Here is a 72,089-nt window from a genome sequence, read left to right as displayed (position 1 = left end):
TACAGTCTGCCAGTTGCCAAACTTTCAGTGCCCACGCTAGCTGATCATAACACTTATAGAAGAGTGCTGCCCGGATGCTGCTATTTCTACAACAAGCACTTGTAAAGCTCCCAGTGTGACAGTTTATTGACTCAAACATAAACAACTGTAAAAGTAACACTAAATTTACAATTTGTTTATCTGAAAAAGATAGCTTAGTAGTGCAGGTTTATTCTAACAGGGGAACATTTGCATACATCATGGTTTTCTAACCTAAAGGATATTTCTTCAATATTATTCAAAACGACACTTATTTGTAATCTATGCCTATTGCCTCAAATGTTTGGAGCCATATAGAGCTCAATAATAACAATGCACATAAATATCGACTCCACAATGTCAACCGACACAACTTCGTCATGTTAAGAATACATAAGGTTATAGCAACCCGAGGGAGGGATGGAAAGGTAGGAAGCACTGCTGCCCTTGTCACCACGGGTTCTGTAGTCCAGTGATGACAGGGAAATGAAACCCATTCTGATGAAGGGCCCTCACAGAGCCACTGTCAATGTGACATCATCTATTCTGCATTCAATGTGAAAGTGAAGAGAGTGATTTCAGTTTGGATGGTGGAGGAAAAACAAGCATGGCATGTGGGAGGCAGGGTGGACCCAAGGCAGACAAACTGTTTATATGTGGTTGATGGAGGGGGGAAAGTGGGTTAGGGGGAGGGTGGAGGGTGGAAACCAGGTTATTTCTTTGTATTTGGATGGAAGGGGTTGGAAATGACGATGGTGGTGGGAGTGGATGGACGGGAGGTATACTTTTTAATTCGGATGTATCATGGTGTAGTGTGCCCGAGGGATGTAGGGCCGCGTCTTTCATAAATGCCTAATGGCTGCTTTAACTCTGTGGCTCATCTCAGTAGTGGAAGTGAATATGGATGAGGGCGTTCCGTAGGAACGCCAAAGGGCCACCCAACAGATCAAGAGAAAACTCCTAATCTGGCGGGCGGCCGGTGGTCGATTTTGGCAGTGCAGAAGCCGGGTGGTTGCATGCCACCCTACTCCCACACCACTAAAGTCGTAATCAGCCCCTAAAACAGCAAGTTTGCCACGTGACAGGGCACTGCTACAGGCTCAACAACCTGGAGAGGGGTTCTAGAATAGGATGCACACAGGAAGAGCTCAAAAGTGGGTCAACCACAAAGATTGCACAGAAAGAGGTTCCAAGCCGCAGTTCTCATCCGAAGTTCACAGGCAAGCCATTTCCGTGGACTTGAGTGGGACCTTAGAGTGTAAGCATGTCAAACTAAAGCATGCCACCACATATATGCCTCATTAATTTTTTATCCACGTGCATCAGATAGGTGAAAACACCAAGTAGTGTATGTGAGAGAGTCCTTTGATTTCCTTTTGATAGGAACAAATTCCCCAAATTTAAGCACAAGAAAGAATATTACATCTGGATTTTCACTCTTGAGGGATGGAGCTCTACTGTGAACAGTTATGATTGTTGTGAGAAATGTATGATTTATGTGTATTTTGTGAGTCCCTTCTAGACGGTCATAGCCATTACAGCTGTGTATTAATTCATTTCGGTCCATTATCCCTGTTAAGGCAACAGGATGGCTTGTGGCAATTCTGCTGTAATAAGAACACTTTTCTGACGACAAAAATTTGGCACATAGCCTATTAAATGTCATCCTTAATTAAGAGTATATCTAAGGTTACTGCAGTTATGGTTCTTATGATTGGAGGCATTTATATGTTGTGATATATTGTTACATCGTAGTGCCTGGGACGATTCTGAGGAGCCCTTGCACACTCCACACAGCTTCTTAGCATGAACTGACTGAGGGCATCAGCTGCTCATGCTTTGGGACACAGGTCAGCTGCAGTACTGATATACAAACATATGAGAGGAAAAGGGGCTACACAGGGAACAGAACACATATATCAGGACAAATATCTAACTACAATGCACCACAGGATCACTCTTGGGCTGGCTAAACAAATTGCTTACATCAAAAAATATGTTAGAGCCAAGTCCATCAATAAATGTAGGGGGTCTGCTTCAGGTCTGCATCATGCACTATTCCCCGAACACAATTGTGACTTTATTGCCTGCTAGATAAATGGACTTGTGACTGTGTTTTTGCTGTAAAATTTAGCATTAATGTGGGCTTAGTGGGGCCCCTAGAGCGTTTGGCCGCCAGTGCCACTACACCTGCTGCACCATTCAAATCCAATACTTTTTAACTGCAAGGTAAGTGCAATTGTGACTGCCTGTTACGCAGTCAAATATAGTCAAATATAGCAATATTATGTGTTGATGGGGGGGTCTTACAACTTTTGGGCCCGTAGCTACTGCAGCTGCTGCACCATTCAAATCATGATCCTGTTGTTTAGTGGGTCCCCCAGACAATTACTATCAGGTCCACAACTCCTGTATGTTTTTCCTTTTACCCTGTGTCTTTGTTGCCTATCTGTGGCACTATTATGTTCAACTGAATATGCATTTTCTACTTGGAATGCTGCACTTTATGTAAGTTCAGCTGGCATCATGCATAGCCAGACAAGGTGGCAGAGCCTTTTCTCTGATAGGACCCAACCTATGGAACAACCTACCCCCCTGCATCAGACAAACCTCCAACCATTCCTCCTTCAGGAAGAAACTAAAAACTTGCTTGTTCCTGGAAGAATAAATAACTAATCATCAGTCGACGACTCCACCCTCTAGTAACACCTGCCATACCTCATTGCGAGCAAAAGCGCGGAGATACCCCGTATGGGGTCGATTCTTGCGCTATACAAGAAATTAAAATAAAATAAATAGCTTAATTGCAATAGATTGCTTATAGAATAATATTCTTTTTATATACATGACGTCCATGAACACTGGAGAACGTGCATACAGTGGTGGCTGGCAGAGAATGTTGGCAGGAGGGCAGATAAAAAAAATTACCTGCTCACAGCCGCCTCCATCTCTCCTTTGTCGTTGCTTGCTGATGAGTCCGGAAGCACATGGGCTCACCTAAGCAATGCAACGCTGTCATTGATCTGAGCACTGTGGTTCGACGCTAAGTCCTTGTCAGGGGGCCTTTGTATGTTCCCCAGCAGGCTCTGCATTACAGCCTGGTGGGGAACATGCAAAGTGCGCATGACTATTTGGCCGGCCCAAGATGGCCGGCCAAACCACACGTGCACTTAAGTGCATGAACCACTCCTACCCCTGTAGCAACAGCCCCCCCCTATCCCAGCCCCTTGGCTCAGAAAAATAAAATGATAATAGCAATGTTGTTATTATTTTAATCTTCCTTTTTCCTGCTCTGAGAGCAGTGGGGCGACGCTCTTCCACCTTAGAGGAGGAGCCGCCCCTGCTCGCATAGTCCTCTATTGATAACTATAGATCTCCCGATAAAAAGGTACAAACATGGCGGTGATTCACCACGCACATGAATTCTCCTGGTTACCCCGCACAATTTCGAGGGTAAGTTTGAACACATGTAAATGTTTGTGTTTCTTGATTATGCGTGGAATTGCAAAGACTTATTTAGAGGTTTTTTTTGAGGCACCAATATGTCGGGGCTCCTCTCCGAGTTAGAGCGCAGTAAATTGAGAATAATGTTATAACTTGCCAGCAAGTGCTTGCATAGGGGACTGGTCATGAGTTTGAATGCCGTGGGGACATTATTACAATTTATCAATTATGTCCAGGGAGGGAAGGTAATAAGAGACACAACATTCCAGAGTTCATTTACTTGATTAAGAAGTATGCTGCATAGTTGGATGAAGTGGTTAACAACTGAATTGTGGGGAATTGGAATTTTGACATGTAAAGGGTCAATCTATGTAAAAGTAATGACCACTCAAACATCCAGGGAACCAACCATTTCGCATATGATTACAATGTACACAAGAGAGGGAAACACAAATTAAAAACAACTACCAATAATATTGGTTTGCATAGTCTATGCGTTTTCACATATTTGAGTTTGCATTTTTTATAGATGATAATCAAAAGTTTGATGTATGACAATATTGAGCTTGTTCTTAATCGTTCATTTATGTCATTGTGTTTAACCACCTGATGGAGAACCAATATAGGTCCGAAAAACATTGGGGATTGATACAATGTTCATCATCAAAAAATCTTTCTACAAGTTTATTCACAATGAATTTCAAATGAAATGAATAAAAATAACACTTAATGAAAGACAAGTTTTGAGAATGTTCCAATCTATATTGTCATGTACACATGATAAAGGACACACCACATAATCAAGGAATAATTTAAAGAAAACAAATCCGAAACAAAAATGAAAATCCTTTTTGGGTTGAAAGAGTAGTGCTGGGAGCGACACTGTCCATGAGAAGGAACAATGTAGGTTTATTCATATAGTAACCAACTGCATGTTATTGTGCATTTAGTAGCACTACAGTAGTACTACAAACGACTATAAAATGTGTTTCACAAACCTAAGTGTGGACATTTGGCCACCGCCTTTCCTATCTTTTTTCTGCTCAGTGATCTGCGCACCATCTGCAGAGTCTTCGTACACATAAGTATATGTTTTAGCAGTGAATGTGGGAGATGGCTGGAAAATGGGCAATTCTTACTACAGAAGGAGAAGGATTAAGGGCAGAACAATAAGGGGTTAAATGAGGGGCAAGGAGCGATTAAGGGAGTAATGTGCACCTACCCACAAAAGACAGCCCATTCCTATTTACTAACTGCACTAGAATTACCACAGTTTACAAGGACTAAAAACAGTTATAATTGTACTTACACGTATTAATGGCTAAAAGTATTAAAGTATTACATTTGTATTGTGTTTTCTCCTTGGATACCAACATAGGGGCCATTAGGATATCTGGCGGATTACCACCGCTGGCCCGGCGCTGGTGATCTGCCCGCCAGATATCCTTTTTCACCCCGCCATATTAGTATGGCGAGGGGCACCACAGCGGACGGAAAGATTGTCCACCGCTTTTCTGCCGGTCGGATTGCGGGGCGGGTGGAAAAAGCAGTAAATATGGTTGCGGCGCCTTGCAGGCACCACCATCCATATTAGCGTGCCTGCGGAGGCATGCCTTTCCATGGCGGAGACTCTGCCATGCAAAGGCATGTAGGGAATGCCTTTGGGGGCCCGTTGCGGGCCCCTGGTGGAGTGGGGGGGTGGATGCCTGCATTTTGGGGGTATCCATGGTACCCCCCCCCCTTTATTGGCATGCACAAGGTGGCAGGTACCGCGCGGTGCCTGTTACGTTGTGCATGCCAATGCACAACATGCATATTTTGCATTGCTGCGGGTGCTGCTGACAGCAGCGCCCGCCACAATGTAAAATGTGCTGGATGCAATCGCCAGGGTGGCAGTCGCATCCTAATTGCCATGGCGGGACCGCCGCACCTCTGGCGGTCAGTCCCGTTTACCGTTACGGTGGTGGGCAGACAAAATCCGCCAGCCATCGTAATAGGCCCCTTAGCAGGCCCGGACTGGCCGTATCAGGCACCGGGCAATCCCCTGGTGCGCCACACGGGTGGGGGCCGTTTTTTTGTTACAGGGCTGTTTTTGCAGCATAGCTGCAAAATCGGCCCTGTAACAAAATTGGCCAAAACCGGCCCTGGCAAAGCGCTGGGCGGACCCCCCCCTCTACCGGGACGGGTGGGGCAGCCGAGCACTTTGCCAGGGCCGGTTTTTTGTTCCCAGTCCGGCCCTGCCCCTTAGTCTTGAAGAGAGATTATGCCCTTGTAAATGGACCTTCAATCAATCTATGCTGCACTTTCTATTTTTTTGTAACCGCTCCTGAGGCGAAAAGCCGGGAGCCACATCGCCGCTTTTTAAAATTTATTGTGTCAATCCTGTGCTTTTAAAATTCACTCACCCCCCTGGGCACTCTTCACTCGGACCAGCCGACACCCCGCACAGCTGATTGCAAGCTGTCGCGGACGAGTGTTGCCTCATCCCTGACGCCATCTCTGGCCCAGCTGACACGCCCACTCGGGCAGGCCACGCCCCCTTCCGCCTATAAAAGCGCGCGCTGACTGATAGCGTCGCACTTTACAGAAACCCCTCCTGAGGCGAAAAGCCGGGAGCCACATCGCCGCTTTTTAAAATTTATTGTGTCAATCCTGTGCTTTTAAAATTCACTCACCCCCCTGGGCACTCTTCACTCGGACCAGCCGACACACCGCACAGCTGATTGCAAGCTGTCGCGGACGAGTGTTGCCTCATCCCTGATGCCATCTCTGGCCCAGCTGACATGCCCACTCGGGCAGGCCACGCCCCCTTCCGCCTATAAAAGCGTGCGCTGACTGATAGCGTCGCACTTTACAGAAACCCCTCCTGAGGCGAAAAGCCGGGAGCCACATCGCCGCTTTTTAAAATTTATTGTGTCAATCCTGTGCTTTTAAAATTCACTCACCCCCCTGGGCACTCTTCACTCGGACTATCCGACACCCCGCACAGCTGATTGCAAGCTGTCGCGGACGAGTGTTGCCTCATCCCTGACGCCATCTCTGGCCCAGCTGACACGCCCACTCGGGCAGGCCATGCCACTTTTTTCACCCAGTTCCACCCCATAAAACTATGCTCACTCGAAGGACGCGCAGCGGACGAGCGCAGCGGGCGCGACGATTGCGCGACGATGGCGCGCTTAAGGCAAGCTCGTCTGCGCTCGTCCATGCCCGGCCGGGCCCAGGGACCATGCCCCCTGGCCCCTCTGGGGGTGACAGATATGTATACAGCTCAAGCCTCCTACATCAGCTACGTCCACCGACTACACACAGTTGTGGCATTCCTAGACACCCCCTGGAGATCCCTCGTTGCTGCATGCATTGTAAATCCGAACTAATCATTAAAACCGCCAATGCCAGATCTGAGGTAAAGGATTATTCTATGCTTTTGCTTAACTGTAGCTCTCTAGTGAAACACTGCCTAGAAATCTCCCTGCTACTAGAGGAACATTCACCAGACGCAATCTTTTTGACCGAGACATGGTTAAATCAAGACTCTCAGCCGGATCTAGCACAGGCCATTATTCCGGGATATCAGATAGCGCGGGCCGATCGACCGCTGGGCAGAGGTGGCGGCCTTGCGATTATCTATAAAGAGAGCTATGTCTGCCGCTGTTTAGCGGAGGACATTGAGGACTGCGAAAATCTCTCGTTTGCAATCGAGTTTTCCCCTAATACCAGCTTCACCGGTATTCTCATCTACCGCCCTCCTGGTTCCATTGGACAATTTAACACCTCTCTTTTATCAGTGGCTTCCCAACTAGTTGTCTCTCCCTCCAACTTTAACTTACTGGGAGATTTTAACATCCATTTTGACAACCTGTTGGACCCCACGGCATTAGAGATGTTGTCAAGCCTGGCTGCCATTCAACTGGAGCAACTAGTCCCCTCTGCCACACATGAAAAGGGGCATCTTTTAGACCCGATCTTCAGTAACAGGGACCAGCTTAAAGTGGGTACCATCAGTAGCCTCCCATGGTCGGACCATTTCCTGATAGCCTTCACCTGGACCACGAGCAAACTCCCCCCATCCGCCTTTACATCTCGTAAAACTCGAAACTGGCCCAAACTTCCTATCGACAACTGGATGAAGGTTCTCAGTACCACTAGACCCACTCTCTCCCATGACCCTATGTTAAATAACATTAAATATGACGAGTGGATAACCACCTCTCTCGACTCGGTTCTTCCTTCATATCCATCTAGATCAAAGAGACAAAGTAAATCAGCCCCGTGGTATACAGAAGACCTCAGAAATCAAAAACGTCTCTGCAAGAGACAAGAGAGAAAATGGCGCATGTCCCATAACCCCGCGGAAAAAAAACCACCTACAGGGAAATGATTAGGAACTACAAACTGGCCATAAAAACTTCGCAAGCAGCCTACTACAACCACAAAATAACAACGGCTAAATCGAAGCCGAAAGAAATATATTGCATAGTAAACTCCCTGATAAAACCCTCCCTGCCTGTCACAGACCATAGCAGCTCATCGTCCAAATTTAATGATCTGGTGGAATTCTTCTTTCAAAAAGTGAATAAAATCTACCTCTCCTTCCCTAACCCACCCACCGACCCGCCCTCTCCACGCCTGGACTCAGCTCTGGACAGGGACAATGGGCTGGAGTCTCTTCCTCTTATGACAATGGAAACATTGGAGAGTCTAGCTCCACAAATAAAAACTGGCTCTCCGTGTGACCCTGCCCCTCCGGGCTCACTGGGACTGGCCAGTAAAACCATTCTCCCCACCCTGCTGGAATTGCTGAACTCCTCCATACTGAGTGGGACGGTACCTGCGACCTGGAAACACACAATGGTGTGGGCCCTACTAAAAAAACCTACCCTTGACCCAGCCAACCCAGGCAACTACCGCCCGATTTCTCTGCTCCCCATGGGCATCTAAGATCCTGGAGAAGCATGTCAATACCACTCTGACGAAATTCCTCGAGGAAAACCATCTCCTCGACGCCTCCCAGACGGGCTTCCGCCCAAAACATGGGACAGAGACTGCCCTACTGGCCGTAACTGAGGAGGCAAGACGGATCTTGGATCGAGGGGGGTCAGTGGCAGTGATCCTCCTCGATCTGAGTGCCGCGTTTGACAGGGTACATCATAAAATCTTGTTGAACCGTCTTGCCGACCTGGGAGTGTCCGAAGAAGCCCTGGTATGGTTCGAGCCTTTTTCATCGGACAGAACCTTCCAGGTCTTTGACGGCACATCCGTATCATCAAGTAGGCCTCTGGGGTGTGGAGTTCCGCAGGGTTCCTCTTTGAGCCCCACGCTCTTCAATGCATACATGAGGCCACTGGCTGGGATTGTTCGTCCGCATGGTGTCAATATCATCTCCTATGCGGACAACACCCAGCTGGTGGTCTCCCTTGCACAGAAGAGCGGTCTCCAATCTCCGCCAAATCTAGCGGCTTGCCTGGAGGATGTAAAGAGCTGGATGTTGAGCTTATGTCTGAAGCTCAACGACGACAAAACTGAGCTCATGCTCCTGGGCCCGGCGGCCCCTTCCACCTTGAAGCTGATATGGCCTACAAGCATGGGTACGGCCCAGAGATAATATCAAAAGCCTGGGAGTATGGCTTGATAAATCGCTGAGCCTTAATACACAGGCCACCAAGGTGTCAGCCACTTGTTTCGACCTCCTTAGGGTGATTAAAAAAATTCTTCCCCTTCTCCCATTTGAGGCCAGACAAATAATCATACAGGGCCTTATCCAATCCCGTTTGGATTTTAATAATGCCCTCTATCTTGGAGCACCAGACTACACCCTACAAAACCTTCAGCGCACTCAAAATTGTGCTGCCCGTGCGCTATTGGGAGTCCCATGGAGGACCTCAATAAAAACTGGCCTAAGAACTCTACACTGGTTGCCTGTTAGGGACAGAGTGAAGTTCAAAGCTCTATGCATTGCCCATCAGACTTTCTGGAAAATTGGCCCAGAAATCAACTGCTCACTGATCTCTCCATATCTGCCCAACAGGACACTTCGCTCCTCAACTGCCTCATTAGCTATAATTCCCAGAATTTTTAGAGCCAGAGCAGGAGGACGCTCGTTCTCGTACAATGTGTCCAAACTGTGGAACACCCTCCCTCTGCAGATGCGAGACAATCCCAACTTAACTAGTTTCCGGAAACAGCTCAAAACTCTCCTGTTCAATAAATAATAAACCTTTTGAGGGTACCTTCTGTTTTTCCAGCGCCTGGACGCCTCAGGGCAACTGTAGCGCTCTACAAATCCCATTTTCATTTAATTTCATTTCATTTCATTTTATATAATGTACACAAAAACCTTCTTAGTCCATTTTATGAAATCAAGAAATTTCAGGCAGCTGCCGAATGAAGAGACGCGTACCTACGTAAGTTTATTTCTCTTTGCAGCCGTTTGCTCATGGGGTACAATGCCTTTTTAACAAACTGATTTTAATATTATTATTTTATTTGTGGTGTATACCCTGTGGGATTTTTTGTATCTGTAACTGGCTGGATAACTTATTTTGTATTTTAGCGCCTTTTCTGATTTTAATATATTCTATGTATTTTCTTGCGTCTTGAATTTCAGCATGGTAAATGAGCATTTGCAAATATTCTATTGTGTTCATTTCATGCATGCTTTTATGGTTGTTGTTTAACTAAATAAAGTTATATTGAATTAAATTGAAATATCACATTTAGTCTTGCACCAAAAGTGCAAGAGTAAATTTACAAATGTAGATTGAACACATGTGTAAGTCTACCTTCGTGAGTAGGCCCAATATTGTTTTCTCATATAAAACTATGTTTGGGGCTATTTGCACTTGTAAGTTAGACATGTAAGGTCACTCTTACACTTTTGAGTAACTTTATTACTTATGGCTATTCACCATTTGCAAGTGTAAAGTTACTCAAAAATGCAGGCTTACATGTCGACTCTTATGGCCAGTTTGTATCTCCCTGTCCTCTTCAAGTCTCCATCATGCCACGTTATTCTTTACATCAATCACCAACATTATTTTTCTCTCCTCATTGTCCCCTCTAGCCTCTAGTTCAGTTTTTATGTCTCTTTAGTGGTTCTCTGTTAATTCCACCCACAACAGCACATCATTTAAAAAAAAACTTGTTATACCTTTACCTTTTTGATAAATCTAGCCCATAGGACAGTTAAGAGCCATAATTAGAACAAAGAATATTTCCCTTTATGGGCATATAAGAGTTACAAATAGGATTTTAGATCAGCTCAGGGGATAGAGGTGCACTGGATTATGTTTTTGTGCCTCACTGTCATTATCCTCCTGTCTTTACTTGGCCTATATGTCTCCCTTTCAGCCACAATATCCACCTTATTGTCCCTACTCTTCCTCATCTGTTCCCAAATGTCTCCACTATCACCATGTGCTTCTTGTTTAGCATTTCTTCTTTGTCCCCATTTCCCTAAAGCCACATCAGCTCGTGTACCTAGCTCTCAGCTACTCAATGGTTCTGGCTTAGCCCCACTGCATGTTCAAATTAAAACTTGCACTGCTGATCTTTATTGAAGTATTAATGTTCTGTGTGAGAAGAACTTCACTGCTTCTGTTGCCTGGGCTCTGCATGTTTTTATTTGTGCGTGACAGTTACACGTTTGTGTGTTTGTGATGAAAGCTTGTACACCAGTTGCATATGTTGTACTTGTGTGCGTGTGTGAGTGCACGAGTGTGCGTGTAAGCACGCACTATTGCTACTCATTTTGTACCTGTTCTGAATATGTGGAAAACTTGAAATGATGCAGCCACACTGGCTTTGTTCTGTGATTATCAATGGAGTTGCTAGTGTTTATAGTGCACCTGCTTTGAGTCTGAGATATATTTCTTATTAAGCAATTGTTTAAACAATTGATTTTGTCACTAATGTCTCTTTCAGATTTTACAAAGTTTCTCTTTGTAAGATGTTTGTTATCTTATAATGGAATGTAAGTATTATTTTTGAATCAATGCAGTGAAGTGAGAAATTGAATCCCTTCACTTCATACATTGCTAGCATCTTTATCTAACTAAACACATATACTTTACTGACAGCAAAACTCCTCATCAACACTCCACCAAACTGCAGGTTAAAATCATCACAACGCCTCAGGTCAATTATAAAATTACAATAGGCAAAAAAATTAAGTGTATTGCCTTTTTTTCGGGGTTAGAAAAAACATTTCTCTTTCCTTTACTTTTTAGTCAGTTCGCATTTCATTTTTCGCCAACAGCACTTTGGATTCTGGGATTTTAGGTTGGTTCTGCCATGTTAGGAGTGGTAACTAAGAACAGAATGATGCGAACCGCTGTTGGTGAAGAAGGGAAGACTAGTCTGTGACCGACAAGGCAAGAAGAGAGTTGGAAACTAACACATTTATCTGTTCGAATATTGGAGGCAAACGTGAAATATTGTTTCTTTGGAATCTCCAAAGATTTTACATGTGACCTGCAACTACTTGCGCATTCTGTTTGAACGGGTACACTGGAACGCGCGGACACACGTAGCATATAGATTCAAATCACTTGACAAATGCTAGAAATCATAAAAAAAAGTGTGGAAGAGACAAATATTCTTTTAAAATTCGTATCCTCGGGGCAGAAGAGACACCGTTCCTTCACGCCATAAGGGCATAAATCAGACGGAAGAGCTCTTGCCTGCATTTCGCCGGAGGGCGCGCATCAGACCTCGTGACACCTTGCTTCTTCACAGCTGCCAACTCACCAGGCACAACTCCGAAGGGAGAAAATGATTCCAGCAGAGTTCTGTGTGAGCACGGAAGGGTTTCCAGGTTTTTTACCATGTGTAAAAGGCGATGCAAAGAGAGATACAGCAGAGCAAAATCAAAGGGATCAGTGAGAGCCACGGGGCCCTAAGTAAAAAAATAAAAAATGGCCACTCTTGCCACCGAACGACCATTTTAATTGGGTTCAGTTGGCCCACCGCATCCCTGGGCTCCTGTACAAATGGGCCTGTTGTACTATTGATACCAGCTACCAGTGGTTGAATGTAAAGCCTTATATATGGCTTAAAATGATTCTGCAAAAAACACAGTTGATGGACAGAATGTAGAAGAATGTCATACATTCACCCCAGTACAAGGATCTGGCCCAAAATCCATCGTTTTTTTGCACTCCACACCACCCTGGGTTAGACACTGGCTATATGCAAATCAGCTCTGACCCTGTGCCTCATGGGAACAGTCCAGTCCGAACTACCAAGCCATGTCTTTCCCAGACCGGAATCAAGCATCCAAGGACCGGTTTCTGGCTATCAGCCTTCATCAGCCTGGATAGCTTGACTCCAGTGGTGTGGAGAGCATGGGACTCACGTCTGAGTATACCCAGCACACTCGGGGTGATTCTGCAGCATTGTCTGCTTATGCTGCACTTGAAGCCAGAGACATTTAAAGGCATGGTAAAGTGGGATATTCCAAGGGCCCCCCAGAGAAAGTAAACTTTATCTGCCTATTCCTTGACCCCATTTCTATATTTGGCCTCTCTTCTTTTCTGTACCTGCCTCTACTTTGGTCTGTACTTGCCCAGTGTCATATTAAGGATTTTTTGGGTCCTCTGACAGGCATTTCTGAAAGCTTGGTCGGCATCACGCAGGCTACAATTATCAAAGAAGTAGTTAATAAAATTCAAAATTGTTACGAATGAAGGCTCAAAATATGTCTTACCCAGGGACCTTAAAATGAGATTAAGAATAACTATAATTTTCTTAATCTGCCCCGCTTGTGTGTAAGGCCATATATATGCACACAGTGGGCTCTGGGGTAGGATTGGCAGCAGGGGCATAGGACTACATGCCAGCACCTCAAGTCTGTCACTGTAGTGAGATCTCACAGCATTGGTTCCTGGCACAGGACCTGTGGGCATCTATCACGATTGATTAGTGGCCATAGTGATGTGTTTCATTCTGGACACAGTGATTCACAGTGAGGTCTGAGCTGCAGCTTTTGTACCCTCTGTGCTAAGTCTCGGCTGCTTCTCAGGAGTGGCTTCAGATTCTCCAGTGTGCATAGGAAGGCCCCTCGCTTCGATTCAAGCTGTTCCAGTGTGTGGCACCCTCTTCAACTGCATAGAGAGCTTGAAGAAGTCTCTTTCGTAGGGTCTTGTCCGTGAGGAGGAACCCTATGCGCGGGCATTGACTATCCATACCGCTTCATTTTTGCTGAGTGTGGCTTGAAACGTTTTTCGTCATCAGGACCTCTGGAGTTCTCAAGTTTGTGAACAAGTGCAGCAGCAGAAAAGGGAGGTAATAGCAGAAGGAGTGCTGTAGCCTTGTACAGCAAAATATCGCAAACAGCGGGAGGCAGCAGCACATGCTGTGCTAGTTATGAATCTCAATTTGGGCCTTTATACAATTTTCCCCTTTTTCACATGTCTTTATCCTAATTGGTTGGGCTCCATGCATGGTGTCCAGGTCAGTGGGTGCCAGCATTTTCTGAGGAGGTTCCAGACTCTGTGGAAGCAGACCTTGGCAGAAGTAGGGCCATGAGGAGGTACCCTACCTGTGGTACTTCCTACCTGGAATGTGAGCCGCTGAAGCCCTAGAGGAATTAGTGATGTTTTGGCCGCTGCCAAGGGCACCTAATACATGAGGTGGTTCGTCCCAAGTAGCTTATTGGCTATGGCATTTCAGTGGGCACTCATACTTTTTGAGGTGGCTACAGAGGAGGATGCAGGATCTCGAGCTTGTACTCGTAAGGTGGAGCCCCTACCGCTGACTTTACTCTAGGCTGGGTTGGTACATGGTTGAAGGACAGGAGGAATATGGTGCTGCCAACTTTCCACTCAGGCAACTTGTGCTCACTAGTAAGAGAAGATGCTGTGGTCCTCTGGTGACTCGGGTGACCATTATCTGTGGGAGTCAGCTGTCACTTACCACTAGGAGGAAGTGGGGCCACAAGCACTAGGGGGAGTTGTCATTTAACATGCAGATAGATTCTCCTGTAAAACCCCTTCTTCTTCTTCAGGTACGATACAATGACTCTCAATCAGCCACACAGAAGGAAGAACCCCAACCCCAGGCAGGTTGGGCTCCATTAGTAATGCTAAGGCCATAGACAGGTCCTTCCTTCTCTGCCAGTGGCACAGAAAGGATATCAGGCCCAAGGCAGAGCTGTGACTAGAGCACTGACATCTATGACAGCTCAATCAGGATAAGGGTTGCATCTGGTGGGCTCTCCACACCCTTTGCAAAGTTTATAACATTTTCGGACCACATAATACCAGGTACTATGACCATCTGCACTGAAACATGCTGAGAAAAATGCTGGCAACGTGATATGGCCAATTTTCTCGTCCTTGGCCGCTATTCAATTTTAATATAAACAGTTATCAATGAGAGTGATCCAGAACAAATTGTACATTTTTGTCCTTAAATTGCTGTATCATTTCATTTGATGGCATTCTGCCAGCTTGCTGTGAATGTACTCTGTCTTCAAATTTGGAAAATCATTGCCAAGTAATGTTTTCTCTTTTGATGAACATATAGTCATAAGAGGCACTGTCTCTATAAATACGGGTTCATTAGTGATGGATGGACCAATTCCATATTCCTATGGTGCTAGGGAAGGTATGTAACTCTGTTGTTGCTTCTGGCACTTCTTTTTACAAAAAGCTAAAAGAATCTAAGTTGTCACTGTACATGTTAATTGTAACAACATCTATTTTCTGAATGCCCCACACTAACCTATTGTTTTGTAGAGATTTAACAGGATTAATAGAGCAAGCGACCTATGACTCTAGAATGTTTTAAGCACCTATTGATCGATTTTTCGGCCTTAGAACTGTTTTCCTCTCCCAGATTTGCTCACCAGCTCACAGCTATTGCAGAGAATCTGCTTTTGGGGAACTGTGGGATTTCCTGTACACTACTCTTCTCTCTTTCAACCTCCAACCAGCACCTCTTAACCTAACCAGAGCCACCGGGTGCACATGCTCACATTCGTTCACTTGCCCTTTTCAGTCACTTTCATTGGAATGCCACCACTGTACCTCTCGTCATCACACTAGCCCACTGGCTTTCAAGATTACTGCCAATAGCATGCTAAAATACCCAATAGAAATGGCACGGTCAACATGAGACTATTCATGTCAGTAATCAACATCTACTCCACTACAGGAAGTATACATGTTTAATTTCTGCAACCTTATCTAACAGCTCATACATTCATGTACCCTGTTTACCTTCCTGCAACTTTTACTACTGATAACATTCTATGTGCACTACTTCTTCTCTAAAAAAAAGAAAACACATAAATAAAAATCAGTCAGTCAGTCAAGAAACGTTATTTTGCATCAATTATATTATAATGCATAAAAGTACATTAAATAAATAAAACATTTTGGTACTTGGACACCATTTCTAAATGTAAACAGAACATATTTCATTAAAAATCTGGTTAATAAAATTCACTGGGCTCCCAAGAATGTGCAAGCAGCCTATTACAGTCAAAAGTGTAATTCAGCTATATCCTGTCTCATATGGATTCAGATCTATAAAATAGTATAAACATCTAAGCGTTTCTTCCAGTCAGTTAAAATTGTATGCCATCCAATTATAGTAGGCTGCTTGCAAGACTGTTTGCTAAAAAAATACTTATCCTAGTGAGAAGCATCATGACTACAACAATCGCAGGCGTAATAACTGCCCAGAGAAAATGAGCAATGGTGTAACATATATAAACATCCTCTAGTTGCTGAATAAAAGTCATAGCTTCAGTGTCTAAAGCCATATTTGCATAGAAAGGGAACAATATGGTTTTTTTCCTCTGAGGTACATAAAGAGCAAAATAAAAAATACATTCATAATAGTTTGTGTTTATTTTCCATCACAGGGACGGGGTGACAGCTGATTCAGTGAATATGTATTTTCAAGTAAACCAGCCATAAGTAAAATAGAATATAAACTGAATCGTTTCAAAATAAATCGATGCTGTAAGTTTTGAGCAAAGCCCATATAAGAAAGAGCACCATGCTTTATGGGATGTAGCTTCTGATATAAAAAGTATTGTGCTTTTATATTTGTTTTTGACCACTCTATCAATTGCTGCCTTAGCCAAGAACAGTTCTTCTAGTTTATGCCTCGAGAAGGTGACACACAACGATTCACAGAGGCCCAACAATGTCAACGTGGTCTTTATATAACATAACCATGGAATTCTAAGTGCATGGTCCATTTTTTAAATATCTGTTACCACTTATTGGTTCAGTTTGACACTCTCCCTTTTCCATATTGAGTGCCACAACAGTATAGGGGCTAGTTTAATTACATCACTGATCAAAGGTAAACCTCCTTCAATGTGGTAGATGAAATTTGAGCAAGCACGGGGCAGATATTAATCTTTTACAAAAAGCATTCTCCACGAGCTGCAGCTCTCCAACTTCTGCCATGCCCCAAATTGCTGCCCCTTGTGTGACAATAGCCTTTGCTTTACCTGAATAAATCTTAAACATCTTCGGAATAGAGAATCTAAAAAAATGCAGCAATACTTTTTTACCATAAAATTTTCTCTTATTTTCACCGTCCTTCCAGTTTAATTTGCGATCAAAAAGAACTCCCAGATCAATTAACTTATCCACCATTTCTAATCTTCTGTTACCTATGAAGAATGTCTAGGATTTTTTAGAACCTGTCACTGCAATTAAGACAAATGTTTTAGTCTTGTTGACATATTGATCCAAGCTTGCCATAAAGCTTATGTATTCCTCTTTGAGTCTCTGCAGTGCCATTGGAATTCTAGCCAAGATCACTGCGTTGGCTGCACAGAGGAGTATTGGGAGGGGGACAGTCTCTACGTATGGGATGTCCTTCACACTCTCCCCCAATACCGATTCCAATTTATTAGTATAAAGGGCAAATAAAAAGGGCAATTCAAAAACTTGGGGTCACTATTCCTAGTGAGGAGAGGGAGACTAGAGAGAGTTTTATCGAGGTTAGATGCACTCATGGAATGACAGTCAAAAAAACTGTTCCATGTAGCCCTCACACATCCAGAGGGATGTCATGCTTTATCATAGGGTGTTTGCTCCTCATCGGGCCGGTGCTGCAATGCCCTATGGGTCCCCCGAAGGGTCACTTTGGCAGAGATCTTTTGTTTTTGTTGCCATATGATGAGGACATGTGAGGTCTAGGTGGGGTGGTGAATGGTGTGTAGTGATGAAATAGTTAAAACTGATTAAGGGTATCGCTGAAATCTTTAATAACTGGATTCCCTGTCAGATAAAAAAAACATATTTTGAGGTCGGTGCTACCAGTGGTATTACAAGGTACCCTAGAAGCTGATAGTTTAGTTTGTACCTGAAGGTGGGGTCAAACGCTGGTCAACATGTTTTTCCCCCTACTGGTCATTGGGATCCATGGCGCTTCTTCAGAATGAAAATAATAATGGGTGCAACTTCCTACCCCACATTTGTGTCAGTGTTGGTGCCCTAAGAGTGGCACCTACTTGTCTTGGTGTTGGCTGTCCAACTGTTGTATTGCGTTTTAGATTCTGAATGGATTTTCCAGATTCATGCCCTTTTATAGGTACAGTTCTCGTTGCCCTTATATAGGCATAAGAAATCCAGCCCTTATTTAAGCAAAGCCCATGCTAGCCAAATACAGGCATGGCTACTTCCATCCGTTCACCAAACATCACAACAATTTCTTGGAAAACCAGCTTAAGCCGTTAGGGACTTCCCCTTGCTTGAATATTGATTTCTCCAAGAACTCAGTTACTTTACAATGAACAACTATTCCCCAGGGGTTCATTCATGACGTTCATATGCCCGACTTCACGTCAACTATGGCATTCCTAAACACCTTCAAGGTATAAATATACCTTCACTTACTATAGCAAGATACAGTGGTTCGGAGCAGTTCAAAGACCTACTTGCCCGACGCAGCTCGCTACAGCAAGTGCCGAAGGAAGCAGACTCTCCAGCTGATGCACTCATCAGGTAGCTGCCCTTCTCTGACAAGAATCCAGCTCCAGTGTTTCCGGCTCCCCTTGCGGGGTGTTGGGAAATCGAGTCCTGAGACAGAGATACCAGACCTCCTTCAATCTAAATAAGGTATGGAGCTGATTAGAACCTAGAGAAACCTTTGGTAGATTCTTGGCAAAACTAAACCTATGCTAAACAACACTTATTTCTTCCCTTGTACTAGACTTAGGTTAGGTACATTGGGGTAGGTGTATTTTAGAAGCATCAGTTGAGTATTTTAGTCTATGTTCTTTATGTATGTATTTTTATATGGCTTAGAAACCATACAATGCTCTTACAGTATTATTTCATATAACTGTTTATGCTGTACGCATTATACTTTGCATTCTGCATAACCATTGTAGCAGTTCACCTCTCTTGCAGGAGAAAGAAGACTGTTCAATAAACCTTTTAATTGAAAACGCCCGTCTCTCTTTTTCTCTGCAACTCTGTAGAAATGAAGCATGCACGATTGACTGAGTGAAATACTTATCTATTGTTTCCATGACTCTGAGAGATATGTTCTTATTCTTGGGGAAACAAATTTCTCATGTTTATGTGGTTGTCAGAATCGAATCCCTTCTTGTGAATTCAAGAAAGTTTCTAGTGACCTCTGAGCTAGCTGGCACTCACTACTAAGTTTAGTATATTCGATAGAGACCTATTGACTTAAGTCCTACGTCAAATCTGTAGAATATAATAATCCAATGCACAGAGCCTATTGGGAATATAGGAACTACACTACATGGCGCCCAACGTTTGGTAAGGCACTAATTTAACACTAGAAACTAAAGTAACTCCGTTGTGCTTTTCTCAGAGCCCCCTTTTTCCGTAATACTCCAATAGACGTCTGGAGTGGGTAAAGGGATCATATCCACCATAGCTGAGTAGGATGAAAAATCCTATGTATTAGTTTTCGTTTATTTCCAAAGTTGAAGGATACAGTGTTTCAATTAATTGTGCACCTTATCTTTGTTTCCTTGAAACTTGCTCTGCAAACTTTCAGTCCAAAATGATGGATACCGACACCGAGAACAGTGGAGCTACAGCTAATCCAGCAGCTTTTAACATAACAGGTCTCCAAGAGACCGACGAGAATGTTATAAGCATTCCAGAAAATTTAAGGAAAGCCATCACCATAAAACTCATATGAAATGGCCTATCAGCAAGAAGTGGTAGGGTGGTTTTCATGATAGAGGCACATGAATATCATCAGACAGAGGTATTCTATTTGTTGATAGTCTTCCCTGAAGCAAATCCAGTAACAAACGTCTTTCACTTCTACAAAGAAGATGAACCACCAACGGAATACATTCCTTTCGAGGATATTGAAATTCCACTAACTTACGCTCTGGTTGAAAGTCGCCCTAATACATACAAATCCCATTACCAGGCGCGTTCCACTAGGTAGACCAGGAGCAATATGGCCGGTATTAGCCAGCTGTACACCACATCCTGCCATTGAAGAAATGTCAGATGCAGAACTATTAGTTCAACTCAAAGAGCTAATCAAAGTCTATAGACAATTGGTTCAATATGTAATGCAGACTCTTACAGTCCAACCGCCAATAATGATTCCACAATATCCCCCTTACCAGGGGAACACAAATAAAATGACACCACAGACTCTACATTCAGTCGTTGGTAAATTGCCCACAAAATGGAAACAAATTCCATTCTGGATAGATCAAAAAATTACTCAAATCGAGGCAGTATTTCCTAATACTACCTCACATGAGAAACACAGAATTTTAAAAATCTGTTTACCAATGGGGATCACACCACAACTGGAGGACTGCGACACTTGGGGTATAGTCTTTGCTGCAATCCACACCAAAACACATGGTGTTCGGTCTATGGCGGTAATACCAGATGTCCTGAAACAAATTCAGAATGAATACGGGGCAGACCCTGCTTTAAATCTAGGTATGAATTTACTGAAAGATTTTAAACAGGTCTCAACAATAATATTAGCTAATATTAAAGGTGAAGCAGCATCAGTGGCGATCCGCCAAAAGTTAAGGGACTTTGATGTAACTGAGCAACTACAAGAACTGGCCAGAATATTTGAAAAATCCTATGAAGATTTAGGCAGAGACAGCTTGGGTGGGAAATCAGTTAAACCCCAAATGTCAGAAAGTCCTGAAAAGGTCTTTATTAAAAAAACTCCTACTCCTATAAAAAGAAGTGGGGGAATAGCAAACAAACTTCTAAAGAGAAGCGTTCTCAATCCAGAGGTAGGTCTCCTTAAAAGGAACACTCTGAAAGGAGGTATAACCTCAGTAATAGGGATAATTTGAGAAAATCTGATAGATATCAAGATACTGATACACGTTCCTCTCGTACCTTTCAGACTTCATCACAGAAATCCGAAAGAAGAAGACGGTAAGAACACAACGAAGAACGCATGAAGTCCAAAGACGATCAACACATTGAGAAAACTAAGAAAACTCAATTCACCAAAAGGAAGGTTGCAGGTCTAAAAATCAGACATGTCGAGGATCTTGAGGACAAAACTCAAGAATGGGGAATGGGCTCAATCGATGTTGGACAGCGCAGCAGAAGTCACCATAGCTCGCAAGAACTTGAAAGATCATCTTGAGACAGTGGACTTGAATGAGTTCATTCAAGTTGAAACTGCAGATACCAGGGTTAGTTATCCACATAAGTAATATGAAGCAACACTCCGGATGGACGGGGACATAGCTAGAAAAGTGAGAGCACTCTTTTGGGAGCGACTTTCTAAGAGTTATGACATTCTTCAAGCTGAACAAGGCTGACCACCTGAATTTGTCAGGGAGTGCCCACTTTTTTTTTTTGTTAAACATGTTTATTGGCATTTTATATTATTACATACAGCACATCATTCATTGCCGATGGTTTTGGCATACAAGTGATCCCACACTGGTACTTAATACTTTGCTATACTAATACATAGGTTAAAGGTTGTTGTATACTGTCACCCAGTCTATTAATTAGCGATGACCCTCATGGGTCTGTGTCCATATACATATTACCTTCGCATAGGTTGCTCTCCGTGTCGCGCTGCGGATGTTAGGTGCATCGACTCCCCGCACATGAGTTCGCAGGGACTTTAAAATATCAGCCTTATTCTAACCATGAATAAACTTGGGGTAGAAAAACTGGGGTGCACTGCGTCGTATGTTGTGGTTACACGTGTGTTAATGCTTGAGAGCTGCACTACTGTGAAACATCATGATGCAATTACGTCAAAGTGGATGGGAGTGAGGGAGGGACATTGCTAGGAGCTGTCTGTGCGGGAGTGGTCAGGGAGTGCCCACTTGGTGAAAAAATCATTATGCCAGCTTTCTCCGACGAAATTCAAATTTATTTAAAATATACCTATGTCAGGAAATGGGCAGTAGCCCAGGGTCCTGCATTATATAAAAATCATGTAGGATGGGATGAGGATTCTCCTCGCCATAAAATCCAAATAAAAAATCAACCAACTGCACAAAGGCAGTACCCAATTAAGCAAGAAGCTAAAAAACAGGTCAGGGAGATCTTAGATCAACTTGAATACCAAGGGGTGATTGAAACATGCACCTCGTCAATGAACAATCCTTTGTTTCCTGTCTCCAAACCAGACAATACATATCGTCTAGTTTTGGATTACAGACATCTAAACTATTGTTGCAAAACATTTGCAGTACAAAATGCACACAGTGCAGCACTAATGAATAACATTGTGCGTAAAAAAATTAAAACCACATTAGATATTTCTAACGGTTTCTTCTGTTAAAACATTGCACTAGAAAGTATGTATTTGACCGCTTTCTCAATTATGGGGAGACAGATTCAATTCTGTAATCTCCCTCAGGGATTCAAGAATAGTTCCGGGTTATTTTCAGCTAGAGTAACACAGTTACTACAAACCTATGATGATGAGGCATTATCATATGTCAATGGCATCTATCTAACAGATGATGATTTGAATGGGCACTTGGAAAGGGTGAACACCATTATATTGGGATTCGCCTCAGAAGGGTATAAATTCAATTTTAAAAAATCGAGAATTGCCCACCTCAACGTCCTTTTTCTGGGATATGAGTTATCGAGTGAAGGCAGATGCCTGGCAGCAAACTTTCTAGAGAAATGTGCGCTGCTCCAACCTCCAAAAATGGTGAAAAACTTACAGTCAAATCTAGGTTTCCTGAATTGTGGAAGAACATGCATTCTAAATTACGCGGAAAGGGTTACACCTCTCTACGAAATATTCAAACCTGATTTCAGAACAGACAAAAAAACATATAGAAATTTTGCGTTCATTGCAAACAGACATGTTAGCAACAAAGCATTTGCAAACACGCGTAAACGTACGCAACTTAGTGATGCGAATCATTCCAGGACAATGCAGATTCAGTTACTTCACCTTTAACGAAGGAAAAAAGTACCAAAAGCTTACAAATCACACTTGTACACAAAAGCAGAAATGAAATTCACTTCTACAGAACAAATTCTGATAGCGGTTCAAACTGCAATAGCAAAAGAGAGAGCCCTCGCACAGGGTAAGCGCATTATGGTCGTTACACCTGTACCTGCCTTGGAGGCAGTGACAAAAGCAAGCATTACAAATGCTAAAGCTTTACATCCAAGATGGATACAGTGGGTTAATTCTCTTGCTGCAATAGACGTTGAATACATTTTTGATCCACATCTGAAAACACAAGAATTTCTTCAATATGAAATTCTGCTTCAAGAGAAATATGAATGTATAATTTATAGTGACAGATCAGCACAGCACGCTACGGGGGGTAAACAAGCCCATAGTGCTGCATGCACGATCGTTAAAGGTCGCTGGCGAGATGGCAAATCCCGACCAATGGTCACAAAAACTCAATCTCTAGGAGATTGTACAGCTCAGCGAGCTGAACTACAAGCATTCAAGATGGTGCTTGAAAATACGGACCGCGAATTCCCCACACTCATGGTGTGTGATTTGTAATATTGTGTTCAATCTTACAATGAATACTTGCAGAACTGGATTCAGAACGGTTTCAAAGATGCAAAAGGTGGCACAATCAAGCATAAATTGATTTGGGAACAAGTAGTTCAGTTACGACAAGGACTACAAAATGTTCAAGTGATCCATACACTGAGTCATCAATGTGATGGCGTTCACGTTGCAGGCAATTCATTGGCTGATGAAGCTGCGAAGGCAGCTGTGCAAACGGCTTCCGTAGCTGCAATTACTCGTTAAAAAACTTAAATAAACAGCGAAATAATGCAAGCTGTCAATTTTTCAAGCAAAGACAGTGCTAAAACATTACCAAAAGGCTTTCCACTCAAATACTCATACATAACTGATGCGAACAATGTTCCGTTTGCTCGAATCCCTGGAGTGGGGGATAGAGTAATTCCAAACATGGAACATAGATTAGGACTAATTTTAGCAGCACATGAAGGGCTCGCTTCTGCACACGCAGGTGTTTCCACTACACTATCGTTATTAAAACAGAGATACTGGTGGCCACACATGAGGAAGCAGACCAGAAACTATGTTTGGAATGTGAAATCTGCCAAAAGATGAAAGTCTCTACAGTGAAACGTCCTGCGCAGATGCCCCCGTTAATCTCAGATAAACCATTAGCTTGCGTTTACCTGGACCACTGTGGTCCCTTACATAGGGATGGTAAATATAAATCTATCATGGTCGCAGTGGATTCATGTTCAAGATTCATTTGGATGTGTTCTCAGTGCTTGGCTGATGCTTGAACTGTTATAAAAGATTTGCGAGTCTCTATCGGCAGATATGCAGTCGGCACGCTATAGTCTGACCAGGGTCCTGCGTTTAGCTCTCGAGCTTACATGGTCAAATTGGGCTTTGCATTGCGGTACTCTAATCCATTCCATCCTGAGGGAAATTCGGTAGTGGAGAGAAAAAACGGTACATAAAGCAATCTATAACAGCTAGGGTATTAGGCTCAGGTGACAGGTGGGTCAAACATCTAATAAGTGTCCAACGTAGTCTTAATCTGCCAAGAAGTTCTCTAGGGGGGTATCACTCCATATGAAGTCCTCTTCGGAACCAGAATGATAATATCGGACCTTTGTTGTCAGACTTCAGTGGTAGAACAAAATCCCTTTGATATCAAAGATCGTTTGGCTGTTTTGCAGGACTTAAATGAAATAAGAACAAAACAAAGTAACGTGTTCCTGAAGCCAACAACCACTGAAGAGAAACTGACCGTCCCAGCAAGGCCTGTCTGGATTCCAAAGATTGGGGATCTAGTCAGAGAGAAGATTGTCTACAAGAAGGAATTTGGGCCTTCTTACAGACAACCAGTACCTGTCCTAGCTATCCACTGATCAAGAACAGTATTACTGCTGCCCCTTGCTGGTAAAAAGGAGAACAGGTTTGTGTCCATCGACCTGGTCAAACCACATAATGTGGCCGATCATAAGCAGTAGGCCAAGTGGACTCCGCGGATGTAGCAGACACCCTAATCTGGCTACTATCCAAGAGGTTCAAACTGAGAGACTCATCACTTTGAGGAATCTGCAGTGCGAAATGAAGGACTAAGCAACAAAGCTATGGAACTTGTACCTCTTGAGACCCAAGTAACAGTTCGTCAAGAAACGCCTGTCTACAATGAGATAGCATCTGACTATACAAATGTAACAAGGGATCAAGTGGTTCCAGCGATTTCAACAAATCCTGATGCAATCCCTACAATTGACAGAACTGCCTTTGGCTATTTCATTAACTTCAATACGTTTTCGGAGGATCCCAGTGAGCCTGAATCAACGCCAGTGAAAATAACTTTTAAAGAACATGCTACAGACTTTTTTCATCACCTGGAAAATATTTATATGGTTTCACCATGGATTGTACTTTGGATTGTGTTGGGTGTACTTTTCCTTCCAATTTGGTTGACTCTTGTGATAACTTTGGGAATGCTAATAAATGGAAGATATGTAAAAAAGGACACAGCAAGTAAGAACATCAACTTACTCCTCAAGCCACACAAATCATCTCATCGTGAACAAAGAGACTTGTCATCAGTGAACATCACATCCGTTCTTATACCTGGTGGTATAGCTTGGTACAGAACTGAATATGACATTTTTGGCCCGGCAGAGCTGTTGAAGATTCTACACCAGTTCATATTTTCCTTGAATGACTTTGTTTCATCTAGTATCTTTTCTGATGATTGGGACTTCAAGATGGTTATTAATATGATGTCAGACTTAGAAATGTCTTCTGTATTTACAAATCATGAATACTTAGAAGGTTAATCAGATTATGAACAAATGTATTGTTATAATCACTATGGTCATCATTTCTTGCACAAATCTGCAAATCCTAGAAATGTACTGATATATACCTAATGGGAACATTGTCCAAAGCCACCAAAGGGTAGGTCAAACACATTTTATGGCAAATTTCCATACTTTTCAGGTTTTAGTGTTTCAAATCCAGAATCATTTTACTTTAAAAATGTTAATGAGACAGGAATGAAAAGTATGTTGACAAATACCAAGCAAATGTATTCTGCGGCCTTTTATGCTCAGCTGTCTTCGTTAGGTTTTGACTTTTGGAAAGACAACATTTAGACCAAAACTGTCTGGGGCACAAAATACCAGCAAGTGCAGGGAATAGAAGCTTTATTTAGAGCCTGCATTATCCCAGAACAAATAATGTTTTTGAATGACACTGTCAAACAGACATCTTGTCTTGGGTTAGCCAAGATAAAATATCTAAACAAACCGTCTATTCCTAAACCAATACCTGATAGTAACAACACTTCGGAGGGGGAGGTCGACGTACATACTATTTTGCATCACAACAGAACAGATCCAGATTGGAAAAAAATGGTTAATCTGGGCCACAGACACAAACAACTGTCAAGATAGATTCCTGAATAAGACACAAGGGTTCACATTCACTAGGCCAGATCCAAGATATGTTCAGAAACAGCATTCAGGAATAGTAACAACATACAGTGCAGGGAAACTGTGCCTTGAGTGGCTACACAAACCTACACTAAAGGATGTAAAACAACACTAATCTTTACTTAAAGATGGCGCTGATCTAAGGGACTTCTTGCAAGGACCTACTAAACCGCGTCATAAACGTTTTATATACGCCGGTATCTATGCATTGTATAATGAAGCATGGAAGATTACGCAAGCAGAGACTGCAGAACGAACAGGAGAAATTGATTGTATTAACTTAGAGAAATCTTTCTCTGTAGATGTCAATGGGTTAACGACTCTGTCGTACAGAATATATTCTTTGGACAGCATAGTATCCTCTGCCATAGACATAATGGAACAGGACTTGGTCATGCTGCAAGATGGGCAGTCGCAATTCTGTTCTATCATGCTATTACGTTGGATGTTGCAAAACCTTCGTTCAGGCTATATGCCTTGGCGTTTAATCAATACTACGTCACTGCTTTCAGAATTTGATCTCACTGATAAACAGATCAAATTGGCACAAAAGGGAGCAGACAATACAGTGCTTAGCATTGAAAAACTTGAAAGATTACCATTTACAGTCGCTGAAAAGCCAGCCATTGAATGAATTATACACAGAACAATCACTCTGCCTGTTACAATTTTCCATTTTCAGTATTGCTTAAAACATATACCAGCAGGCATATATGAAAGGTTGTGTGAAGAATACATCAAGACATCCTGGGAATTACCATACTCACACAGATGTTGGAGTGGGGGAACAAGGGTTTCTTAGTGGTAAAACTTGCAAAAACGCACTAAGCGGTTCTCTCCTTTGTCAGTGTGTTAATTTAAACAGGGCCTGCGAAGGTTCCTCAAACAACTTATTCTGCCACCTGCCAGGTTCTCCGGCTGTGGGGATTGATCCACTTTTTAGACAACTTTTAAATGGAAGTTACATTATGTTGAATGATCACAGCTGCTGTGGCATGTTGCCAGGTTTACCCTATCTCGTAACTGTGTCAGCCAGGGTGACTTGCTGTATGCGAGTATTGTTTCCAAAAACCAAGACAGCCTGGGAGTTGCTGTTATGGCCTTCACTGAACATCTCTTCTACAGCTGCGGCCCGTGGAGGGAGTTCCGGTGGGGCAAACAGGCGGACAGGGGAGGGGCAGGGTGGGGGGTTATAAACACCGGAATATGGATGATTGCAGGTCAGTAAACAATTAAATTAATAAAAGGAATTTCATAGCGTGCCCTGCATCTCAAATTGCGATGCAGGGCATGGAACGAAATTCATATTCCGGTGTCATGGGCCGCGGCTGCTCTTCTATACGAATTGATACTTTAAGCAGAATGAAAGCCATTCTTTTGCAAAAAAAATAAATTTTCCATTGACCTTGGCCGATGAGACGAATGATCTGCAAGTCGCAAGGACTTCTGCGGAGATACACACCCTATTCATTACAAATTGCCCTGTACATTTCTCATAAATGTTAGGCCGTATGTTAAACTAGTCAGATACCAGTGGTATTGCACATGTATTTAAGACAGTTTTTTCGGGACTGTTAGCACCTTTTGAAGCAGTCCTAGGAATATTTCCAAACTTCGTGCACTCTGTGTTTGGCGGATTGCCTCTCATTTTGGGACTCGCAGCAGGAATACTATTTTTGCTCCTACTGCTTTGATATGGCAAGCCAAGTCACCAGCGATACCCAGTTCACTGTGGAGACCACTCTACTGGCGATGAAGTGTCGTGAGCGCATCGTCCAAATTTTGGGACTACCTCGTCTAAGAGAATTGAATACCACATGGTTTCTATTATTCAGACCAATTTGGCAAGATTGCATCTTAACTGTTCTACAATGCCTGCTATGCGGAGAAGAATGCTTGTTGGACACCTGTCTCACACTCCCATCAGTCATGCCAACGGATGTTGATACTTTGCTTGACCCGGTAAAGTCCCATGCGCAGTGTTGTCCCCAACAGCTACCAACTCTGATGACGACATTCATTGAGATCTCACAGACGTAAAACGCTACTGCTGAGGTACGAGAGGAAACAGGAACAAATGTACCTTCCAATTTGTACATTGCTAATGCGACCAACGATGATGGCGATGCTTCACATCTATGTGCTGTTAATCTTCTTAACGAGGTAATCCAACTCTCACCTACAATGGTAGACAAATACTTTACAGACTTAGAAGACTTGATGTTTTCTCCAAACAATAACACTGACTTTTGATTTGGCACACATTGTTCTGAGAGACTCTGAATTCAACCTTCACTTTTTCAAAACAAAGTTCTAACTTTGGAAGTCTATTTCTCTCTAATGATTAACATTTGTTTTTCCAAATTTGTATTTTTCATTTTTTTGGCACAAAGTAATCTGCTTAAAGTAGAACTATTCCTAGAGAACTAGAATTCTTTGAAAACTTCCAGAGACAATATTTGACCTTGTCCGCATACACAAGCAGTTATTATATATTCTGTCATGAAATGGTTTCGGCACCTTTTATTTTCTGTATTTACGAGCCATTTCATAAATGTATTTTCATGATTCATTCAGATAGCATTTTGAAAATGTCACCTATATGCTTGGAATGAAACATTGCTTTAAATGTGTACAGCACAAATGCTTTTTCGTGTACAACTAGTACCAGTGCATTTTTATGCATTTTGGGTGGGTTTATAACACATTATGTTTAGATATGTTTAACGTGTTGAGAACTTAGTAATGTCGTACATAAGAAAGGGGAGTGGGTGTTGTATGGCGTTTTAGATTCTGAATGGATTTTCCACATTCATGCCCTTATATAGGGCACATTCTTGTTGCCCTTATATAAGCATAAGAAATCCAGCCCTTTTTTAGGCATAGCCCATGCAACACAAATACAGGCATGGCTACTTCCATCCGTTCACCAAACGTCACAACGATTTCTTGGAAAACCAGCTGAAGCCGTTAGGGACTTCCCCTTGCTTGAATATTGATTCCTCCAAGAACTCAGTTTCTTTACAATGTACAACTATTCCCCAGGGGTTCATTCATGACGTTCATATGCCCGACTTTACGTCAACTATGGAATTCCTAAACACCTTCAAGGTATAAATATACCTTCACTTGCTATAGCAAGATACGGTGGTTTGGAGCAATTCGAAGACATACTTGCCCGACGCAGGTCGCTACAGCAAGTGCCGAAGGAAGCTGACTCTCCAGCTGACGCACTGATCAAGAATCTGTCCTCTGCAGAGAATCCAGCTCAAGTGTTTCTGGCTCCCCTTGCGGGGTTTTGGGAAATCGATTTCCGAGACAGAGATACCAGACCTCCTTCATTCTAAATAAGGTATGGAGCTGATTAGAACCTAGAGAAACTTTTGGTAGATTCTTGGCAAAACTAAACCTATGCTAAACAACACTTATTTCTTCCCTTGTACTAGACTTAGGTTAGGTACATTGGGATAGGTGTATTTTAGAAGCATCAGTTGAGTATTTTAGTCTATGTTAATTATGTATGTATTTTTATATGGCTTAGAAACCATACAATGCTCTTACAGTATTATTTCATATAACTGTTTACGCTGTACGCATTATACTTTGCATTCTGCATAACCATTGTAGCAGTTCACCTCTCTTGCAGGAGAAAGAAGACTGTTCAATAAATCTTTTAATTGAAAACGCCTGTCTCTCTATTTCTCTGCAACTCTGTAGAAATGAAGCATGCACGATTGACTGAGTGAAATGCTTATCTATTGTTTCCATGACTCTGGGAGATATGTTCTTATTCTTGGGGAAACAAAGTTGTCATGTTTATCCGGTTGTCAGAAACTAATCCCTTCTTGTGAATTTGAGAAAGTTTCTAGTGACATCTGAGCTAGCTGGCACTCACTATTAAGTTTAGTATATTCGATAGAGACCTATTGACTTAAGTCCTACATCAAATCTATAGGATATATTATTCCAATGCGCAGAGCCTATAGGGAATACAGGAACTACACTACACAACCTGTAGGAAAAGAAAGCGATAAAGCAAAATAATAGTCATGTATCTGGCATAAGAAAATCTTATTAACCAGAATGTCCCTTCTAGTGGACCAACATGTGTGCCTGGAGCTGAGGTGGCTGCCAGACGTATATAAACAAGAATTAGAAAGAAGAACATACAACATGGAGAAAGGTAGATAATGATTTTCGGTTAAGTAAGGTAAACAGATTGTTATGCAGCACTAATGTATCCTTGATTATATTATTGTGTATAATTAATTGTTGTTAAGGGTACGTATGAGAAAGAAGGTAAGCACAAGGAGATGGTGTACGGAGCGCTGAAATTTTTCAGACACTCACCCCCAGTCACAGATCTGGGTTGGATCCATCATCGTTCTTTAGCTCACTTTGCCACCTCAGTTCAGGCTCAGCTATATGCAGATCAGTCTTGACCCTGTGCCTCATGGGAACAGTCCAGCCCGAGTTGCCAAGCCAGGTCTTCCCTGAACCGGAAACAATAATCCTGGGGCCGGTTTCTGTGTTTAAGTATGAAAAGAACCATAACTAGTGTTAAGGAAAAGTGGATCTTACATCTTAAAACTGGTGTTTTGACGGGATCTATTGAAGTCAATCACCAGGTAGTAGTGCAAGGCAACTAAGATGGTGCAGCTCTTGTTGCCATGGAGAATACATTTCATATAAAAATGTGTAGAATAGAAACAAGCATAGGTTACATATACTTAATTCATATTGTAAGTTAGTGTGGAAATAACATAAGTGGGCTTAACTCATAAGTATGGTATCGGAAAAAAGAGTGTATGTCTTGAGATCAGAATGTGAAGGTGACTTGTTGTAGCCGGTCAGTAATTCTTGGTCTGTGTCAGCCATGTTGGAATGGTTCTAATACCATGATCAATAATGTTTATGTTGTAGTACAAGCATGGAAACATGTATTACAAGATTATATTTTGAGGGCAGTTGCCGTATGTGGCCACCTGAGTGGTCAAACCCGAATTTGAAAATGGTATACAGAGGAATGTCACTGATAGTGTCATAGGCAATGTGCTGTCCGGGATGTAAAAGGCCAGTACAAGGATGTTGTCAAAGTCACTCACAGTCATCCTAAGATTGTACATCTATATCTCGATCCAGGGGATGTCATCATTCAGCCCATCACAATTGTTGTGGAGGTGGAGTACCCAGCGTTGTTCTCATTTGAATAGCGTGGTGGGGTTCCATAGGGGATTTGATTCTAAGATTGTCCATCTCAAATCGTCAATGGAGTGTTTTTGGTCAATGAAGTGGTTGCACATCTTAGTGGCAGTGTGTCAACATCGTATGTTGTTCTTTGGTTCCCTTATTCTTGTTTTGATTGGCCATCTGACATGGGCATTTAATCAGATAAATACAATGTTTGGTATTGCAATTTGTTTGCTGTATCTGTGTCCGAGAGAATGATCCCAACTGTATTGCCCTGGAATGTTGGGTCGATGTGCACGCAGTGCAGTTCCCACATAGATAGTGTCCACCTATAGGTGGTAAATTCCAGAGTGTGGTTTGTAGTTTAGGATCTTTGGTTTATGGTCTTCTGTGCACCAGCTGAGCCTTCAAATTGTAAGTTTTCTTATAGGCGAATCATGAACGTTCAGATCCAAATTGCCTGTGCTGAGAATTTTCCAGTGTTACATTATGTTTTTTACCTTGTTAGATAGGGGCAAAGAAGGTGTTTACACATGTCATGGTGTCTTCTTTTGGTTGTATAGTGTTTTCTGAAAGGGCCTCTTTACTGCTATTGTGGGCTCTCTGTTCAGCATGTCTAGTTACTCGTGGAGGGAACTTCCTTTCAAGTAAATTCTCACTAAGGTCTCTTGGCTGTCTGTCGTAGTCACTCAAGCTACTGTAATTCCTCCTGAGCCGAAGGTATTGACCGTACGGAGGTTCTCACAAAGAGCTTTACGGTGGTGACTCTTAAATTATAGGAGGATGTTACAGTCTGTATTTGTCTTGTAGGTTAAAGTGTGTATCTGGCCTTGGGTGAGACAGTTAAGAAGATCCAGGAACTGAACCTCTGTATCCAAGATAGATCTGGTAGATTGTAGAAAAGACTTGAGGGAATCGATCCAATTTCCAAAGGTCTGACACTCAGTCTTGTGTCCTTTCTAGAAGATGAGGATGTCATCTATATACCACTTCCACAGGATGATGTTGTACTGGAAAGGGCTAGAGTAGGAAAAAATGTGGTTTGTCTCTCTTCTCCTTTAAGAAAGGTCGCAGCCTAAAGGATGCACTGGTTCATACCCCGCCAAGACGAAAAATTACAGAGACAGTAAGATCAGTGACTGACATCTGGGGCCTTCCAAAAGTGGTCGGCCACTACCCATGTTCTAACTGCAGCGTCTGCCATTTAACAACGCACTCCAAAACGTTAGAACTCGAGCCTGGCAAGACATGGACACAAAGAGACCATACTAACTGCAACACGCAGAACGTAATATACCTCATTACGTGTCCATGCGAATTGCGCTATGTAGGCATGACCAGCAGAAGGGTAAAACAGAGAATTTGTGAACACCGGTCTAATATCAGATGTAAAAAATCCACAACAAAAATTAGCAGACACTTTCTGGAACTCAAACATACAACAAATGACATGCAATGGACAGTCATCGAACACATTGGCAGTGGTAATAATATCAATCACCGCCTTTTTGAAAAAGAACAGCCGTGGGTCTACAGGCTTGGGACCCATATTCTTGGACTTAATGACGATATCCCATGGAACTCTGTGATTAAATGAATACTAGGGGCCTTCCTTCATTCAGGTGTCCCCCTATCTGTGGGATGCTCCAACGTTAATCTGTATGGTCCACTGCTCACCAATTGCTCCGTTTGCAATCTTTTACCCATGTCTATTTAAACATTGGCATATGGCAGAATAAGCGAATGTCCTACCCAACTACCCCATAGAATAAATCTGACTCTGTGTTCTGCATTAATAACCCTCTGTTACCTAAATGCTTAATACATATCTGTTCACTTCTGCGCACCGTTCAGACTTCTGACTTTTCCACTGAATCGTTAATGTCAACAAACTCCTGGGCCCCATAACAACTGGCTCCCGATTGGAGCATTCCTCTCTGCTACAGAGAATGAACCCTTCGGTCATTGACTCGGTTGTCTCCCTAGCAACAGACAACATCGCTCTTGATTGGCTGACGCAACCACGTGATTACGTGACGTTAGCCGTCAGATGACGACGCTACTCCCCGATTGGCCTACCCATGTGCCTCGATGCAGTCCGACCGCGCCCACCTGGAAACTGACTAGCGTAATGCATTTTATTTACTGCTCTCCTGGCCTCGCGTCCACATCTTCGGGGTCCAGTTGAGGGTAGATGCAGGTACACAGCGGGTGCCGAGCGTCGAGGGCGTGAGTAAAGGCTAATACCGCCCACTGATTACTTCTCTAAGCTAAGTACCTAACCAATGCGATATGAATGATTGTACGTTTTCCCCTTTGTTTCGGCAACTTTACAGGGTGTGCCAATTACTTTCCCACCCCCCTCCTGTGACCCATGGTGTGAATTCTTAACACCACTAAAGTGAGAATTTTAAATCTGTTAGCGCAATTGCGCATGCACTTTACTTTGATAGCGATCTAGGAAATTTCTTTCCTTTTTAAGTAACACTCCTTTTCCATAGCACGTATAGCACACAGCACTACCCACTTTTAGCAATCAAAAGTCTGGGGCCATGGTGGTGATAACTAAATTGTTATTTTACCACACAATGTCTCTTAAACCACTAACTGGAGCACAAAGGATTGACATAAAGTGATAAGCATCATTATTCAATGTATGTCCTGTCCTACATGTATGTCCTTGTCTTTTTTATCTACAGGTGCAGAAACCGTAAGTTCGGAAACCTCCTAAACCAGGAGTAATTAGGAAGACATTATTTCCTCCTAATATTTTTGCACTTTACACCTTTTTGTTAATTGTTCACTTTCACGTCCCTAGGTAAGGGTGGGCCTTAGAGAGTCCATTCCACCAGGGTTTAGTACACGCTGAGTCCTGATGAATGCCAGGTAAATTCATACAGTTTCGTGGCTGAAACATGTCGACTGATAACTAGCAAACTCCCACTTAATTAACTGTGGACGAATTTCCAACACATAAGTTTTAATTAACCAGTCCTTAGTGATCATTAGAATAAAGTTAATTTTGATACACTACTGACTATTTTTTAACTATCCACCACTCACTAGTTTACTTTGCACAACACTGCCTGAACTCACCAACCCGCTCCGCAGTAAATCTGGTGTTGTAGCACACAAAAGAGACACTCTGTCTCTTTTGTGGGGCCCGATGATGAAGCATGTCATCACTAGGTGGTGAGTGACGGCTTTCTTTAACGCTTTAAGTGAAGCCGTTTACCTGCTCCTGACGGTGGTTGACTACTACCATTGGACACTCTTTTCTTGTTTAGTGATTGTCTCAAAATCAGCCATATACTGGCAGACCAGGCTGGGAGCAAATGTACTTCCTGTAGACATCCCTTGTACCTGTTGATATATTTAGGTTTTGTACATGAAGATGTTGTTTTTGAGAGCTAGGGAAGCACACTCGATGATAAAGTCCACAGGGGTGGGGGTCGATGAAGAGGCTGTTCTCAGAAATGTGTTGATCACCTCTATTCTTGCATCTAGAGGGATGTTGGTGTACAAAGCCTCTACATCAAGTGTCATCAGGAGGGAAATCTCTTCTGGGATCTCGAGATTCTCAATAAGGTTAAGTACATCCTTGGTATCTTTTAGAAATTACAGTGCTGTTTGCATCAGTGGCTGAAGGAAGTGATCACAGAATTGGCTCAAAGGTTCCAGGACTGACCTTATCCCAGAGATGATGGGTCTGCCAGGGGGAGGGTGTGTTTCCTTATGAATTTAGGTAATACATAAAACTAAGGTGTGGTGGGTGAATCATTCACCAAGAAGGCTGCTTCTCTCTTAGAGATCCAACCCTGGTTCTCTGCTGAGTGAACCCTGGTTTTGATAAGTCTGAGTAGATTGTTGGACGGGTCAGTGTCCGTCCGTCCTTTTTTAGTATCTTGTGTCAGCTACTTGTCTTCAGCACTCCAGGTCACAGTCTTCTACATTTTCACCACCACAATAGGGCCTCCTTTCCCAGCTGGTTTTAAATTGATACCATTATCTTGTCTAAGGGAGGTTAGGGCTGTCCTCAGATTGTTAAAAGGTCTGTTTCATTTTAGTCCCTCCACGTCTCGGAGCAGCCACGGTCCATGCAAGTAACAGCGGTGGGGCCACGTGAAGGGGGATTTTGAGGGATGATAACAAGACCAAATTAAATATTTATTTAATTTTCCCTCTGCATCATCCCTCAAAATCCCCCCCTACCTGGCCGCACTGTCCCTCCGCTGTTACCTGCATGGACCGCGGCTGTCTCGGACAACTGCATTTTAAAATGTCAAGACTTTGCTAGGAGTCATAGCTGCAGTGGAGAAGTGTGGCTCACTGGTTAGAGCAGGCAGACCCTGAAGCAGAGGTCAGACCCGGGACCAGGGTTCAATTACCCTACGTGGCAGGGTCTTGAGCTCAAATGACCACGGACTCGATAATTCTCGCTTCGGTGCCTGACCTAATCATGGGTTCACACTCTGCAACTCTGGGCATTAAGCTTGCTTAATCTCCATAACGGCCCCCCACGGCGGGATGCCTGGCTTTCACCTTGGGGATGCCCTGTAGGGGCTATCTCACAGGGAAAAGCCAGGACGGGTTCCCAAGGCAAGCGCTTAGAGACCCCAGGGTGATAAGCGCTATATAAATCCAACATACAATACAATACAATACAGTGGGGGTGAAGGTGGGTGGAGTTTGAGTCCTGAGTCTGTTTCTGTAGGACTAGCCTGGTCCTGGAAAAAGAACATAATCTGATTTTCTGCAAAACTGTATGTAGCTCACATAAGACGAAACGGTCTTCACATAGGGTGGAGAAAAATCCAGGATTTCGCAGTAGGATAGTGGTTTCCTCTTTGTTTAGGATCCTATCCGATAGATCGACAATGGTTCCTGGTTAGGCATTGGGTCTAAGACTCCTCCCATCGTATTTGTTTGTTGTTGTCTCTTCTTCTTCCTTTGCCTCTGCTCCAAAAATGTTGGGGGGCAGGGTAGAAAGGTTGTTGTTGTCCAGGGAAGCCAGGATACCACATTGTATAAAATTCAAAACTGCTCAGCACATACCCATGTATTATATAATGCGAATCACAGGATTAATAATCCCAAAGCCCAAGAATGAAAGTCTAAAAAACAAGTACATTCACCTGGAGAGACTAAAAAACCAAGAGCTTGTTAAGTGGTGAGACGGGGCCACCCTTAAAAAGTATCTTGAGAATAGAAAGATCTCGTGAGGTATTCGAATACTCATATTTCCAAACTACGAAGACCTCGACTCAGATTTACTAAGTGAATGGGAGGAAGGTTTATATGCCTCCTCTTATAAAATGATGGACATTCTAATACGAAATTCTGATCGAAAAGTACAGAGAATTTGAGAAGAAATTGCAAAGCTTGAAAAGGAAATCAATGACACAAATATGACGGATGTCATTGCAAAAAAACAAGAAATCTTAAAAATAAAAAATTTGGCTAAATATCAAATCTACTTAAAAGACAAAAAACAGCAAAAGATAGTGCGTGACCAAGGAGATTATGACGGGGGGCGAATCTTCACCTTCGCCAGAAAGTATGATGATATGGCACCTAAACCAACACCCATTCCATTGAATGAGGTAAGAGATTCAAGCATCTCCTCTAGTAGTACTTAGATCTCATCAGTAGACAGTGATCCTGGTGAAGGAACTAGTTCAGCTGCCCTCGATACCCCTTCCGTTTTTTTACGGGAAGTACAATGTTGTCGATTGGGAAACAAAAAAAGAAATCCCATAGAAGAACAAGGCGGGGTGGCCAGAAACACAAGTTCAGGCACCAAGGCAAGGATAGAGACACAACAGAACAAAAAATAGCAAAGATTGTGCGCCCGTCTGAGGACAGAAATGATTGTGACCAAACAAATTCATTGAGTATTGTAAATGTATCTTCTAGAGTGTTAATGGAACAGGAATCCTCTGTTTTATACAAAGGTTTGAATTTTTGTTTTACGCACAAACCTCTGTTTGAAAATGTACATCTTGACTTATTTAAATTTGTAAGAAAAATTAAATTAAAGAAATACTTTGCAGATCATACGTCTGTCCACCACTCTGTACCCAATATAGCTCAAGAGTCAGATTTTACAATCTCTGATCTGAATGTTTCATGCCTAATCTCGACTTTGGACGGTGATGAAAATTTTGGGGATTTAAATGAGTTTGCACTGGATTTAGACATTTGTGAAGATTTGATTGTGGATAGTGGTTTACGTTGCAAATCCAAATTTATTCCACCTGCAATAACCAATTCTGTAATAGATGAATTTTCAAATAGAGTAACACAAGAGTTATACAAATTTGAGGACGAGCACAACCGAGGCAATTCATGTTATCACCAACACAATCTATCAAAGCAAGATAATTACTTAATATTATCTATAAAGACAGATCCAACCCTAGTAGTGCGAGAAGCAGAGAAAGGAGGAAATATTGTTTAATGCATCGCTCAGACTATCTGGCTGAAATTGACAGACAACTCAGTCATGTTGAATGCTATGAGAAACTAAGAAGCAACCCTACAGTGATGATTGAGAAAAATATCAATGCTCGAATAACAGAATGGCACGAGTGCTGTCTCATCGCTGATTTGGAGTATAGATATTTACTTGCACAGAACTCTAGATATCTGTGCATTTATGCACTTCCCAAATTACATAAAGGAGGCCCCTTCCCACCAGGGAGACCAATTATATCAGGAAATGGGGGCCCCACTGAAAGACGTGCAGAGTATGTGGACAAATTCTTGCAATCCTTTGTTGTTAACTTGCCCTCCTTTCTCAAAGACAGTCGGGATTTAATTTGTAAATTGGAAGATTTCAAATGGGAGGAGGATACTTTAACCTTTGTGACCATGGATGTAGAAGGTTTATATACCTGCATCCAGAGAGATTGTGGCATGAGAGCTTTGAGATTCTATCTATACAAACGAAATGCGAAGCACTTGTAACACACGCAAATGCTATTGGAAATGTCTGAGCTCATTCTCACCCTGAATGCTTTCATGCACAACGGTGACTGTTTTTTACAGAAGCAGGGTACTGCGATGGGCTACAGGTTTGCTCTATCTTATGCAAACCTATTCATGGGTTTGTATGAGGTGGAGCATGCCTGGGGTCCAGGCACGAGTAAATGGATTGACAACATCTTATTTTTTGGAAGATATATTGATGATGTCTTCCTTATATGGAAAGGCAGCGATGATGAACTGATGGCATATCACCAATATCTGAATGCTAATAGTTTTAATGTGAGACTCACAATAAAAAGTTCCAAACAGGAGATAGAATTTCGGTATCTCCATTTGTATGCTAACAAAGACACCATACAAAGTGATGTCTTTAGAAAGCACACAGCGAGCACTAATGTTCTCCATGCAACAAGCTGTCATCCGACAACCACCATTTCTGCCATTCCCTTTGGTGAAATGATAAGAGCACAGCGAAATTGCAGTGAAGAACAAAATTTCACAAAAAATGTGACCACCATTAAAAATAACTTTCGCCAAAGAGGATATGATGTAGAATGTTTAAATAAAGCTGAGAACAAAGTTAAGACGATCGATCATGGAAAAACACTTCAAAAAAAGAATAGTAAAAGAAAACACTTTAATCGCAATGATGTCTCCTTTATAACGGAATATAACATCTACAGTGGCCATGTGTTTAACATTCTAAGAAAGAACTGGCATTTTTTAAAATCAAGCTCGCTTCCTTCTGGCATAGTATCTTCAAAACCAAAAGTAGTATACAAAAGAGGTAGAACTTTAAAGAATATGATATGTCCCAGCTATATTAAACAAAGCTGCCAAGCACCCTCTACGTGGCTACCTGAAAAACCTTTGGGTTTCTATGTATGTGGAAGCTGCTGTGTATGCAAATTGGGAGATAATAAAACTGTGAATTTCCGGTACAACAACAAGGGAATTCAAAATCCAGTCATTTATCAATTGCAACACAACTCACACTGTGTATTTGATAAAATGTTCATGCAACAAGGCCTATGTGGGTAGTAGTGTGCGCAGTTTAAAAACTCGTATACAAGAGCACGTTCGTGCTATTACAAATAAGGACGATAAATATCCGGTCGCTGTCCACATACAGTCAGAACATCCAGAAAATGCAAAAATTACATTTCATGCTATTGATCACATATCTGTCAATGAAAGGGGAGGAGACAGAACCAATCATTTAAGACAGGTCGAGGCACGTTGGATTTTTTGTTTACAAACTGTTTCATTTGGTTTTAATATCAATAATGAGATGCATCATTTTCTTTGAAATAATGCACATATAAAGACAGTGAAGCAATTTGAAAATACATGTTCCCCTTCTGGGGCTGTTATTGTGCCCAATAAGATCAGTATATGTCACAACTAATGTCCTGTTTTTATACTTTTATGTATAGCGACAACTATGTGGTTCCTCATATTCATTTCTGTCTTATACAATGTAAAGCAAAATTGGGATAATATCTTAGTATTATAATACATATCTGTGGAAAGATGTCTGAACATGTTCTGTTTTCGCAATTTCATGTATAGCGATAACTAAATGGTTCTCCACATACATTGTCCTTTTATCCTGCTACGTGCTACTACAAAGCATATTTGGTATAACATCTACTACATAATCTGGAAAAAGATGTTTGAACATGTATGGCCTATAATGCCTTTTATCTAATCATTTATCCTCTTCTCTTTATGTAAAAACATTTGTTTGCATATTGATGGATATATTGTTAAAGTGGAAGGTTTTACGTAAAGATTTGTGCTTATTGGAACCTATTCCAAAATGGCCGACGTTTTCGCTGTACTAAAATCTTTGAATTAATAATCTTTATTGATTTTGCAAAGTGTGTCAACAGAGACAGATGTAGGATACTGCAATTTTAGGGAGCACATACATAGCCCAAAAGTCACTATTTCTGTCTGCTGTTCGTCCGCTTTTAGACGCTGTGTTGAATTTCGTACGAATAGAACTAAGCTAATGTCGATTAGAGCCGTACTTTAATTGGCCATACTCCTAGAAAAATTTGCCTTATCGCTTCTATATTATACTCAGTTGCTGTATAATACATAACCTTTTTTCTTTTTAGCTGTAAATTTGGGTTCTGTTATTTTAAAAAATAGAAACTGTTCAATTCGTGCCTATTGGAACCCATTCCAAAATGGCCGACAACATCGACACTTTAAAACCTTTGGAACAAATAACCATTATGTGTGTCGACTAGTATGGTACTAGACACAGGTGTAGACTATTGCAATTAAGAGTATAAATACATAGCCCAAAAGCCACTAACTTTGTTTGCTGCTCTAACGATTTCGGATACCACGCTGAACGCTGGACAAATAGAAGTAAGTTGACCCGATTAGAGACGTACTTAAATAGGTTACGTAGAGTAATTCGTACTTTCGTAAACTTTTTTGCTTTAGGTAATTATAAAAGAAAACTTTTCCAACATGGTATTTGGTATATCGCATTTCTGCTATCGTCCGTATACACTTAGTATGGCGATTCCCTGCAAATCTTTGCGACAAAGCCTCATGGTCTTTACTGCTCCCTGTTACACCCGATAAACATCTATAGGCATTTTGTATTGTGAGTCTGACAAGTAACGTTAGATGGTCAGCCTATTTTTTTCTCACTTCTGATCTGCATGCACTTATGGGACAATGCTCGTCTTTCTGTTTGCCGAAAACCAAAGATCTAGACTAAGCTCATATTTATCGGTGCACATGCGCTTATGGTGGCCAACTCGAAATAATGATGGTCATAGCTTTTTACAATTGCACAAGCTATGGTTTTCATCAGAACCAAATGACTGGCTCACTGTCCTATATAAATAAATATGCTGATACGCTTGCATTCCAATTAATTGCCCTTTGTAGAATTGGCGCGTTTTTAACTTTAAAACTCGACCAATGTTATAAATCCGTTTTATTGTGCAGCACATTTTACTAATGCTGTACATATTTGCATGATAAACGCACTGTTTGAAGTTGACCAAGACCTACAAATCTTGGCCGTCTCATTGTTTGACTTTATTCTTAAAAGTCGTGAGTTTGTTTATATGGCCATACTTGTGGATATGGTGGCCATCTTATAATGACGCTCGTAGAGGCTGTGCATTTCATAATTAAATAAACACTGTTGCTGGTGTGACTTGCCTACAATTATAATGATTAATTTTTAATAAAATGCAAATAATATAAAAACTCAATGAAAGACACTAATATGCTTTTTGTTTGGTTACAGACCAGGGGCAATTGTACTACCTTTGGGAGAAATTTGACAATATTCACAACAGGTTTAATGAAAAGAAAACACTTGAACTTTTCAAAAATATAACGGTATGAAAAGTTTCTACATTCTAGCAATAATTCTAGTGGGCTTGGTAATATTAGCTTAATTAATTTTTGAAAATAGAAACTGGTAATTATAATCAAGTGAATATCGTCTTTCCAGATTTTACTTTCAATGAGAACATTTCTCCTCACCATTGAAGTTTTTTGTGATGCTCTAGCTTTGGTCTTTATGCAAGAATAAATATAAATATAGAAAGGTATTCATGACAATTCCATGATTTGAAGAACTGCTTGACGACAATGTTCAGTTTAAGCAAAAGAGCAAAAATGTGTATGATAGCTTCCAACCATGTGATGTTAAATACTTTGGAAATAATTTGAACTGTTACCTTTTAGTCATGTTTCTTTATTACCCTCGTGTTATGGAATATGTTGTCAGAGGGCCAGTGAAAATTATTTTTGGTACAGGTTTTATGAAAATAGGTCACTTTGTATGTTTTTTGATATACAGGTCAATGTTACAGTAAAAACATCAAGTCTGAACCATGTACACATCTCTTTGGTTATAAATACAACAATCCTCCTGTATATATATATAATTGAAAAGTGCTTTTAATGATTAAATGAGTACAGTTTTAATGTAGCACAAATTTTTTAAAAATTGTTTGGAAATTGGTTAACATAAACACAGTTTTTTCTTTTCTTTATGCACAACTCTATAGCCTTGAAGAAGTCTCATGGAGACAAAACGTGTCGGCAATGATGGCTATATTGTTTGCACTGTATTTTAAATGAATGATCGTCTATCAAAACATTAAATAAGGAAGAAAACAAGTATTTTCTTAAAAAAATATTGTCGCTTTGCACATTTTCTTTGGAAGATTGTTTATTGAATGTCTTTGTGCTTTGAGATTATTAAACATGTGACACGCATTATATAATACATGGGTATGGGCTGAGCAGTTTTGAATTTTATATTTTTTGGGGTATCCAAAAGTTGAGGGAACTAGGGAGGTCAGGTTTCCAGCTCCTGCACTACCACAATTGCTTAATCACATATAGATATATCTGTAACAGTGCATGATTTTAGTGCCCTGACCTTTTTTCTTGTGCATTGTAGGATACCACATTGTGTTGGCACCTGAGGACGGTGGTGCATGGAAACCGTACACCGGGGTGTTGGTAGTAATCTTTGGCGGCTTCTGTCTATGCATCAGCTGTCATTGCTGGAGTCGCTGTTGGATGACTGTGATGCTTTGTGGGACGATACTGAGCCATCGTCAAATGACTGGTCTCTGCCGGATGGTAGGTAGTCTTCTTTGGTGTACGGGTAAATCTTCTCTGTATCAAATCTCCAGATGTCCTGCTGGAGTTTCCATATCTTCTGTTGCATCAGGTAATCCTTGTGTTTCTTTATTTCAGAGTTTATTTCTGCCAGACGTGACTTGAAAGCAGAGATGCTTACACTGATCTTGAAGGCCTTCTACACAATGTTGATCTTGATTATAGGGCATCAAATATGTGTTTTGCCGTACTTATGATGAGGATCAACCAATCTCATGTGCATTTCGAGGCAAATTGGCTCCATTCCCTTCGAAATATTGTCTTCTAGAAACAGGAGTGGTGCCATTTTCACTATCAAGCCATTTGTGCTGTATTGGCTCGCAGATATTCGGTCGTTATAGCACCATGTACAGCGATCTTCATCTGTTGTTTGTTCAGCAAGCTGATGGAATTCCAGTTGCTTTGGCTATTGCTTGAAGGAATGTCATCATCTTCACCCAATAATGATGGTGTTCTCAAGATCACTGCGACAATGTCTTTACCAAAACTAAGACCTAAATTGGTGTCCTTGTTTTGATGTGTTCAGTAGAAGAGTGGTCAAGAGACCTGAGGTGAAAGGAGAGTCTTAAAAGTCTCTGGGTTTGCTGCTGTGCTAATGATCTGTCAAACAAATAGAAGGGTGCGGGGAATAGGAGCTGAATAGAGTGACTGTGCCCCTGGAGTAAGGCCACTGCAAAAACTTGGGGTCACTGTTCCTAGTGTGGACAGGGAGACTAGAGAGAGTTGTATTGAGGTTAGACACACTAATGGAATGGGAGTCAACAGGACTGTTCCATGTTGCCGGAACACATCCCAAGGGATGTCAAGATTCATCATAGGGCATTTGTCCTTATTGGATTGGCGCTGCAATGCCCTTTGGATCCCTTGAAGGGTCACTTTAGTGGAGATCTTTTGTTTTTGTTGCCATATGATGAGTGCAAGTGAGATCTAGGTGGGGGGGTGAAGGGTGCATATTGATGAAAAAGTTAAAACTGATTAGGAGTATCACTTAAACCTTTAATAGCTGGATTGTCCGTCAGATGAAAACACCTTATTTTAAGGTTGGTGCTACCGATGAGATGACAAGGTACCCTAGTAGCTGACTGGTTGTACCTGAAGGTGGGCTTAAACGCTAATCAACATGTTTCGAACCCCTGGTCATCATAAGGATCTGTACCGCTTCTTCAGGATGAAAATAATGATGGGTGCACTTTCCTAACCACATTTGTGTGGGTGTCGGTGCCCTAAGTGTAGTATCTACTTGCCTTGGTGTTGGCTGTCCAACCTGTAGGAAAAGATAATGGTGAAGCAAAACAGTAGTTATGTATCTGGCATAAGAATGTCTTATTAACCAGAATGTCCCTTCTAGTGGACCAAAATGTGTGTCTGTAACTGAGGTGAATGCCAGGCGTATATAAACAGGAATAAGAAAAAAGCACACACAACATGGAGAAAGGAAGTGATGTGTAGTTCCAACAAATCAATATAGGATCTGCACGTTTAGACAGCACAATCTAAGGGATTGGTGTCCAGACTGATTCCAGACACCCCTAAGGATATTGTTAGTCTGTAGACCAGCTAGCTCACAGTGCCACTATACACCGACAACCTTACCAAGGAGCGAATCGTTTCTGGCAATTATTGAACATGACAACTCTGACCCCTCAGAGAGATATACAGTATAAATGATGGGGACGTTTTCAATAAACATTTATTGAACCTGCGTCTTTCTAGTATTAAATACGTGAGCTACAACAACCATTGGACAGAAACAGATATATACAGTTATGAGCACCAATAAATTAAATAGAAGGTAAAATTCAACTATAGTGCTAAAACAATGAATATATGCAGGCATATAGACATATGACAATAATAATGCACACTTCTACCACGCAACCCTAATTAGATTAACCTAAGTGTACCTAGCATGTATGTAGGTATATATCCATGAATACTGCTAGGAACAAACCATCCCTATTACATGATGTGAAAGAACGAAGGACCCCATCTTCGTCTCAAGTTGTACACCCCACAAGGGATGTCAGACCATTGCGTGCTGGACTGTCTGCATGCAGGGACTTCGTATCTCATGTCAGCGTGTCAGCATGGAAGTTTCTTCTGCTCTGGTTTGAACTGCGAAGATGTGGTGCTTATATACTCAAAAGGTACACTCAGGGGTTCTACCTAGATGTGTCATGGTACTATGGGCCAAGGATGATGATAGTGGTGACCCTTATACAGAGTTATTATCCAGAAGATGGTTTCCATTCTGTGATACCGAGAATCCTCATGCATAATAACTGATGCTAGTTTTCAAAGGAAACCATACAACATTTATGCAGCACCTAACTAGGTAAAAGGTCAGTGCCAGAACCGTTATGTAGAACAATGGTAGGACAAAAATAGGTAAAAGTTTGTGCAACCACCTAGGCCTATATTGGGGCACATTTGCGTTCATAACACCCACTCCTCATCCAAGTGGACAACAAAGTAACAAATGCTAAAATATGTATGTTTAAAAAGCATAAAAAGAAATTTATAAAATATGAGTGTAAAAACATCTTAAAAACATGATATGTGTTGAAAAGTGATGTAAAAGTTAAAAAAAGCTCTATAAGTCCTCTAAATAGTCAATATACTGTTAAACCAACTGAGCATGCCGAAAGGCGTAGTGCTCAGTGAGAGCTAAAGAGGAAAAATTAAATAAAAATTATTTTTTCTAATTTCAATTTATGTTGTTTTTGAAAAAGGCTGAATTGTTTCCAGCACACAGAGAGACACATGTTTGCGTCCTGTCTGGGAGATGCAACATCACTGGTCCTTGCCTTCACAGACGACGGTCCCTGTAACACCTCTTGGTTCAGGTCAATGGAGCAAAGGTGATCTTCTCCAGTTCCCACAGCCATTGGTGAGGAAGCACTTGATGCCTGTAAGCCTGGTACAAAGCCGGTGTTCGTTCCAACAGGAGTTGAAGCATCCCATTGTGTTTCTAAGAATGCTGACATCAGAATTGGAATACGGTGAAGACACTGCACTACATGGGCCTTTAATGGGTCCAACAGTATATCCAAGTCCGGAGGCGCAATAGATGGAAGTATTAGATAGATGTCTAAAATGCATTAGTGTCCGCAGAATAAGTAGCTGAGTACATGCAAGACGCAGTCAACGCAGACTGATCTGAATGACAAAAACCATGCTTTCATGGCAACATCGCTCTTTAGCAATTGGGACTGCTTTTGCGTAGCGGGAAAATTAAAACCAGGATACCCACTACAAGTAGTAGGACCAGCGGAAGCGCTACAAAAGCACTTCCCAATACGGACTGTATCAAAGAAGGAATAACTCCAAAAATCATCTGAAAGGTATTTAATAGCCCAGTACCTATGTTCTTAAATAGGTGTACTATCCCACTCCTATGAGACATGTTAAACATACGATGTACCATTTCCCCAAAATGGAGCGGGAAGTTAGTTCCGACTAGTGCCTGTATCTCAGTTTGAAGACCTTCAATCAATCAATCATAACACTTGTATAGCGCGCTACTCACCCGGAAGGGTCTCAAGGCGCTTGGGGGAGGGTCTTAAGTTGTCTCCTGAAGGCAAGGTGGTCCTGGGTCAGCCGAAGGTGGATGGGGAGGGAGTTCCATGTCTTGGCCGCCAGGTAGGAGAAGGATATGCGGTGGCTCTTCGGATGCGTGGTACGGCGGCGAGGGCGAGGCTAGCGGATCGTAGCTGGCGGGTGGGCGTGTGGAAGGTCAGGTGGTCGTTGAGGTACTTGGGGCCCAGGTTGTGGAGAGACTTGTGTGCGTGGGTGAGGAGCCTGAACGTGATCCTCTTGTTGACGGGGAGCCAGTGCAGGTTCCTCAAACGGTTGGAGATGTGGCTGCGTCGAGGGATGTTTAGGATGAGTCGGGCGGAGGCGTTCTGGATACGTTGTAGTCTTTTCTGTAGCTTGGCTGTGGTTCCGGCGTAGAGGGTGTTTCCGTAGTCCAGCCGGCTGGTGACGAGGGCCTGGGTGACCGTCTTCCTGGTTTCGATCGGGATCCATTGGAAGATCTTGCGGAGCATGCGGAGGGTGTGAAAGCATGAAGAGGAGACGGCGTTGACTTGTCTGGTCATCGAGAGGGAGGAGTCCAGGATGAAGCCCAGGTTGCGTGCGTGGTCTGTCCGCTTGGGGGCGGGGCCCAGGGCTGGGGGCCACCAGGAGTCATCCCAGGCGGTGGGTGATGGCCCAAGGATGAGGACTTCCGTCTTGTCCGAGTTCAGTTTCAAGCGACTGTTCTTCATCCACTCGGCGACGTCTTTCATCCCTTCGTGGAGGCTGGTTCTGGCGGTGTCGGGGTCTCTGGTGAGGGAGAGGATCCGCTGGGTGTCGTCGGGGTAGGAGATGATGTTGAGGTTGTGTTAGCGTGCGATGGCTGCGAGAGGTCTCATGTAGATGTTGAAGAGGGTGGGGCTGAGTGATGATCCTTGCGGGACACCGCAGATGACTTCGGTGGCCGCGGAACGAAACGGGGGGAGGTGGACTCTCTGTGTTCTTCCAGCGAGGAACAAGATGATCCACTTCAATGCCTTCTCTTGGATGCCGGTTTTGCTGATGCATTGGACTAGGGTGCAGTTGCAGATAGTGTCGAACGCGGCGGAGAGGTCCAGGAGGATGAGTGCCGCTGTTTCCCCGTTGTCGAGAAGGTCTCGGATGTCATCGGTGGCTGCGATGAGGGCGGTCTCGGTGCTGTGGTTGGCTCTGAAACTGGACTACGAGGGGTCGAGGGATCCATTCATCTCGAGGAAAGCGGCAAGCTGTCTGTTAGCAATCTTCTCGATGACTTTGGCAGGAAAAGGGAGGAGCGAGATGGGGCGGAAGTTCTTGAGGTCGGTGGGGTCCGCTGTTGGTTTCTTCAGTAGGGCGCTGAGCTCGGCATGCTTCCAGCTCTCCGGGAAGGTGGCGGTGTCGAAGGAGGTGTTGATGACGTCTCGGAGTTGGGGTACGATGGTGTAGTCGGCCTTGTTGAAGACGTGGTGGGGGCAGGGGTCAGTCGGAGATCCAGAGTGGATGGTGTTCATCGTGCGGGCTGTGTCTTCGGTGGTCACTGCGGTCCAGGTGCGGAGGGTGGCAGTGGGGTGAGTTGGTTCGACGGTTGGGTGCGAGGATGGTGTGCCGAAGCTGTTGTGGATGTCGGCAATCTTGCGGTGGAAGAACGAGGCGAGGGAGTCGCAGAGATCTTGTGAGGGGGTGATGTCATTGTTGCCGGTGCTGAGGTTGGAGAACTCCTTGACGATGCTGAAGAGTTCCTTGCTGTTGTAGGCGTTGTTGTCCAGTCGATCCTTCAGTGATTTCTTCTTGGTGGTGCGGATGAGCTGGTGGTGCTTGCGGGTCGCGTGTTTGAAGGCGGTCATGTTGTTAGTGGTCCGGTCGAGGAGCCAGGCTTTCTCGAGGGTGCTGCAGGTCTTCTTGGAGTCCTTGAGTTCGTCGGTTAATCAGGGGGCCTTCTTGCTTCTGGGTTTGCTGGGAGGGTTCTTCAGTGGTGCAAGGTCGTCGGCGCAGGCGGTCAGCCACTGCGTGAAGTTGCGGGCTGCTTCGTTGGGGTCCGGTGGGCTGGCAGGTGGGTTCTGGCTGAGGGAGGCGGTGAGCTGGTCGGCGGTGATCTTGCTCCAGCTTCTGTGAGGAACCTGTTGCGGGTGGTGGTGGGTGGTGGTTTTTCTGAAGCTGAAGTGGACGCAGCTGTGGTCGGTCCAGTGAAGTCCGGTGGAGTGGCTGAAGGCGATGTGCTTGCTGGATGAGAAGACGGGGTCAAGCGTGTGGCGGCGTAGTGGGTGGGGGTGTTGACCAGTTGCTTGAGTCCGAGGTTGGCGAGGTTGTCCAGCAGGGTGACGGTGTTGCGGTCCTTGTTGTTCTCCAGGTGGAAGTTGAGGTTCCCTAGGAGGATGTAGTCGGCAGAGGGAAGGGCGTGAGGGCTGATGAAGCCCGTGATGTCTTCGCTGAATTGTGTGCGTGGTCCCAGGGGTCTGTAGATGAGGGTGCCTCTGAGGGTCGTCTTTGGGTTGGTGTGAATCTGGAAGTGGAGGTGTTCGGCAGCAGTGTAGGTGTTGTTGGCGTCGGTCGTGATGCGGATAGTGTTCTTGTAGACGATGGCGATGCCTCCTCCTGTCTGGTTGACGCGGTCCCTCCTGATGATCTTGTATCCATCCGGGATGGCGATGGCGATGTCGGGGGCTCAGGAGGCGTTCATCCATGTTTCAGTGAGGAAGGCGACGTCTGGAGATGTTGTGTCGATCAGGTTCCAGAGTTCGACGGCGTGTCTGTGGACGGAGCGGGTGTTGAGCAGGATGCACTTGAGGTCGCTGCTAGGGTTTGGCTTGGCGGGCGCGGTGCATGTTCGGAGGCAGGTGAACTTGCAGGTTGTGCAGGTGAAGGGTCCATGGAAGCGTTTTGGGGCGGCCCGGCAGCAGGCGGGGTTCCGGCCGGCATTGAGTGCATTGAGGGTGGCGGCGTCGTAGGTCTGTCGGGTCATCTTGCGTCGGTGGGGGCCAGGGGTCCTGGCACTAAGCGCGGTCCAAGCGCGGACGGGCATAGACAGGCTTGCCTTTGGCACGCCTTCGGCGCACAATCGGTGCGCCCGCTGCACGTGACCGCTGCGCGTACGCGTGGTTGCCATTTATGGCAAAGTGGGAGGGAGGGAGGAGCAGCTGGGAGGCGAGAGCGGGGTGGCGGCAAGAAGGGGGCGGTGATACAGAACGAAGAAGGGGGGCGGGCCGAGGGGGAGCAGCAGCAGGGAGCAGGGAGCGGGGAGAACAGCGGGAAAACAGGTGGCAGGGAGGCACAAGACTGGGAAATACAGGGCACGACGATCACACAGTGAGCACAATAGTGGGCACAATAGTATTAAAAAGTAAAACACGGCAGTGAGAAAAAACACAGCACAACAGTCAGCAGCGAGGCACAAAAAACGGGAAGAATCACAAAAAAGCACAGCCAGGGACACCTGAGCCCAGGGGGCAGCGGCGCACAGGAAACAGCAGCGGGGACACCGGCGCACTCTGGAGGAGCCACGCGGCGGCGGGTGGAGCGACCAGCTCTGACGAGGTCAGGTCAGGTCACAGCCTTGCAACCTGGAAATCATAAGTTCTTGAGCTGATGTTAAGGCCACCTCCTTCTGTAAAAGTATGGCTTTCAGTCGGCTCAGAGAATCAAACTGTATAAGGGAAACATTCAATGAAGGCTAAAGCAGCGCCTCCCTGACTGTGAGGGTCGGTGGAAACAATATTTGCATACAACAAGTAACCCTGGAACTTACTGTGTCCAGATATGTGATACCCAGCAGCATCCCACAACAACCATGATCATTCAATATCAAATAACTCCCATTCGAGAGTGGTTTGAACAACGGATGAATCACCACAGCTGAAGACCCTTTCAAGTGACAAGATAACTTTGCAACGGAAGCAGTGCAAAATTAAGTGTAGGTAAAAAGAACTTATCTGGAGATCTCAATAAAGTATATTGTGCTGCCGTTGAAGAATATAAGTGATTTTTAAGAAAACAAGGGGGACCCAGCGGGTAGCTATGAACCATGGGTGTCAGTTAAGTTTTAGGGAACAAGGGTTCTTAGCTTTTTCAGAAGTAGAAAATTTATTATATAGAACACAATAGGCTGTTATATGCTTAACTTCCTTGTCCAGCCGGGCAAGGATTTTATTTATAGACAGATAAAAGATAATTGGTTATAATAAATTTCTACAACAGTAGCAAGACACAATCCTGTGCTGTACTGGGAGGAAAAAGGAAAATAGGAAAGGGTGAAAGGGGTGTTTCAGGCAAAGGAAAAGAGCAGGCAGGGTACTGTTATGAATGAAGAATATTGACAGTATCGCCTGGAGTAGTACATACAACCACAAATATAAAATATTTTCATGTATAGCCACTCATGGGTGTCGAAGTTTCGATCCCTCGCTCAATTAATAAAGGGGACCATCTTCAGGACTTAAGTAATTAGTTTTGCCTGAGTTAAGAACGCCTGTTGGGGAAACAATGAAGAACAAAGAAAGAGGGAAATTGTCAATAAAAAGGATCCTGGAGAGCGGTCAGTACATGCCCTTCTTAACACTTGCAATATTCAGAATCGCAGTGTGTGTGAAGTGCTGGTGAAAGTGATAACACATTAAGTCAAGTACAATATTCAGTACAAATAGTCTCCTCGGAATCGCAGTGAGAGGCTCATACTTTCAGTGGGTGGTCTGGGGTTTGTGCAAAAAAGTGACTAAGCAGTTTGCTCAAGACTCAGTGGCATGGTGGTAGAGCAGAGCAACGTGCACCTATAACTAATCAATGTAACGGATTCTCTGTGGATGGGATAGGAGGGGGAGACGGTGGAAAAAAACGCATATTTCAGCCTGAGCGTTGCGCAAAAGCATACCTCTTGGTTGGATGTATCGGGTCGCGATGCTGATGGCGTCGCCGGGGCTTTTAGTAGTGAAGCAAGTTGGTAATAACAACTCCTGCAGTGGAGGAATTGAAAACGTAAGAGCATGAATTAGCCTGTATTGCGTTATTGGCAACCCGCAAGAGAAAATGCGGCGTACCTTGGGCTGAATGATTGGATGCCCTTTATTTACTTCGAAGCAGGATTTGTACGGCTTCCTGTTGTGCCGTTTGTTGGACCCGTGGGCGGCGTGGAGCCGAACTGTGGGTTAAAATGAGACGCATTAGCTGGGAATATTGCGCGCTAAAGTGCAGCGGGAAATTTCAAGTATAAACCATACCGTTAATAACACTATTGTTCCTACTGGGGAGAGTTAAAGACGGGAGGCTCGGTGGCCGTCGCCGCGGTGCGGTCAATACCGTAGATGATCCGCTGTAATAACAATTTGGAGCTGGTGAGTAACTGCTCATCTTGTTAAAGGCTAAGAGAGGGGATGGCATGGTAGAAGAGGGTGCTTACCGAGTAAAGAATGAGCTCGCGGTGGGAAGCCAGCGTGCCTGGTCCTACTGCCGGTGCATTGTCGGGAGTTGGGCGGAACCATTTGTCAAAGCAACCAAGCGGTCACGTAATAGTGGGATACTGGGGAGAGTTAAAGACAGGAGGCTCGGTGGCCGTCGCCGCGGTGCGGTCAATACCGTAGATGATCCGCTGTAATAACAATTTGGAGCTGTTGAGTAACTGCTCATCTTGTTAAAGGCTAAGAGAGGGGCTGGCATGGTAGAAGAGGGTGCTTACCGAGTAAAGAATGAGCTCGCGGTGGGAAGCCAGCGTGCCTGGTCCTACTGCCGGTGCATTGTCGGGAGTTGGGCGGAACCATTTGTCAAAGCAACCAAGCAGTCACGTGATAGTGGGATTAGGCGCCATTTTGGAGTTGGGCAATAGTCTCCCGGACGTTATTATAGATCAACGAGTAAGGATATTATCTCCAGAGCGATGTTAAGACTATTATTGGGGTGATTTTAAAAAAGGACCTCATTTTATGAGGGACTTTGAGGACAAACCACCAACGAGTAATATGGTGGTCTTGAATGGGCTATAGAACCAACATGCTGGACGTAAACATGTAGTGGATAGAGAATTAGTCCAGGCTCATGACGGCATCGAAGGGGCTCTGGTTAAAAAAGGGGGGGCGTGCTCAGAATGGGTCGGCTAGTTGGGATCGCAATCGTGAAGGGGTGATAGCATGCGGGATTGTAAGTGACATGAGATTATAAAAACCTGAGATTATAAAAACATTCTAAGTTCAGTCAACATGGCAAGCAATATAAACAGGTTACTGAGCCCAGCAACACTGTACAATTGGTATTTGTTCAGCTTTATATAAGCCATTTTGGGGAAATTGTTCTTTCAGAGGAGTGTTGTCCAGTCCTCACTCCGGTTAAGTCCCGTGTGGATGGTGTTGAATTGAATTATGGATTTAAGTTCTTCACGGTTCAACAGTTGTTGTAGGTTGCCTCCTCTTGGTGGTAGTTTCACAGATTTCAGAACTGTCCATCTCAGGTCATCTGCCGTGTGTTTCAAATCCGCAAAGTGTTCAACTAGAGGGGCATTGGGAGTTCCACATCTAATGCGACTTCTATGCTGGCCTATTCGTGTCTTGGCCTTTTGGGTAGTTTGGCCCACATACATTTTGGGACATGGACATACAATTGCATAAATCACATTAGTACTGTTGCAATTTGTAAGACTTCTCATATCAATAGTTACATTGTTGTGACTAAAAGTGCATCCCTCAATTGTCAAATCACATACTGTACATTGTCCACATTTGACATGCCCTATGATAGGTGGCAGTCCCCAGTTAGATTAAATCGTTACGTTTAAATTTGATGTTGGCAGAGCTGCACGGACCAGATGGTCCTTTAGGTTCTTGCTCTTTTGGAACGCAAAGAGTGGTTTTTCTAGGTTTATTTGGCCTGCATTTATTGTTGGCCAATGTTGCAAAATGGTTTAACAAATTTTATTAGAGACCGGGGAGAAGGTGGTGACACATGCAATTCTCTATGCTCTGTCGCGAATCTTAGGTTCCAGTAGGGCTTCGCGAGGGCAGTACCAGGCACTTTTGGAAGCGTTCTTGACTAACCTCCTGGGGTGGCCACGGGCTTTCAGTTTATTGGATAAAATGTTGGCCTCCCTAAAGTAATCCGGTTTAGATGAGCAATTACGCCTGATCCGCAGGAATTGGGAATATGGGAGTGAGTCTTTGAGGGCTCTCGGATGGTTACTGTCATATCTCAACAGGGTATTGCGTTCAGTAGGCTTTCTGTATAACCGTGTCAATAGTTCACCTTCCTCGTGGTAGATGGTCAAATCGAGGAGATATCTCTGTTTTGTGGTGGGCCAGGGTGAATCTAAGGTCAGCACAATTGTTGTTTAGCTAATGAGAAAGGATTCTAAGATGTTGTTGTCAGAATTCCAAATCATAAAGATGTCGTCTATGAAACGCCGCCACATGACAATACCAGATCGGAAAGGGTTCCCATCCGATAAGATCGTGCCAGTCTCGAGCGCGTCCATAAACAGAATTGCTAGGTGGGAGGCAAAAATTGCTCCCATTGAGGTACCCTTTACTTGCTGGTAGAATATACTGTCAAATACGAAAAAATTACTGGTCAGGCAAAGTTCGAGTAATTGTAAAATAAAAAGTGTTGGTACTCGGTGGGGTCTAGGTCAATAGTCAAATGTTTTTTGGATAACCAGTAGAGCTGCTCCGTGAGGAATATTAGTATAGAGTGACTCTACACTCATGGTGCAGAGTGTATGAATCTCAGGGTCATAAGGGGAGTGCTCTACCAGATTTATCATTTCCATGCGATCGCGTATATAGCAGGATGTGGAGGGCACAAAATCCTTAATGAAAAAGTCCACGTAAAAACCCAGAGGTTCCAAGATTGAACCGCAGGCAGAGACTATGGGTCAGCCCGGGGGGTTGTCTATGCTTTTATGAACTTATGGGAGGGTGTAGATAACAGGGAGACGTGGGCTTTTAACATTGAGGAAGGTACATTCCTTCTTACTAAGGTAACCTTCGTCTCGAGCATTGGTAGTGAGTTTCAGTATGATGCCTTGAATCTCACTAGTTGGATTACGAGCAAGTCTTTAGTAGTGTTCTCTGTTACCCAGTTCTGTCCATGATTAACTGTTTTTTGATAATTGGAATGAAATGATATATGTTGATTTAATGGTCTTTGTATGTCACATGTACATTAGTCCTTTTTTGTTAAGGTCTATTGATGATTAATTCAATGTTTTTTGTATGTTATTTGTACATTAGTCTTTTGTGAAAAATTCAGTCGCTAGAGGTTGAGTTGATAATGTTGATTCTCTTGCCTAAAAAATAATCATCTAAAAAACTGATTCTAAAGATACTGACAAAATAAATTGTCTTGGTAAAACTAATTCATTTAGCTTTATCTATTGTCTTACTGAGTGATTTAGTAATACATCCCCGAGGCATAGGTACAATCCCCTTGTTTTATACAAAATTAAAAAAGACATAAAAAGCTACAATATTGAGAATACCTATCCTTATCTGAATAAAGATTTCTATACCAACAGGCCTCAGTTTAACCCCCAGAATAGACCTTGGGGCCGTTACAATAAACTGCAAAATATAGTCGGTTTCTCAGATACCTCTGAGGACTCTTCTGACAATTCAGATCCCGGTGAAGGAGGCAGTTACCCAAGAAGGGGGGGAGGAGGTGCCCAAGGGAATTTTTTATCCAGAGGCCAACCAGGCACCCCACAAAGGGGGAGAGTAAAAAAACCCAGAGATGGTTCAACGCCCCTGGCGAGCGGAAGACCCGGAACAACTTTTATCAATGGTAGTATCCCCTGACCATAGTGCCTCTGAGCTGATACCAATCTTCAACTTATCTAGTCATACATTGCAGCACTCCGAAACAGAATTGTTGAAAAAAGGACTGTCCTTTGTTCTCACCATTCGTCCCAACTTTATGGAACTGCAAACTGAATTACTCAGATTCTTCAGACTAATCCGTCTGAAAGCATTTTTTCAGCTGCACCCTTCCCCCGTCCCCAACCTCAATACACCCTTTAGCCCTCCATCAACCTTTTTACCAACTGCCAGTATGATCCCATCGGAGATCATCACTTTTGAGAAATTAGTCCTCAAAGATTTGAAGGCACTAGAAAAGAAAAAGCTATATGTCCCCTACAACATCCCGAAGTGTGAAAAAGATGCCATCAACACACTCAAAACCAATACCTCAGTCATTATAAAAAGTGCTGACAAGGGCGGTGGGATTGTCCTTCAGAACATTGATTCTTACAAAAATTAAATTAACCGTCAACTGGGTAACAGAGAACACTACCAAAGACTTGCTCGTAATCCAACTAGTGAGATTCAAGGCATCATACTGAAACTCACTACCAATGCTCGAGATAAAGGTTACCTTAGTAAGAAGGAATATACCTTCCTCAATGTTAAAAGCCCACGTCTCCCCGTAATCTACACCCTCCCAAAAGTTCATAAAAGCATTGACAACCCCCCGGGCAGACCCATAGTCTCTGCCTGCGGTTCAATCTTGGAACCTCTGGGTTCTTACGTGGACTTTTTCATTAAGGATTTTGTGCCCTCCACATCCTGCTATGTACGCGATAGCATGGAAATTATAAATCTGGTAGAGCACTCCCCTTATGACTCTGAGACCCATACACTCTACACCATGGAAGTAGAGTCACTCTATACTAATATTCCTCAAGAAGCGGCTCTACTGGTTATCCAAAAAACCTTGTACTCTCGACCTAGACCCCACCCAGTACCAACACTTTTTATTTTACAAATACTCAAACTTTGCCTGACCAGGAAGTTTTTTGTCTTTGACAGCATATTCTAGCAGCAAGTAAAGGGTACCTCACTGGGGGCAATTTTAGCGCCCCACCTGGCAATTCTGTTTATGGACGCGCTCGAGACTGGCACGATCTTATCGGATGGGAACCCTTTCCGATCTGGTATTGTCATGTGGCGGCGTTACATAGACGACATCTTTATGATTTGGAATTCTGACAACAACACCTTAGAATCCTTTCTCCACTGGCTAAACAACAATTGTGCTGACCTGAGATTCACCCTGGCCCACCACAAAACAGAGATACCCTTCCTCGATTTGACCATCTACCACGAGGAAGGTGAACTATTGACACGGTTATACAGAAAGCCTACTGAACGCAATACCCTGTTGAGATATGACAGTAACCATCCGAGAGCCCTCAAAGACTCACTCCCATATTCCCAATTCCTGCGGATCAGGCGTAATTCCTCATCTAAACCAGATTTTTTTAGGGAGGCCAACATTTTATCCAATAAACTGAAAGCCCGTGGCTACCCCAGGAGGTTAGTCAAGAACGCTTCCAAAAGAGCCTGGTACTGCCCTCGCGAAGCCCTACTGGAACCTAAGATTCGCGACAGAGCAGAGAGAATTGCATGTGTCACCACCTTCTCCCCGGTCTCTAATAAAATTTGTAAAACCATTTTGCAACATTGGCCAACAATAAATGCAGGCCAAATAAACCTAGAAAAACCACTCTTTGCATTCAAAAAGAGAAAGAACCTAAGGGACCATCAGGTCCGTGCAGCTCTGCCAGCATCAAATCCAAACGTAATGATTGAATCTAACTGGGGACTGCCACCTATCATAGGGCATGTCAAATGTGGACAATGTACAGTATGTGATTTGACAATTGAGGGACCCACTTTTAGTCACAACAATGTAACTATTGATATGAGAAGTCTTACAAATTGCAACAGTACTAATGTGATTTATGCAATTGTATGTCCATGTCCCAAAATGTATGTGGGAAAACTACCCAAAAGGCCAAGACACTAATAGGCCAGCATAGAAGCCGCATTAGATGTGGAACTCCCAATGCCCCTCTAGTTGAACACTTTGCGGATTTGAAACACACGGCAGATGACCTGAGATGGACAGTTCTGAAATCTGTGAAACTACCAACAAGAGGAGGCAACCTACAACAACTGTTGAACCGTGAAGAACTTAAATCCATAATTCAATTCAACACCATCCTCACGGGACTTAACCGGGGTGAGGACTGGACAACACTCCTCTGAAAAAACAATTTCCCCAAAATGGCTTATATAAAGCTGAACAAATACCAATTGTACAGTGTTTCTGGGCTCAGTAACCTGTTTATATTGCTTGCCATGTTGACTGAACTTAGAATGTTTTTATAATCTCATGTTTTTATAATCTCATGTCACTTACAATCCCGCATGCTATCACCCCTTCACGATTGCGATCCCGGCCAAATCACCTAACCCATGAAATCTGCATAACCCAGGCTCTTAACTAGCCGACCCATTCTGAGCATGCCCCCCCTTTTTTAACCAGAGCCCCTTCGATGCCGTCATGAGCCTGGACTAATTCTCTATCCACTACATTTTTACGTCCAGCATGTTGGTTCTATAGCCCATTCAAGACCACCAGATTACTCGTTGGTGGTTTGTCCTCAAAGTCACTCTTAAAATAAGGTCCCTTTTTTAAAATCACCCCAATAATAGTCTTAACATTGCCCTGGAGATAATATCCTTACTCGTTGATCTATATTAACGTCCGGGAGACTATTGCCCCACTCCAAGATGGCGCCTAAACCCACTATCACGTGACCGCTTGGTTGCTTTGACAAATGGTTCCGCCCAACTCCGGACAATGCACCGGCAGTAGGACCAGGCACGCCGGCTTCCCACCGTGAGCTCATTTTTTACTCGGTAAGCACCCTCTTCTACCATGCCAGCCCCTCTCTTTGCCTTTAACAAGATGAGCAGTTACTCAACAGCTCCAAATTGTTATTACAGCGGATCGTCTACGGTATTGACCGCACCGCGGCGACGGCCACCGAGCCTCCCGTCTTTAACTCTCCCCAGTAGGAACAAAAGCGTTATTAACGGTATGGTTTATACTTGAAATTTCCCGCTGCACTTTAGCGCGCAATATTCCCAGCTAATGCGTCTCATTTTAACCCACAGTTCGGCTCCACGCCGCCCACGGGTCCAACAAACGGTAACAACAGGAAGCCGTACGAATCCTGCTTCGAAGTAAATAAAGGGCATCAATCATTCAGCCCAAGGTACGCCGCATTTTCTCTCGCGGGTTGCCAATAACGCAATACAGGCTAATTCATGCTCTTGCGTTTTCAATTCCTCCACTGCAGGAGTTGGTATTACCAACTTGCTTCACTACTAAAAGCCCCGGCGACGCCATCAGCATCGCGACCCAATACCTCCAACCAAGAGGTATGCTTTTGCGCAACGCTCAGGCTGAAATATGCGTGTTTTTCCCCCATCCCCCCCTCCTTCCCACCCACAGAGAATCCGTTACATTGATTCGTTATAGGTGCACGTTTCTTCGCTCTACCACCATGCCACTGAGTCTTGAGCAAACTGCTTACTCACTTTTTTGCACAAACCCCAGACCACCCACTGAAAGTATGAGCCTCTCACTGCGATTCCGAGGAGACTATTTGTACTGAATATTGTACTTGACTTAATGTGTTATCACTTTCACCAGCACTTCACACACACTGCGATTCCGAATATTGCAAGTGTTAAGAAGGGTATGTACTGACCGCTCTCCAGGATCCTTTTTATTGACAATTTCCCTCTTTCTTTGTTCTTCATTGTTTCCCCAACAGGCGTTCTTAACTCAGGCAAAACTAATTACTTAAGTCCTGAAGATTATCCCCTTTATTAATTGAGCGAGGGATCGAAACGTCGACACCCATGAGTGGCCAAACATGAAAATAATTTATATTTGTGGTTGTATGTACTACTCCAGGCGATACTGTCAATATTCTTCATTCATAACAGTACCCTGCCTGCTCTTTTCCTTTGCCTGAAACACCCCTTTCACCCTTTCCTATTTTCCTTTTTCCTCCCGGTACAGCACAGGATTGTGTCTTGCTACTGTTGTAGAAATGTATTATAACCAATTATCTTTTATCTGTTGATAAATAAAATCCTTGCCCGGCTGGACAAGGAAGTTAAGCATATAGCAGCCTATTGTGTTCTATATAATAACTGTTCTATTTTTGAAAAAGCTGAGAACCCTTGTTCCCTAAAACTTAACTGACACCCATGGTTCATAGCTACCCGCTGGGTCCCCCTTGTTTTCTTAAAAATCACTTAAGGGCAATCGGTAGATTGCAGGGTTTCTTGTAAACTAATATACCTCGTTCCACAAGGGTGGCCACCCTAGTGCCACGTTACCTGCACCTCTACTTTAACCTTGACTCTTTGTCCCAAACTTCAATACCCAGGAGATGTCAGACCATGCCCCACTCTACACCGTAGATTATATCAAACATCTATGTTCCTTACCTTCATTACTATCAGAAACTCCTGATGTTCCGTCAGGCAGTATTTCTACCTTACCTGAACAACTTGAAAAACTTAAAAAAGAAACAGGTTCGCCTACAACTCATGGTGTTAATGTTAACGGATTACCTCAAAGCCGAGGTTATACCGCTTGGTCTACAGGTCCGTAATATCCCAGGTATTTTTACGGACAATCCCAAATACGTCTCAAACTTCAGCTATATTGGCACCACGTGCTCTAGACACTGGTTAGCATTAGGCATTGACATTGCTACTGAGACCCTTAAAGCACTAGAGACAGAAATCAGTGACCTCTTAAAACAGATCAATGACTCAGACCCCACTCCAGATTGTAAGAAACTACTTTAACAAGTAGAAAAAACACTGGCGGATTTTCATCGCATCGAGCAAAATAAAAAATCAAACAAAATTAAAAAAGACATAAAAAGCTACAATATTGAGAATACCTATCCTTATCTGAATAAAGATTTCTATACCAACAGGCCTCAGTTTAACCCCCAGAATAGACCTTGTCCCCGTTACAATAAACGGCAAAATATAGTCGGTTTCTCAGATACCTCTGAGGACTCTTCTGACAATTCAGATCCCGGTGAATGACGCAGTAACCAAAGAAGGGGAGGAGGTGGTGCCCAAGGGAATTTTTTATCCAAAGGCCAACCAGGCACCCCCCAAAGGGGGAGAGTAAAAAAACCCCAGAGATGGTTCAACGCCCCCGGCGAGCGGAAGACCCGGAACAACTTTTATCAATGGTAGTATCCCCTGACCATAGTGCCTCTGAGCTGATACCAATCTTCAACTTATCTAGTCACACATTGCAGCACTCCAAAACAGAATTGTTGAAAAAAAGACTGTCCTTTGTTCCCACCATTCGTCCCAACTTTATGGAACTGCAAACTGAATTACTCAGATTCTTCAGACTAATCCGTCTGCAAGCATTTTTTCAGCTGCACCCTTCCCCCGTCCCCAACCTCAATACACCCTTTAGCCCTCCATCAACCTTTTTACCAACTGCCAGTATGATCCCATCGGAGATCATCACTTTTGAGAAATTAGTCCTCAAAGATTTGGAGGCACTAGAAAAGAAAAAGCTATATGTCCCCTTCAACATCCCGAAGTGTGAAAAAGATGCCATCAACACACTCAAAACCAATACCTTAGTCATTATAAAAAGTGCTGACAAGGGCGGTGGGATTGTCCTTCAAAACATTGATTCTTACAAAAATGAAATTAACCGTCAACTGGGTAACAGAGAACACTACCAAAGACTTGCTCGTAATCCAACTAGTGAGATTCAAGGCATCATACTGAAACTCACTACCAATGCTCGAGACGAAGGTTACCTTAGTTAGAAGGAATATACCTTTCTCAATGTTAAAAGCCCACGTCTCCCTGTAATCTACACCCTCCCAAAAGTTCATAAAAGTATTGACAACCCCCCGGGCAGACCCATAGTCTCTGCCTGCGGTTCAATCTTGGAACCTCTGGGTTCTTACGTGGACTTTTTCATTAAGGATAAATGCCCAGATGCATCAAAGTACTGTTTTGCGATTCCTAATTTGCGAAAATTACCGAATCGCAAATTAGGAATCTCAAAATGGTATGCATCATTTTTTTCGCATTTTTTTTGTGATTCGGTAAAAATCGCAATTTTTACCGAATAGCATAAAAAATGCGATTTTCAAATTGCGAATTTGCAATTCCTATTTATTTCTATGGGCTGAAATGCCCATAGGAATGAATGGGAATTGCTAATTCGCAATTTGAAATCGGAATTCAACAAAGCATTTCAAGGGTGGAGAGGGGGGTCCAAAGGACCCCCCCCTGCACCCATGAAATGCACTTTTACATGTAAGTTACATACACACATGTCCTAAGGACATGTGTGTCTGTAACTTAACAGTTTAAAAAATGCATTTTTGTGCATTTTTAAACAATTTTGCAAATTACCACGAGGTTCAACTTCGTGGTAATTTGCACTTGCAATTTGTAAAATCGCAAACGTTTTGACAATGATGCATTGCATTTAAGGAATCGCAAATTTGCGATTCCTTAAAAGCAATCGCATTTTTGGAATTCGCTAAAAATAGCGATTTTCCAAAAATGCTTGAGGCATCCCAAAAACCAATTTAGGAAGTGCAAACGGCCGATTTTTGCAATTCGCACCGTTTACACATCCTAAAAAGGTTGATGCATCTAGGCATTTGTGCCCTCCACATCCTGCTATGTACCCGATAGCATGGAAATGATAAATCTGGTAGAGCACTCCCCTTATGACCCTGAGACCCATACACTCTGCACCATGGATGTAGAGTCACACTATACTAATATTCCTCAAGGAGCGGCTCTACTGGTTATCCAAAAAACATTGGACTCTCGACCTAGACCCCACCACTTTTTATTTTACAAATGTCTCGAACTTTGCCTGACCAGGAATTTTTTCGTCTTTGACAGCATATTCTACCAGTAAGTAAAGGGTACCTCAATGGGGGCAATTTTTGCCCCCCACCTGGCAATTCTGTTTATGGACGCGCTCGAGACTGGCACGATCTTATCGGATGGGAACCCTTTCCGATCTGGTATTGTCATGTGGCGGCGTTACATAGACGACATCTTTATGATTTGGAATTCTGACAACAACACCTTAGAATCCTTTCTCCACTGGCTAAACAACAATTGTGCTGACCTGAGATTCACCCTGACCCACCACAAAACAGAGATACCCTTTCTCGATTTGACCATCTACCACGAGGAAGGTGAACTATTGACACGGTTATACAGAAAGCCTACTGAACGCAATACCCTGTTGAGATATGACAGCAACCATCCGAGAGCCCTCAAAGACTCACTCCCATATTCCCAATTCCTGCGGATCAGGCGTAATTGCTCATCTAAACCAGATTACTTTAGGGAGGCCAACATTTTATCCAATAAACTGAAAGCCCGTGGCTACCCCAGGAGGTTAGTCAAGAACGCTTCCAAAAGAGCCTGGTACTGCCCTCGCGAAGCCCTACTGGAACCTAAGATTCACGACAGAGCAGAGAGAATTGCAGGTGTCACCACCTTCTCCCCGGTCTCTAATAACATTTGTTAAACCATTTTGCAACATTGGCCAACAATAAATGCAGGCCAAATAAACCTAGAAAAAACGCTTTTTGCGTTCAAAAAGAGAAAGAACCTAAGGGACCATCTGGTCCGTGCAGCTCTGCCAGCATCAAATCCAAACGTAACGATTGAATATAACTGGGGAGTGTCACCTATCATAGGGCATGTCAAATGTGGACAATGTACAGTATGTGATTTGACAATTGAGGGATGCACTTTTAGTCACAACAATGTAACTATTGATATGAGAAGTCTTACAAATTGCAACAGTACTAATGTGATTTATGCAATTGTATGTCCATGTCCCAAAATGTATGTGGGCCAAACTACCCAAAAGGCCAAGACACGAATAGGCCAGCATAGAAGCCGCATTAGATGTGGAACTCCAAATGCCCCTCTAGTTGAAGACTTTGCGGATTTGAAACACACGGCAGATGACCTGAGATGGACAGTTCTGAAATCTGTAAAACTACCACCAAGAGGAGGCAACCTACAACAACTGTTGAACCGTGAGGAACTTAAATCCATAATTCAATTCAACACCATCCACACGGGACTTAACCGGAGTGAGGACTGGACAACACTCCTCTGAAAGAACAATTTCCCCAAAATGGCTTATATAAAGCTGAACAAATACCAATTGTACAGTGTTGCTGAGCTCAGTAACCTGTTTATATTGCTTGCCATGTTGACTGAACTTAGAATGTTTTTATAATCTCATGTTTTTATAATCGCATGCCACTTACAATCCCGCATGCTATCACCCCTTCACGATTGCGATCCCGGCCAAATCACCTAACCCATGAAATCTGCATAACCCAGGCACTTAACTAGCCGACCCATTCTGAGCACGCCACCCCTTTTTTAACCAGAGCCCCTTCGATGCCGTCATGAGCCTGGACTAATTCTCTATCTACTACATGTTTACGTCCAGCATGTTGGCTCTATAGCCCATTCAAGACCACCATATTACTCGTTGGTGGTTTGTCCTAAAAGTCCCTCATAAAATGAGGTCCTTTTTTAAAATCACCCCAATAATAGTCTTAACATCGCTCTGGAGATAATATCCTTACTCGTTGATCTATAATAATGTCCGGGAGACTATTGACCCACTCCAAGATGGTGCCTAAACCCACTATCACGTGACCTCTTGGTTGCTTTGACAAATGGTTCCGCCCAACTCCCGACAATGCACCGGCAGTAGGACCAGGCACGCCGGCTTCCCACCGCGAGCTCATTCTTTACTCGGTAAGCACCCTCTTCTGCCATGCCAGCCCCTCTCTTTGCCTTTAACAAGATGAGCAGTTACTCAACAGCTCCAAATTGTTATTACAGCGGATCATCTACGGTATTGACCGCACCGCGGCGACGGCCACCGAGCCTCCCGTCTTTAACTCTCCCCAGTAGGAACAATAGCGTTATTAACGGTATGGTTTATACTTGAAATTTCCCGCTGCACTTTAGCGCGCAATATTCCCAGCTAACGCGTCTCATTTTAACCCACAGTTCGGCTCCACGCCGCCCACGGGTCCAACAAACGGCACAACAGGAAGCCGTACAAATCCTGCTTCGAAGTAAATAAAGGGCATCAATCATTCAGCCCAAGGTACGCCGCATTTTCTCTTGCGGGTTGCCAATAACGCAATACAGGCTAATTCATGCTCTTACGTTTTCAATTCCTCCACTGCAGGAGTTGGTATTACCAACTTGCTTCACTACTAAAAGCCCCGGCGACGCCATCAGCATCGCGACCCGATAGCTCCAACCAAGAGGTATGCTTTTGCGCAACGCTCAGGCTGAAATATGCGTGTTTTTCCCCGGTCTCACCCTCCTATCCCATCCACAGAGAATACGTTACATTGATTAGTTATAGGTGCACGTTGCATCGCTCTACCACCATGCCACTGAGTCTTGAGCAAACTGCTTAGTCACTTTTTTGCACAAACCCCAGACCACCCACTGAAAGTATGAGCCTCTCATTGCGATTCCGAGGAGACTATTTGTACTGAATATTGTACTTGACTTAATATGTTATCACTTTCACCAGCACTTCACACCCACTGCGATTCTGAATATTGCAAGTGTTAAGAAGGGTATGTACTGACCGCTCTCCAGGATCCTTTTTATTGACAATTTCCCTCTTTCTTTGTTCTTCATTGTTTCCTAAACAGGCGTTCTTAACTCAGGCAAAACTAATTACTTAAGTCCTGAAGATGATCCCCTTTATTAATTGAGCGAGGGATCGAAACGTCGACACCCATGAGTGGCCATACATGAAAATAATTTATATTTGTGGTTGTATGTACTACTCCAGGCGATACTGTCAATATTCTTCATTCATAACAGTACCCTGCCTGCTCTTTTCCTTTGCCTGAAACACCCCTTTCACCCTTTCCTATTTTCCTTTTTCCTCCCGGTACAGCACAGGATTGTGTCTTGCTACTGTTGTAGAAATGTATTATAACCAATTATCTTTTATCTGTTGATAAATAAAATCCTTGCCCGGCTGGACAAGGAAGTTAAACATATAGCAGCCTATTGTGTTCTATATGATAACTGTTCTATTTCTGAAAAAGCTAAGAACCCTTGTTCCCTAAAACTTAGTTGAAGAATATAAGGTCGCAATCATACAAGCTAAAACTGCATATTACACTACCAAAATCCAAGAAGCCACTAATTCTCCAAAAGATCTGTTTCAAACAGTTTCTGCATTGTTGAAATGCCTGCGGGAAGTAATTTTCACACCAGATCAAAAATTTGTAGACAAATTAGCGGGTTTCTTTCAAAGCAAGGTTCAATCTGTATATAACGGCCTGGAAAAATCAGCTAAGGATATAGGAGGAAATGCTTCAGCTCAGTCTGAAAATAAGGTCGAGCACTGTGGCCTGCAGTATTTTCCATTACTGGCAGAGGAGAAAGTGGCGGATCTGTTGTTAAACATCAAATCAGGCTCTCCCCTGGACCCCTGCCCGCCATATATACTACATCTGTCCCCATAGGAGATGATTAGCATTTCATTATCTCCTGTACTAAATAAAATTCTGTTATCAGGAGATTTTCCTAAGGCATGGAAAAAAGCCTGTATCCGTCCCCTTCTAAAAAAACTTAAGTTGGATCCACTTGATGAAAAGAACTATCGTCCCATCTCCTGCCTGCCGCTGGCTGCCAAAGCTCTTGAGAAGGCTATAAACCTAGAATTAACCTTGAATCTAGAGATTAATAACATCCTTGATAACACACAACACATTTTCCGTTCGAAACATTCTACAGAGACAGCCTTGAATATGACAGCAGAGGCGATACATAAGTGATGGATGAGGGAGGAAGGGCTATACTGGTCCTGCTCGATTTAACAGCAGCCTTTGACACTCTAAGTCATGCAGTATTAATTCAAATTCTACAGGATGCAAGTATCAGTGGTACAGCTCTCCCCCTATTATTCTACTTTTTATCATCTAGAAAACAAATGATCCTCAGGGATGGATATCGATCGGAGGGATTTATACTTCCTGGTGGAGTTCCTTAAGGCTCAGCCTTATCCCCTACACTCTTTAACAATTATGTAGCCCCTTTGGCTAGATTAATAAAGAGCTATGGCTTCACACTGGTGTCATATGCTGATGACACTCAGCTTATAGTCTCTGTAACTGAGTCCGGTGTAATTGCACCTTTGATGACCTGGAAGAATTCTAACTTTTTGAAGTTGAACACTGAGAAAATGGAGGTCTTGGAGTTTGGTGAGAAAGCTTCAAATTGGAATCACTATGGTGGCCTACTACAGCCGGCTCCTGCCCCGTGCCGGGTATTAAGGCTAGGAACATGAGATTTATGTTTGACAAAAACCTCACATGGGCCTCGCAGATTAATCAAGTTTCTTCTGCATGCTTTTTTATGTTAAGGGGCTTGAGAAAGATTCTCCCTTACATCCCATTCTCCCTGAGGAAAACAGTGGTAGTAGCCACCATTTGGTCTAGAATCGATTATTTTAACGCTCTTTATTTGGGAGCAGGCGCTGCCTAATTTGCTAAACTTCAATCCATTCAGAACACAGCAGCCAGAATTCTGCTTGGGTTACCTAAACATCATCCTAAATCGAAAGCTATAAAATAGCTTCACTGGCTTCCAGTACGACGACGTGTCGATTTTAAGACACTTTGCCTGGTGCACAAAGCCTTGTTTGGTGGTGGGGCCGAGGATGTGCAATCCTTGTTTTCAAGTTACCTCCCTTTGCGGTCTCTAAGGTCAGCTACTCTTGGCCTGGTACAACCCCCCAAGATAAAAAGAGTAAGATGTGGAGGAAAACAATTCTCTTTCCTAGCATCCAAACTTTGGAACACACTACCTGTACATTTGAGAAGGTTGCCTATTAGATCGTTTTTTTGGAAAGAAATCAATACATGGCTTTTTCCCCAACCCTAATACGTTAGTTGTTATGTCTCAGTCATCTCACCCCAGTGCCAAGAGGCCTCTGCAGTAGTGCGCTTTACAAATGCCGTCAGTCAGTCAGTCTTTGTGAAGCATAATATCCTGACAAATTAGAGACCCACTTAACGAAGTCTCGCAGTCTGTACCGCTGCAAAATACTTCAGTGTCCCCATTCTTGCATCTAAATCTGTATGGTAATTCCCACAATTCATGTATGTATTTCCTACCCAACGCTTCATATCTGCCTACCTGGTGGTATTGTAGACATTATTAAAATTAGAATTTTGTTACTGGCAATGTTATATGGCCATGGATTAACCATTCTGTGGAAGGTGACTCAGTCACAGTGAAAGGTAATTGGTCCAATTTTTCAAAGTGCAGGTTTGTATACTTCACATCTCTTTGTGCCATTGTTGTCTGCCTTTCTGTTAGATGATAAGCAGAGAACAGAGATATACTCTTCATATATATATCGCCAGGGCACATGACCAGAATGCAAAGACTGTAGCGTCCATCCTAATAAAAGAATTGATCATAGATGTGATTGCCCATGTTGAAGAATGGACAGATCCTGTTCCATTATATCTATTGCGGAAGACACAATGTTGCCTAGTGAATACATTCTGGATGGTAGTGTGGTGATGCAGTTATCGACCACTGCCAAAGCTTTCTCTGGGTTCATCCTATCAATTTCAAGCAATCTCTCTACAGCTTCTTGTTCAGACATTTTCCATCCTTGGTTGTAAATAGCGTATAAGAAGCATTTACAACGTGGTTACCGGGGAACTAGAAAAAAATCCCTTAGATTTATATCATCTGAAAGTAAAAATAAGTATTGTTTCACCTGGGACAGTGTTGAATTTCTCAGCCACTCTAGTCATAACTTCTCAACACTGTAAGATGTCATCAACCCCAGATGTTCTCGTTGTATGTAGTGTAGGTCGGGCCTATGGATACGAAACCCTTCGGTGGATTCCTTGCATACTGACTGACACCTATTTGTGTCGATAGGACAAACCAACCATCCCTTCCAATTGTGGTCTGAAGAATTGTATAAATCCTCATGTATAATTTCATCTGGCGTATCCTCACTATATTGTGTATAAATTTCGGCATCCCTCAAAGTGTAAAACCGTGGGAATCTGAAGTATGTTCAAATCCATAATCTTGGCTAGTCACCCAATTTTTTGTCTATGATGTCCCTCCAGAAGTTGAAACCCTGTAAAGACAGCTGAGAAATAAAGGAAGCAGAGGATATATGTTTTGTATTAGCAAGCATGTTTTTCTTTGCAGGTAGGTGTAGGTGCAACCTTATAAAAATATGAGGTCGGGTCTGAACTGCAAACATTTGAGAATTACCTTTTGGTGGTGTAGGGCAATGTTCCCATTGAAAACATTATGTGGGATACTCGCTCTGTGCAAAACATGATGACCATAATGCTGGTAACAATACATGGCATCAAAATCAAATGTATCATCATACCATTCATTTTTAGAGAATGCATCAGATTGTTTTAAATCAGACAGCATACTATTCACAGTTCCAAAGTCTCAATCAGCAGTTTGCATGTTGTACTGTGGAGCTTTCTGGGAGATAGTGTCCATTCAGGAGAAAGAAAAAGACCGTCACCACACCTATCCACAGGACTAGGAACAGTAGATCAATTGCCATCCAGAGCTGTAGCCAAGGAGAAACAAAGTAAGTCTTTTTCAGCCAAAGGTAGATATTATATATTCTTTCTTTATGGGAAACAGAGGCTAGCGGTGACTCAGGTACACTAGGTTCTAGAGAAAAAATGTAAAAATCAATGAAGTAGGGGGGCGTGGCTAGCAGCCGATCATGGCGGCAGCATAAGGGACAGGCTCCGCAGCTGAAGCGGCCTCTTCGACTATCCGACTCATAATCCGCCACAATTTTCAAGCCCTGCAGGAGGGTACCGGAGCCCAGGACCGGGCGGAGCAAGTAGCGAGAAGCGGCGTTCAAATCCGACGCCTGGGGATCGAGCTCCGTCGAGGCTGCGGCTTGGCCTACTTCAACCACTTGAACCGGGACCTTCCCTAATCGAGTGGCCCGGCAGGAAGTACAGTTGTTCCGGGGGACCTGGGCCGGAAGTGCCCGCACGCCGTATAGGACGGCCGAAACCTGAATACTACGCAGCCAGACTGGGCACCACCTACGATCCAGGGAAGTGTGACTGCACTATTGCACTGTGACCGACACCCCCGGCCCTGTTCGCGGACAGACCGGCGGCCACAAGCGAGGGGGAGCCTAGGAAGGTGAAGGACAGCCGCCATTTTATAGACCGAGGAAGTCACTGCGCACTTATTGACCGTTGGCATATTTCGCCCTGCGGAACACCCTACAGGTGCCCGACTGATGGGCCTGAACACACGCAACAGAAAACACTCGGTTCGGAAGCACAATACGATCTCCCGGAGGCCCGGGGAGGGACAGCTCGTTGGTACCGGCGGCCATTTGAGAGGCTCCCTGGCCGAGCTCACGTGTGGACGAGAACACTAACACTCCGTGGCCGAGGTGGGTGAGCCACTCCGGACAAACTGGAGCGGAGAGGCCCGAAAGGCACGAAACCTAAAGGCATGGCAGGGAAAGGACCTAAGGGCGGCGCCACACAGACCCGCATTGAACGATACACGTCAGACAAGCCAGCTACCTCCCCAGTGACGGGGAAGGACACGGGGGGCAAGACTGCAGATGCCCCGGGAGGAAAGAAGGCAACGTTGGAGGATGTGATGCAAGCATTGGCTCAACTACAGACTACAGTGGGCTCGATCTCCACGGATGTCACTTTGCTTAGAGTCGACCTCCACAAAATGTCGGAGAAGGTCAAAGACATGGAGGTGGTCACAAAATCCCTAGTGGAGGATGTCTCCGAACTTCAACAGGCAATGGGGAAGATGGCACAGGACAATAATGATCCTCAAATGTTCCCTGCATTTTCCGCTTCCCCTTCTCTCCATACCCTTGCACCCCTCCCACCCTCCCTTTGTTCTCTGACTGCATCCACACTTATGGAACTCTGCTCTTTGACGTATTGCAATAACTCTAATCAATGGTATTTGCTTTAGACCTTGCACCATATACCTTGCCTATGTGACTCTTAGAGTATATCCAGTCTTATCCCCTCCCTATGTATATAGAGATAACTCTAATCACTAGTGTATGCAGTAGACCTTTGTACTCTCTACCTTTCCTATGTGTCCATTAGAGTATATCCGGTCTTATCCCTTCCTATGTATATAGAGATAACTCTAATGACTAGTCTCCTATGTGACTTTTAGAGTATATCCATGTGTATCCCTTCCCTATGTATATAGAGATAACTCTAATCACTAAGACATGCAATAGTCCGCTTTGCTCTCTTCCATTCCTATGTGACTTTTAGAGTATATCCAGTCTTACCCCTTCCCTATGTATATAGAGATAACTCTAATCACTAGTTTATGCAGGAGTCCGCTGTGCTCTCTACCATTCCTATGTGACTCTTAGAGTATATCCATGTGTATCCCCTCCCTAAGTAGATAGAGATATCACTAGTATATGCCTAGAGTTTATCCATTTGTATCTCCTCCTTGTGTGATTCTATCTCTTGTACATTTGCAATTTTTTCTGTTTGTACCTTTTTTTTTTTTTTTTATAACGCATGTAATCCTAAGTCCGTTTGTTTTCAACTGGTTCTCATGTAAGTCAAAAATTTGCAAATCTGTTTTTCCGATTGTAACCATCAGTCCTTATGGTTGAAACTGGGTCCTTATGTAAAGCGCTCTGACACCTTCGGGTAAAGTTCGCGCTATATAAAATCGCATAAATAAATAAATAAATAAAAATAAACTGCTGCGTGAGAAGCTTGATGAGCAAGAAGGGCGTTCTAGGCGGAACAACATCCGTATTATTGGAGTGCCGGAGTCGGAAGGCACAAGAGCCATGGACTTGTTTGTGGAGAGCTTAATCACGAAGGAACTTAAGCCAAAGGGCTTGTTCACCTTTTTCTCCGTGGAAAGGGCCCACCGCATGCCAGGCGGTCAACCGAAGCCGGGGGCGGCTCCGCGGCCCATAGTTGCCCGCCTGTTCAATTTCCGTGACCGAGACGCCATCTTGCAGGCGGCCAGGACATCCCCTCCTATCAAACTTCAGAACTCCACCATTGCCTTCTTCCCCGACTATACGGCAGATGTCGCACGCAGGCAAAGAACCTTTCTTGAGGTTAAAAAAGAACTAAGGACACGAGAACTACCATACTCCATGCTCTTCCCTGCGAGGCTTAGGGTAGTAGCAGAAAACAAAACTTGGTTCTTTGACATCCCGGAAGCGGTGCAGGACTGGATGGAGACCGGGACACCACCCTCGACGAACCAACCGACCCCCAAAGGGCCGAAATGCAGAAAGACATCCGGACTCCCAGGCATCGGGAGGGGGCCCAGAGAACAGCTCGCCCTTGGGAGAAGATGGCGGACAGGAGGAAAACGAGGAACA

This window comes from Lissotriton vulgaris, chromosome 6 (genome assembly GCF_964263255.1).
Source record: "Lissotriton vulgaris chromosome 6, aLisVul1.2, whole genome shotgun sequence".
NCBI lineage: Eukaryota > Metazoa > Chordata > Amphibia > Caudata > Salamandridae > Lissotriton > Lissotriton vulgaris.
Note: the sequence above shows the minus strand (reverse complement) of the source record.